Below are 72,089 nucleotides of genomic sequence, written 5' to 3' on the forward strand. Positions count from 1 at the left end.
TCCCTCCACCATGAGCCCCCTTTCCACTACCTTTTGTGTGGTGGCCCCAAGGCAAGGAAAAAAAAACCCCTTGCCATGATCCACCATGTTCTTGGGGGCTCTCACCACCTGAGCCAGGGCCTGCACCCAGGTCTCAAAGTGCAGGTCCTCCTATTTGGGTAGTTGGCACTTCACCCTATGCAGCACGTAGGGAAGGGGAGCTGCAGCACTGAGAGAGCATGGCTCTGCCAGCAGCTCACTCTGATCCTGCTCATGTGGGGCAGGGGAGCATGTGTGGATGGAGGGGGAAGGGTGTGTGTGAAGGAGCTTTGCTGCTCACATTCAGCATGTACAAAGCCCGGGTCTCACAGTGCCACATCACTGCTGGCTGTGGCTGCAGTTGGGCCACAGCTGAGGGAGCAGGTGAGGGGGAAGGCGTGCGGCAACCTCCACTGGCGCCCCTCCACAAACCCACCCACAGACCACACATCCTCCCCCCACCACTCTCCAAACCCTTGACATCCCTCTGCCACTCACCATACTTTCAACATCCCCCTGCCACTTTCCATACCCATCCACACTCACAAAACCCCATGTCCTTCTTACCCGGGTCCCAATCCTTCTGCTTTCCTCAGCACATTAAGGGTTCATGGCTCGTGTGCTGTGGCAGCAGGAGCACCATAGAGATGCTCTGGCCAGAAACCAGAGCATCTCTGTGGAGGACTGGCTCCTGGGTTACCTCAGGGCATGGTTGGGGACTGTGCCCTGCCCCCCTTTTTTCTCCTGAGTTTTATTTTGGTACCTGAATTTCTAGGTACCAAATTCTGAGCCCACACTGCACATATGCAGTGCGAGGAACATTTTTTTGATCCTGGCATGCATCTTGTGGCATCTCAAAGGAGTTTGAGACACCGCAAGAGGCATGTGCATGCTCATCTGGATGCACCCCTAGAGTGCATCCCATTTGGCTCTGCCAACTTGAAAGCATCCAGCATCTCTACATAATCCCTTACCTTTGCTTTTCCTGCTCTAAGCTGTTTATCTTCTTCCCTATCTTTGCTGCCAACTGCATGCAACATCTAGTAGCTGCCCCCAATTGCAAAGACTCAAGTAGAAAAGGCATTAAATACTTCAGCCTTCTCTGCATCACCTGTAATTAGATTGACTTCTGCTTTCTGTAATGAACTTATGGCATCTTTGGTTTTCCTCTTACTCTTGACATACTTATAAAATCTGTTTTTATGCCTTCTATGCCCCTTGACAGTTGCATCACAAATTGTGCCTTGGCCTTCCAAATTTCCCCTGCACACCCATATGATACTCTCATACTCTTCCCTAGTACTATGACCAAGTTTTCCCTTTTTGTATGATTCTTTTTTGAGTTTCAACTCATTGAAGAGATCCCTGTGTAGCCAGGCTGGTCTCCTATTGAACTTTCCATTATTCTGTTGTTTTGGGATGAAACCATGCCATTTGCTAATGCCAGAAAGTTGATGGCATTGTAAATAAAATGAAGAACCAAAATATCAGACACAAAGACTAAATTGTCCTTGAGGACTGGAGTAGTACTAGTGTAATGAAATGTAATAGTACAGCGTGCAAAAATGAGGTCAGAGAAAGCTCACAATCACTGTCTATATATGAATCAGGGTTGTAATCACTAGGGAGTGACAGTAACTCTTTCAGAAAATATTGTCACAGGAACAAATGGGTATGATAAACTAGTATTGAATAAATTTAGGCTGGAAATTAGAAGGTTTCCATCACATTGGTGAGATTCTGGAAGAGCCACATAATAGGAGTAACAGGGTTAAAAAACTTAACTAATTTTAATGTGGAGCTTTAGAAGCTTATGGAAAGGATTAGAGTTGTCTGTGATAGCATCAGAAGAACTGATGACACGTGTTTCCTTCCAGTCCCATGTTCCTAGGTCATTTAAAAAGCAACATGGAACTTGAAGTGAAGAAGTATATACTATTCAAGACACTCAAAACAATTTTAGAAGCTCTACTCCTCAGAAGTTTCTAAAAGAACTGGGCTTATTATTAACTATCCTGTGTTATCATATGATGCTTCTTATTTCTACAACAAGGCAATGAATTTTAATCAATTTTACATAAATGATTCAATAACCCAACAGTAAATGACTATGAGAAGATTATGCACCACATAAAGCAGCTGACTGCAGGTTTCCACCACACAGATCTCATAAGAGTGAATTTACCTTGCATATAACGAATTGTTGGTATAAAAAGGGTCATTGCATAAGAACGAATTCGTACATACAGAACCCACATAAAGCAAGGGAAACCTGTATGGGAAATTCAAACCCGAAGATCAGTTTGGTAATGGCTTTAATCCCATCAATGAAGGTCCAAAATTCTAGCAGTGATAGAATATCTTCTTTTTTAATATGATATGTGTATTAGATACATACAGTATGGAAATGTCAAGTATGACTTAAACGTGTAAAGTAGACTTCAGTATTCACTACAGTTGTTCTTCACACACAGATAGTGACATGTATGTTCAAGTCAGGGATTTCCATTGCATCTTCCAAAGCAGATTTTGCTGATGTGTTCTGTTTGACCCAGACCCCTCTGTCTGAAGAGCCCTAAAAATATATTTAAGTGTATTCTGGTCTAACCTGAATTTTTCAGGATGTTGAACCACTGAGAGACTCCACAGTGATGGCACTGCTGATGCAACCATAATGAGGCTGCTGCTTCTCTTCATTAGCCCAAAGAAACATTTCAACTTACCATTCATTAGGTTTTACTTCTCAACAGAAGTTTTCTTTAAAAATGTTGCTCCTAACTAACATGTCATGTGCCACAAAAGTAGTTCTGACAGAGTTAAAATGAACAGAATCCTCAGTGAAACTCAGTCTATTAACTGAACAGCCCAGATTTGTTTGCAATATTGCCAACTTCTTTCTTTTCTTTTCTTTTCCTCTAGGGATTGTCATCTTTTTTACTCCTGATTCATTTTAACAGAGAAACCAGTTGGTTTAGCTCAGTTTTCTGTTTTTAGAATTTGATATAAAAAAGTCAACATATTCAGGGCTAAGTCTGTTTACTATTTCAGTGTCTAAATTAATTGTGACCCCTTTCAATTCTCTTTGTGTGTGACAATATTCTTATAATGTGCTAAGTTTTTTTTCCTGATGCATTACAGTTTGTAATGACAACCGTATCCTTGCTTTTCATTATATGTGGTCTCATTGCAATCCATTTAGGATTACATTTCTAATTCCACATTAATACAAAGGATCACTCTTTACTAGGTGACTCCAGCTTTAAAGCACTATTTCTGGGTTTGCTCATGTGGTCTCTGTTGTCATACTGTCTCACAGTCTTTAATATATTTATATTCAGAACAGACCTGTGAGGTAGGGAAGTGTTAATATTCCCATATTGTGGACAGAGAACAGAGATCAAAAAATGGCTTGTCCACAGTTATTCAAGAAGTCTACGAAGAAGTAGGGAATTGGAACTTGCTTCCTATGACTTAGGATAGACCCTAAAACCAAGGCCATCCTTCCTTTCTAGGATGCAAAAGGTGCATCAGGAAATGTCCTAAAGTAATACAAAACTCTAGAACTCTTGGTTTAGAGATAATACCTTTTATTAAACCAATTAAGAAATCACCAAAAAAATTATCTTTTTTCTGAAAGCTTTCAGGTGCACACATTCTTCCTCAGGCTCAGGAAAATGTCCCCAGGTTTTCTCCTGAACTGGATGCTACACAGCCATTGTAAAGGAGCTGAAATCTGGGGATTTAAGACTCATTATTATATAGGTACTTCTTTCCAAATAAGTTTATATTCCTGCATTTATATGTGTTTTTTCCTCAGGTAAAAATACAACCATCCTATTGGTTCTACAAACAAATGAACACTTTGAAAGTGCAGCTTTACTGGGTCCCTAAATTGGACGGTAACAGGGGTCAAATTCTCATTTTGAACTTATGTAAATCAGAAACAGCCCCTTTGAAAACCATGGAGTTAGTTGCAGGTGCATGAAAACAGTACAAATGCAGGAAGAATTAAATGTTCAATCACATGTTTTGGAATGAAATGAGGCATGACCATATGATATCATCATGCATCTGTGATGTTGCTTAGTTACGAATTCATATGTTCTTGAGTAGGGGTTGCACTATGTGATTTCTGATGATCCTTTCCAGCCCTATTTTTTTTATTATTCTCTGTTTAACCCTTTAACTTCCTGCCAACAGACTTATGAAACTTTCAACTTTAGCTTGAATTTTTATGACATGAAGAATGAGTCTGAAACCTGAATACCAATAAAATGGACTGGAGATGAAAGATGAAAATTTGTAAACTCCTTCTAAATGGGATTATTTCTGGCATGTTCCAAAGAATTGCAATGTAATTCCTATATGGTCACAAGAAAAGTGTAACCCGGATCCTGTAATTCTGCAGTAGAAGTAAAATAAGTTGAAATATGAATCCTTCTGAACTGACACTTGTTCTTGGTCTATGCCATAGGTGGTATTTTAAAACAAAAGCTCCCACATAAACAAACTATCAAGGATTCAATAAAACACTGGAGGAACAAGAACAAGTGTGTATTGTAATGCTTGGGCCACTGGGAAGAAATTACTTGTCAGCCTCCTAAGAACTGCATCTAACACATTTTGGGTACTTGAGAAATATTACTACTCATATATATACAATCCCATTAGAGCAGCAGGCCATCAGTCAATTCATCTGTGAGTGTAGATGCCATGTGAACAGTTATAAGGCAGGATTTCCCAAGGTATCCTATCACTGCACCATCACATTTAACTGGAAAACATAATGACTTTTCTAGTGTGAGACAACAATTTCTTGTATACCTTTTAGGTAACATACTTTATTTGTGTTTTTTAAAACACATGGTGTTCACTAAGTATAGACAGCATTTAACACTGTTAAACATACTGGTTGGTCATGGCCAACCTCAGGATTGGAAAAGAGGCCCAGAGTTGCCAAATGTCTGTAAATTTATATAGTCAGTAAAAAAACAAGCTAAAAATCCCTGTGCATAAAGTCCATAAAAAATAAAGACACCTGTAAAAAAACAAACAAACAGCCCCCCCCCCAACTCTCCCCTCCACCTATTAAACCCCCAAAACCCCAAAACGGCTGTGAGCTTGATTGAAGATCCATCTCTGAGCAAGACTGGATGTGTTGAAGGACAGCTGGAGTTGAACAGAACCATCTTGTGTCTGAGTAGGAGTGCAGCAACATGCAGGGAGCATCCTCTCAGGACTTTGTATCCCATTTATGCCCCTCTCCCCCAAGCCATATGCTCCTGTTGCATCCCATTTCCTTCCCCTTAATACTGGTGTATCTTAGGTAGGCAGACAGTAGTCCTTCTTTGGAGGTCTGTGCTGGGGTGGGAAGGTAAGGTTGGGGAGTGGGCTGGGAGAAGGGCATGGTTTGGGGTACTGTCAGGGGCATTAGGGTGTGGAGGTGAATAGGGGACTGTAACAAACAGGCCTTGGCTCTCTGTTACTTTAAGATAAAGGCAGCTCAGCCAGGGGGCACTGCACGGCAGGCAGGGCATAGCAGCTGCCAGTTTTCAGGGCAAGAGGGCAAAAAGTGCTGTTAGCAGATGTCTATAAACTGACCTGATGTAGGTAGGGCCTTGGGAGCATATAAGCCCAAGGCTGGGGCTGGCAGGAGAGTCTCTCCTTGGCTGCCACAGGTGAAGGAGCTCCTGCCCAGGGGAGCCACCCAGGGATGCTAGGCTGATCATTTTGCTGCCTACAGAAGTAGGGAGGCTCAGGATACTTGTGAGGGTACCCTGGCTAGGAGGCAGGAGAGGGCTGCTACTTTGTAATTATGTTATAGCCCAGGGGTTTCTGTTATGCTATTGTTTGAACCGGTGGTTTGGGATGAGGCTGGAAGGGGAGGTATGGAAACCTCATTAGTGCCCAGGGGGCACTCGACTGCCTTAAGCCGTGCTGGGGACAGGCTTAGGCCTTGAGCACTTAATGAGCCCAGAGCCAGCAGAGAGGGAGGGCACAGCCACACAGGGGCCAGGGGCTCAGCAGACAGGGGCCTGGAGCCTGGTGATGGAAGAGACAAACAGAGCCAGTGCCTCAAAGCCAGGTCTGATTTAGTGGGCCCAAGCTAGAAGGCCTGGCAAGATTAAAGGGGCAGAGGCTAAGGGGGCCAAAGACCCACAGAGGGAATGACATTTCTATAACACTTGTCTGGCATGGGGTGTGGTGTAGGGGAGGATTTGGAGCCATGCTATTAGCACTTAAGGCTTTGGGTGCCCTGCTGAGCACAGTGGCTTAGAGTGGAGCCCAGTGAGGGGCCTGGACTCAGGCAGAGACTGGAGGGGTCCAGTGGAACTGAGGCCTAGCGAAGGCCTGTGGGCATCCTCCCTATATATTATAAATTACATCAAGGCATGTCAGGAAAGATAGGAAGGCACCCTAGGGGTGGAGCAAGGCATGGTAGTGGAGCTACCAGGGGGCATCACGGCCACCCCTGGGACCCTGACATGTTACAGAGGCCCCTGGACGCAGTATAGCAGGGTTGCCAAACCAAGGCAATTCTTTCCTGCTCCATCTCTTAATATTTTTTTAATCAAAGTAAACCGGGTCCAAGAAGAGGGACTGAGGCACCATTATTAGTAAACTCTGTATCCTGGCATTTAGAACATTTGAATCTGTGTTTAGATTCAAAACATTGCCTTGATGAGGCAGACCATAGATGTCACTCTGGGTCTTTGATTACTCATGTGACTGTCCCAACTATTGAAGCCATAGGCTGTTTTGGGACATGTTGCCTTTACTATCTCGTATTGGAGGCACTCACATTTCTAAAAATACTTGAGTATGTATTAAAGAAGAGAATGACTAGTGTTATCAGGGCACTGATCTAGGATATGGGAGACAGGAAACTAAATCCCCAAGCACAAGTAGCTAAATTGGGGCTCCATTTGGTTAAGTGCCATAACCTTTGAGCTACCATTCTTCTTCTTTTGGAAGTTTTGTTACACTTTATTTCCTTCATTGCTTTTCTAACTAATTCCCTAAAGCAAGCATTTCATTTTGAGTTTAGTGAACTATTTTGAATTGATTAAAATAAATATTTCAGGTTTGTATTAAGACATAGAAATCAAAGAAGAAAAATTAAGTTGAATACAAATAAAAAAAATCTTCTTTCTTCTTTAATATTTTATAGGGCTTGGAAAAGCAGCTTAGCTGAAAAAATATTTATTTACACTGACTTTTTTACAACAAAGATATATCTGACTTTTTCCACTAGGAAAGGGAGTTGACTTAGATATTTAGCATCTGCCTAGTTCATGGAAGAATTATCTGGTAACTAATTTTGGTCCCTACTGTCTATAAAGATCTTCCTTATACTGGTATAAATAAGAGTAAGCCTAAATCAGTGGAGTTACGCTTGTACAAAATTAATGTGACTAGGATTGGACTTGGGACCCTGGTATGGATCTGAATGGGTATCTACAAATGAATATCAATGTGATGCAATACATTTTGGCACAGTTCATGCTGGAGTTTATTGTCCCCAGGCACAGCCTTTATCTGTGTGCCTAGGACCACAGCATGTTGAGCCAGGGTGGCACAGCCCTGGCTGGCAAGGTACCTGGGGGGGTTAGCCTGGCGGGGGGTCAGCCTTGCAGGGTTTACTGCTAGTCTGGGGTGGCTCCTGCCTGGCTCAGCATGATGCAGAGGGGCTGGCCAAGGCATGAGGGTGCTACAGTGTGGGACTAGCTTGCAGGCAGCCCCACACACTCTACGGCAAAGCTAATTAGGCAACTGTGCAGTAAGCATCTTGTGCAGATGCACCCAATTTAATGTAGCCATTAAAACCTCCATAGAACCCTCTTAATCTCCTAAACTGCCCCAGCTTCTTTCTCCAATATCTTTTAAAGGTATTTTGAAAGGAAAATAGGAGACAATTATAATCATTCTTTTAGAAATAGGGAAAATGGAGATATAATAAAATATTTACATCACCGTTGGAAAATATATTGTTCCTACAAAAGAAATAGTGGCATTTGGACTGACCTTCTACTAAGAAACAGACAAAATAGTTTTTTAGGCTGTATAAATATGTGCTATGCTCCTCATCGTTTTTTCTGTTGTCTTAACATTTTGTCTAATAATAAAAAGAATGCATTTTAACTTTGAAACCATTGTGTCTCTGGAGATTAATGATTAATTCTTCATTACCCCAGAAGAGAATACTTCTATAACAAGCTTTGCAATGTAAGGTCATTTGAAATTGGCTTATTTAATGCAGGCCAACATCACATCAGTCTCTCATCATTGCTGAGTGCCACTTGATATCAGCAAGAGAAAGGGGTCAGGAAAAAGAAAAAAGCAGGGGGATGGGGTGAGAGAGAAGAATGTATAAAGAAGAAGCAAAGAAAAATGTTCCATCTGCACTTGAAATACAGAAATAAGAATTTATGGGAGCCTATACATGAGTGTGGAAGCTGGTCTGACTCAATTAATCAAGTCTGCTGGAGCATGGCAATTGCCTCACTTCAGCAATCTCCTGCATTTCATGTATCAGTGTTCCCATGCTTAAAAATGGCGGCAGAGGTGCTTGAACTAAAACTCATTCAATGAGCTTTAATTCAAGTGCCCCTACTGCCATCTGTAAGTGCAGGGACACTGATACATGAGATGTGGTGGTACTTTAATTAGAGCAGCTCTTGGAGCTACTCTAATTAAAGAGCTGCCCGCCCTCCCCCCAACCCTGGAGCACATGTAGAAGTTCCCTAAGGTTTCATAGCATGTACTGAAATGAGTTTACTGGTAACAAGTGATCGGAAACCAGTCTATACTCATACCAGGACAGAACTTTAGTGCACACAGACTGGTTTAAAAATGGCGGAACCCAGTCTAAGGTTTTGCCTCCCTCCCTCCAAAGGGCAAATGTGTGTTTTGTTCACTACTGATCTAAACTATGCCACTTACAGAAAACCACGTAACTTAAATCAATTCTGTCTCAGGGTTTTTGAACGTCTGTACCTAGCCCAAGTGATTTTTATTAAGTGTTGCACTTAACTGTGATTTTGTAAAGTGACAGTGCATTACTTTATGGGAGCTGCTGGTACAACTAGACTTTTTAAAGGTTTCAGTCCTCTTTTACTAGATAAGTAAAGAGAAATATTATGTGTAAAAACAAGAAAGGCCCAAAGGAAGGAAATGAGCAAAGATTTTATTAACACTGGAAGGGTTGAGCACTAAAAAGGAAAACAACTTGGATTTCAAGAAGCTGTTATAGCCTATATAATGAACATGCTGTATCATTTAAAAAGCACTTGATGTCTCATGGAAAACTTTGGAAACTTCTGATTCTGTTTGTCATGCATTTTATTTTCCTTGCTCGTTTCTCTTACTAGAGATATTAGAATAAGAATAAAACTGTTACAGTTATTGTTCGGGTTTTAGTTCAGTTCTTTCCCCCTGTAACCCAGATGGTATGCAGAAAGGTACCTCCTCTCCAATCGAAGGGATGTCAGTGGGTGTAGGTATGCTGTGGGAGGCATGGCTGCCTAGTAGGGCTGTGCGAGGCTTTGGACTGTGCTTCGGATCTGGAGAAGATTTGGACGCTTCGGATGCTGAAGCAGCATGTCCAGATTGAAGCACTGGCTTCTTTAGGCTTTCCAAAGCGGTTTGGAGCTTCTGAACCGCTTAGGAAAAGCTTCAGACATTTCAGAGGGCTGAAAGAGAAAATTAGAAGAGGGAGGGGGAGAAGGGGGGGGGGGGGAAGACTGACATGTCTAGGTGACCAGTGAGAAGGATATCTTTCTGGCTGCCTTTCCAACGACAATGTCTGGGGGAGGGACCTAGAAACAGCATAAAAGCCTCTGTTTGCAGGTGTGCTGTGCCTTTTGTAAGCTTGTTCTCTCTTGGGAAGTGTGAGAGAGGTACCGTAGCAGACAGGCAGGCAAGCAGGCAGCTCGGCCTGATTTGCTTTTGTCAGTAGTTGAACTTGCCTGCTCCTTTTTGTTGTCAGAAAGGATTGGATAGGATTTAGCTTAGCTTAGCTTAATTTAGCATCTCTTACTACTATTCAATTCATTTATTTCAATTTATATTTGCTCTTTTTTTTGTTGTTGCAAACTTTGAAAAAAGAAAGCTGTGTTTTCCCTGCCAGCGTGATCCATCACGGTGCAGGGAGGCACACAGATTGCGTGCGCATGTGCGCGCATACACACACACACGTATAATATAGAAGAAGAAAAATCAGATATTCATAGGAGAAGAAGACAGACAGAGAGCATACAATTTTTATATAGCTCTTAACACTTGTTACTGGAGCAAACAATCAAAGAAGAGTCCACTGCATGCACGCAACAGAGGGAACAAAACACACAACACAAAAGGAATGACACACACACACAGACCTTTTGCAGCACAGGAAAGATTAATATGAAGTGTTCTGGAAAGGCAGTTGCCAGGTCTTCTGGCAGGGGAGGGAGAGCGGGTAGGGGGAGAGCTAGAGATACAAGTCCCCTCCCCCCCACAAACATAGACGCATTCTCTTCCCAAGCAGCCATGACATTTGTGCTGCCAGTGGAAATAAGGAGGTGGAAGCAGTGTCTGCACCTAATGTCTCTGCACCCAAATCACCTCCCCTCAGTCCAGAAGTAGGCACCAGCAGTGGAATCACTGTCTCCTCCACCCCAATTTCAGCTCTCAGTGTGAGCCTCCCACTGCCAGAGAAGGAGCTGGAGCTAGAACCAGAGATGCTGAGCGTGCTGGCTCAAGCAGTTCTGGGGACTGAGGGGGAATCAGAGGTTGTGCTCCACACCCCACAAATTTCCCCTAGACCCAGGTCTCCTCCAGAAAGCAGCACCTCGGAGGAGGCTGAGGTTGTGGAGGCAGGTGGCTCATCTGAGGCAGCTCCTCCTGCTGTTCAGCCTCAGCCTGCTGAGTGGGATAAGGCAGGATACTCACCCTCAACCCAGAAGCGGGTGAGTAGTGTAGTGTGGGATTATTCTGAACTGACAGATGATCCCAGGTTTGCCATCTGCCAGCACTGCTGAAGGCACATCAGGTGTGAAAAGGATACGAGGCACTTTTCCACCATGGTGATGTTGCTGCATCTGAGGAGGTAGCACCCCCTTGCCCTTCTTCCTGCTCAGCCTGGCACCAGTGCAAGTGTGCTGAAAGGGAAGTCCCCCGCTCACTCCAAAGCCCCCTTCCCTGCAAAGCAGAGGCAGGTCACTCTGGAGCAGTGGGGAACAGGTGGACAGAAAGCGGGGCATGTTTCCAAGGTGAGCGGAATCACCCAGAGCATTGGGGAGATGCTTGCTGTGGATAGCCAGCCCTTCTCCCTAGTTGTGTGGCCAGGGTTCAGGCAGTTCATAGCACTTCTGGCCCCATCTTACAAAGTGCCTGCACGCACCACCTTTAGCAGGACAGTGGTCCCCTCCCTGTATGAGGCATGCAGGGAGCACTTGAGGGAGGAGCTGTGCAAGGCAGGGCTGCAGTTAACCTTGCACTTCACCTCCGACATCTGGAGCAGCTGGGGTGGCAATCACGCCTACCTCTCCCTCACGGGGCACTGGTGCACTCAGTCAGGTCATTGGTGGGCTCTACTGCAAGCCAAGGTGCTGAATGAGTCCCACACGGCAAGGGATATCATGGGGGCCATGAACCTCACGGTGCAGGGGTGACTCATTGGGCAGACTGAGCTCACCCATGGGTTCATGGTCACCAACAATGGGGCCAATATGGTGAAGGCTGTCCATGATGCCAACTTTGTTGGCATCCGCTGTGTGGCACACAGACTGCACCTTATAGTGAGGGATGCCTTGGAGGGGGACAGGGCTGCTGCCACCACTACTGCTACAAGCCAGCTGATTTTGAAATGCAAGAAGGTGGTGGCCTACTTCCACTGCAGCATCAAGGGGGGCAAGATGCTGTGGGAGAAACAGGCAAAGCTGAACATCCCACAGCACAAAATCATGCAGGTTGTGGAGACTCGGTGGAAATCAACATACCTGATGCTTGAAAGGCTGGTGGGGCAACAGAAGGCTATCCGTGAGATGGTCTTGCTTGGGGAGATTGGGATCAGCGGCTCCCTGAACAGACCTGAGTGGGGTACCATCTCTTAGATCTTCATAGTCCTCAAGCCCTTCCCTGAGGCCACTGAGACCCTTAGTGTTGGCAATGCCCTCCTCAGCCAGGTGATCCCCCTAGTGAGGTAACTGGAGAACCAAATGGAGAAGTTCCAGGGGATCACTGTTCCTGGCTGGGGCAGGCCACTGTCACCAGACATGCAGGCACTAGTGAGGCAATTGAAGGAGGGCATCAGGAGACGGCTGGATCCCTTGTGGTCCAGTACGGTCCACATGATGGCGGGCATATGCGACCCGAAGGTGAAGGGGAGCATGTGTACTGGCAGCACCAAAACCCTCGATCCCTGGACGCAGGTGCTAGCCAACAAAGTCAGGGAGGCCTAAGTGCAGAGGTGAGGGGATGTGGAAGAGGAGGATCCACTTTCCTGTGCCACCACTCTCAGCACCAGCACTGGCGCTAGCACCAACACCAGCACCAGTATCAGCCAGTCTCCTCCACGCCAATGTGGGCCATGGGCATGGATTCAATGCTGGGGTCCAAACGCACCAGACCCCAGCCTTGGGCACGTAGCGCTGAGGCTTTTGTGGCTACCTATTTCACTGAGGATGTAGAGCCACTGGACTGCAACCCCTTGGCCTACTGGGCAAGCCGCAGGCAGATGTGGCAGGATCTGGCCACGGTTGCTCGGCAACACCTGTCCTGTCCACCAACCAGTGTTCCAAGTGAGAGGGTGTTCAGCATTGCTGGGGATGTTGAGACACCCCACCGCACCTGCTTGGATCCTGCTTTGGTGGAGTAGCTGGTGTTCCTAAAGGTGAACCTCCTGCTGCTGGGGTTCCCCAAGCACCACCTGCAGATGGACTTAGTGCCACCCTCCTCACTCCATCTGCACCAATTTCCTTTTTTGAGTTCTTTAAAAGCTGAGTAATGCCCTGCTTTCAGCTGGAGGGGGCACTAACTACATCACCAGCCAGCAGGGGAAGAACATGTCCCTGCTGAGCTCATTCCCCTGCCAGGATGAACTTGGATGTATGGGATTGGGGGTGTGGAGAAGGAGAAGGCCTTAGGTCCTGGGCATGACCACTAAAACTGTACCCTACCAGGGTAGGGAGGCCTGGTGGGACTGCTGGTGGCATGGCAGCCCGGTAAATGCCAACGATCCCTTGGTGAAAGGTGGGTGGGAGGTGCCATAACCTCCAGCTAATGCCCACATGCACACAGTCCTGGCTGGGGAAAGCCCAGACCTGTCATATCTTAGACAGGCCTGATGCTTCCTGGTTGTAGTGCAGTTCTGAGGCTCCCGGTAAGCTCTGCTTAGCTGCCCGGGATGCTAGCTTTTGCATTGAAAACCCCTTTGTCAGGCTGAGGAAGTACCTGCGGTTGGTCCTGGACGGAAGGAATAGTAAGGAAGCCAGAGGCCCGCAATCAGAGTGCAAACAAAGCTTTATGGACAGACAGACTAAGGCTTTTATAATATTAGAATATATATATATATATATATATATATATATATATATATATATATATATATAAAATGAGGTTACATCAAATAAGATGTCTGTGCATCAAAGAATCAATAAAATAAATACAAATACAAGACAGCTTTAAACCCTTTTCTAATACAATAATAAAGGCGTAGGTGCATAACAAAATCCCAGCAACATAGAAAGACAAACAGAACCCAACAGTGGCACAGCAGATGTGCCCAAGGAAGAAATGACAACCCAGGCAGGGGACCCCCTCACTAAACAGGACACCCTTACCCTTGCTGAGGATACCCAGCTGGCCGGGCTCTTAACCTGGAAACTGTCTTAACAAACAGGATCCCTGGATCCCTTGCTATACACCAGGGTGAATTGTCCCCTCCCATCAGGGACTTCCCCTCAGCCGCTTATAGTGTGGAGGGGCCCTCCTCCCCTGCGGGAATCCTCTTCCCTGGGTGACTTCCGATTCCTGCAGTTGATGGGTTGTCTTGTCTTCAGTGGTGTATTGTAGTAGCGAGGCGTCCCCTAGCCTTGCAGGGGGTGGTCCACCCATGCTGCTGCTGCGGGAGAGCCCGAGCTGCCTCATGTGGCTTTCCTGGCCTGTCAGCCTACTCTCTGCCCCATGCACTGCCCTGTGCTCTAAAGGGGAACCTGCCTCATGCAGGTGATGGGGTGGGGAGGAGGGAGAAAAGGACCCAAGCTGCCTAGGGCAGCCCTTGGTGTCTTGTCGGCTCTATGGCTGCCATGCACCAATGGCCCTGCTTCTGCCTTGTGCAGGGTTGGAGACCTATGCTGCCTCATGCAGCTGCTGCAGTCTCGTCAGTTCCCAGACCCTTCATGCACTGTCCTGTGCAACAGTTCCTGCACTGAATGGGGCTTGGGTCCCACTGCTGCTGAGGTCCCACTCCCAGACTTTCCATGCACTGACCTGTGCCCCATCACCATGGTTCCCTCCACAGCGTGGCAGGGATGCAGCCACTTGCCACTCCCCATTCGGCGAAGGTGTCTTCAGGATGCTTGTGGGGCAACTACTTCGCCCCACTGGTCAGCTCAACCAGCTGTTTTCAGCCCTTCCTCATTGTCCCTTGTCGAAGCCACCTGTGTGCTGGGCATGCTGCCTTTTTATTCCTTCAAAAGACTCCGCCCCCAGATTGGGAGTGAACCAATAGGAAAGTCTGAGGGGTTAGTTCCCTCTCAAGTCCTCCTCTTCACCTCATGCCTAGGTTGGGGTGGGGCAAGCCTCTCCCCTTCCCTTTCCTGATTGGTGGGGAAGGGAAATGCTCCCACCAATTGTTCTGAGCCTTCTGGTTCAAGCTGGGCTGCTACTGGCAAGCCTGCCACACTCCCCCTCATACTACTTTGAGACAGCTTAATTATTTTCATAGTTAGGGGCAGACTAGCCTGGAATAGTTAGGATGATAAAAGTATTTTAATTTGAGAGACAGGCTGCTTGTAAGTTGGCAGTATTTTAAAATCTCAGGAATACACCTTCAGTAGATGTGTCATTCCTACTGCAGGCCAGAAGTCATCAAAATCAAACCAACCACCAATGAAAATTGGTCCAAAGCATCCAAAGTAAACAAAACTGAGCAGCAATATTTAAGATTAGAGTGGAATTAAGTCCTAGGTATCCAGATGGCAGCATCCCAGTGGAATCAACAATTTAGAATATTCAAATATCAACAATTGATCATGGACTGTATCTTATACAATAAAAGATCTTTTTTGTCTTCACTGGGCTCCTTCTAAACATAAAATATACTGCCATTAGATGCATGTTGGAGACGCACTGCATTGCACGCAATGCTTGGTCACATATTTTGATCATGTCCTATTATCAATTACCCTTGGAAAGAAATTACAACTAGAGTTAACACAGTTTTGAACGCAGTATAGACACATTTGGCAAATATGTGAATTCTTGGGTATATACTTAAGGAATTCAAATGCATTACTTCCCAGATTGCACTTTTACAGCATACTTTGATACATGCAGGATTATATTACTCCATTTCAAAAGTAGAACATCTCCAAAGGTCAAAATCTGGTATGCTGAGATAGTGCAGATAGCATCTAAGGAGAGAGTCATGTTTAGCAGGTGTAACTGCTTTGAGAAGTTTGTTGCAATGCAGCAGGCTTACTTTTTCGGAACTTGGGTTGAGTTCCAGGATCAAGGGTCTGCTGTTTGATTGGTGGAGCCCACCCACCAATACAGAGGCAGCACAAGGGAAGCAATGCCTCATCCTTTTCTGAAGGGAGGGGGCAAGAAGCAGCTGGACCTGAATTGGAACTGCACGATCCAGGTCCGGAGAAATATGGGGGTGGAGCCCCTGAAGAGTATAAAAGAGGAGTGTGCTCGGTATGCTGGAGAGAGATGATGAGGGACAGCGAGAAGGGAGAAGCTCCAGAGACGGTTGTCCTCGGGACCTCACTTGAACTTCAGCAGTGTACAAACTGGAGCATGGGGATCAGGCTCTAGGAGCCGCTTGAGGTGGCTTGAGCCTGCGAACCCGGCAAGTGGCTGGGCAGTCAGTGTGCAGATCAGCACATGGAGAGCTGGCCCTGGGAGCAGCTTGAAGCTGCTCGGGCCCCACACGGTGTGTGGATTGGCACACGGAGAATCCACCCTGGGAGCAGTTCGCGGCTGCTCAGGCCTCACCTGGTATGCGGGTTGGCGCACGTAGGACCTGCCTGGGAGTAGCTCACAGCTGCTCAAATTAGCCCTGGCCTTAGGCCAAGTGACTGGAGCCCCGTGCTGCAGCTCTGCCTTTAACTAAAAGAGCCCCGGTGCCCAGAGCAGGGCCCAGGAAAGGGAGGACCCCTGGTGTGAGACTGGGGAACCAAAGCCTGTAAGGACTCGGCTACCAGGAGAGAGAGAAAGCCCTGGGCTGCCCAGTGTGGGCACCAGGCCATCAAGGAGAGCCAAAGGTGCTGCTGGAGAGAGGCTCTTGCGGGATCAGCCTCCAGGGGACAAGCCCTGGCTGCTTCAGACAGGAAGCATGAGTTGCTGGGGAAGCAGGCCCTGCAGGGGAAGCAGGCACGGGACAGGAGGGTCTGCCACATCCACCCTCCATTGCGGGAGGAGTGTGTCCACATCCCAGGGCCCTAAAGGTGAGGGGCTCCAAGGAAACCCTTTGGGGAGGTACTGAGTGCACTTCCTATTTTGGGTGACTGTTGTTGTGTCAAGGTCTATATAGCTATGGGTATTCTTTAAGGAAGTTTATATGGTTTATATGTTCTTAATGTGTTAATATGTATATTTTTATTGTTACTTGGTAGGTTTAGGAAATATTATTAACTTATTTGGGTTCTATAAGTTGAGTCCCCATATCTGCCTATCATGTTGTAACCTTAACTATCTTGTTCAATGTATTCATTATTATATATGTTGTAAGTTATATGGTTTATGTGAATTGTGGGATATTATATGTAGTGTCATATGCTAAGCTTTATTGTGAATATTTTATGTTTTATTTTAGGTATTTATTATAGCAATAAATTGTATATAGTTATGCACTTGGTCTTGGTCTGGCTCTGTAGAGAGGAGAGGGAACTGCTCTAGTAGCCGGTGTCTCCATCAGCACCCTGCTTGACCCCCACCACTGTCATGGGAGGACAGGGCACACACCCCTGGATGTACCTGAGCTACAGCAATTTGGAACTTGCTCTTAGAATATTTTGGTGACTTAATTATTACTCCTTGCATCCTTTTTCTTCTATCCCTCCTTTTTTCCTTCCTCTTCACCTTGCCCTTTTATTGCTCACTGTTTGTGACAGATATGTATATTGTTCAGGTTGATGTGTATAGTTGATATATATGTATTTCTGAGTTTTGTGTTGCATTAAAAAAATCAATTAATAAAACCCCCTGAACAGCAAGTTAGAAAGAGGTTTCTGTTTACATGTGCAGTAACATGAGTATCGTGAATGACTGTGTAGCAGAGTGACTTTTTTGAATCTAGAAACTTGTTGTAAGGCGGGGGGGGTGGGTGGGGAGATTTGTAGAGGCCATGTTTGACATCTTATGGAATTAATATTTTTGCATTGAACCAGAGAACTTGTTTCCATGAAAAATTTTTTGTTTACTTTTAGGGAAACAGAGATCTTTCTTGAAGCTAATGGAGACCTGATTTGACAGAGGTGGCAACAAAGAAGAGGTAAGAAATTTTGTGGGTGATATTTTTTTATTGGACCAACTGTATGGTTGCGATGAAGTTAGACAAGCTTTTGAATGCCAGGTATTCTTCACCAGGTGTGAGGAAAGAAGCAAGCACAGCAATGATTAAAACAGTGGGTAGGGTTGTGAAATTGGAAGGGAGAAATTCCCAGTGGCAGCAGACAAACAATTAGCAGAAGACAAGAAGCCCGATTAATGGGAGATTTTGATTTTTCAGAATCAAAAAAAGGGTCATTATTACCTGTAGTGTGAAGGATTTCAGGAATTGGGTAGATAATATATTACAACTAGCACAAAATTTGCACTAGGGATCAAGGTATCATCTTTTGTAAAGATTTATGAGGATGAAGATGGTGTAAGACTTAAGACTAGTGCTTGGAAAAGGATGCTTACTAGCTCACCTAAGCATCAGCTGCTGCAATTTGGAGCGGATTCAATGCCTTTTGAAGCTTCTTTCTAGTAATTTTAATGGATTTTGGATTAAGCTTTCTCTGAGGAATATATCTACAGTAGAGGCTGCTGTCTAATGTGAAGATAGCCCAACTAACTCAGGTATTAGAAGCTGTACATGCTAATTTGCCCTGTTTAGAAACATACTTCAAGTTAGACTGAGTATCTCAGCTCCACAGTAGAGACATCCTGAGAATCAGTTTGACATTGGCAGCGAGAGAGGGATCTTGTGGGATGGGAATTCTAATGAAAACACTGAATCAAAAAGTTTGAGGTGAAAGATTAGTGGTAGTACTAATGAAAGGGTGTTAAAGGCAACATTAATGCCAGTGCTAGGAGAAGAAAGTAGTTGGTGGGGTCATGGTGCCGGTGGCAAAAAACAGATTTCAGTGGTGTTTTGCAATTTGATAGGGTGTTGTCTAGAAGAAATTTGCTGTCTGGAACAAAGCAGTATCGGGCTTCTGGGGAAACACATCATGTTAGCTGAAAGCCTATTATGCGAAGAGGCGAAATCAATAAACTATATACCAGTGTTGTTGCTCTGCCTGCCAAGTCATATTTCCACATTTCAGTGTCCACAGTGTAACAGGGTATTTATGTGATGCAGTTGTTGTATCCTTTCACCTCTTTGCCACCAATTTAAGAATTTTTTTATTCTTGGTTCATAGAATTTGTGAGAGAATACAGTCTATCTGTTTCTGTCTGGCAAAGGAAATAGAGCACAGCTTGCTGTCAGCTCTTTGATGAGAAAACTCATGTGCAGTACACTTGTATGAAATAATGGGCTTCCTTTTGTGTAAGACTGTCTAGAGGTGCTTGCTGATTGCTAGTTAACCAATTCAGAAAACCATTGTGTTTCTGACATTGACTGATAGTGTTCTTCTTGGCATATAGAACATCCAGATGACCTTTGAATGGAAAGTTTTTCACAATGGACAAACAGACGGGTCATAATTTTATGTAGAGGATGTAACTAGGACTATTTCAGAGTAGAATATCTCTCCAAAATTTCCCTTGCGGTGTAAATGGATGATAACATTGTGCATACTGTGATTTATTTAGGATAATTCTATTAATGGTAGAATTTAGACAGCTCAAATGGTGAGATTCACTTCTTCTGTAGAACAAATTACTTACTGGATCTGACACCAGTCGTTTACAGTAAATTAAAAATGTCTCTGCCTGTTTGAAAAGTGTTACTAGATATAGTGGTGAAGAAGCTCAATGTCAGGAATTCCACTTCTTCTATCCTGTCTTAATTGCTCAACTGCCAACATAGCCAGCAGGTCAGGTGAAAGAGACTGACTTGGTCATTCATATGTGCCATTTTAGGAAGCAGTCAAAAAACACTCCTAGTTTTTCTGTCACCTAAGGCATCTGTGGCAATCCTTTGCCCAAAGATGATATACTGCCTTATCAAAAATCCATTCCTTTGAAGTCTTTATACGGTCTTAGTTGTTTCCTACTGAAGAAAGACCTTCCCCTCCCTCTCTTTCAGAAAAAAAGTATCAGTAAACTTGTTGGTTTATTTCTCACTTCAGTTGCCATCCGTGGAATTGCTTCAAAAATTTCAACTGGGATTATTATCACGAAGGGACTCTTTAATATCTGCTGGCAGCCACAGAAAACTACAGTGCAGTAGAAACAATATCCTGTTCTTGCTGTAGGCAGAATATGCACTGCTGCTCGTTGTATGATCGCTGACGTATTCTGGATCTGGATCTCATGGTTCTAAACTGTGGCTATATCACCTTTTTTGGTCTGTTTTTTTGGTGAGTTGTTTGTTTGATAAAACATATGGGGTTTTAGTCAGTCAAAACCTATTTGTGAATTTGAGTGAATAGTTTTCAGCTAAAATTCTGGGACTAAATTTCACAAAACTAGTGAGGAAGAGAGGCTGTTACCCTTTCCCTATAAACCACTGGTTATAGCACTCGCCTAAGATGTGGAAATTCCCAATACACTTCTTCTCCATCTGAAGAAACCTGGAATCTGGAACCTGCCTCTTCTACCTTCTGGAAGAGCACCCCAGACACCAACTAAAAGTTAATGCTGGGTGGAGTCATTCATTACACCTGCTTTTAGTGCTGTCCCATTTTGTGTAAAATGTGTAAACATTCATAGGGCCAGAGACAGAACAAGTGAACATGAGCATGATTCTTGCACACACGCTCTCTGTTTGGCTCAGATAGTTATTAAATATTTTAGAAAACTGAAACAGCATCAACAGGAAAGACTGAGAGCACTCAATTTTCATTTCCATTGCTTTGTCTTCTGTTAAAAAGTCCCTGCATAGAGACATTTCAAATTGAACAGAAATGAACATTTGCCAGGGTTTTGGGTTATTTTTGGTGAGGGAACAATTAAAATACATTTTCAATTCAAACCAAATCACTTCCCCCCCCCCCCCAGTAATACCACCAATCCCCCCTAAAATCAGTTATTTATTCATTTATGTCTACTGCCCTAATCCCCATCATGATCTTCTCCCCAGAAGAACAACAAAAGTACTTCTCAATCCTGAACAAAGATAAGAAGTTTTCCAAGTTTTCCCCTGTGTTAGCAGACTGTTCCATAGGTGGGATTAAGTTAATAGGCTATATATTTGCAGATCATGCAGAACTCCACTTTATTGGGTGTTTGATTCATATTCTCTATCTTGGGGGCTTAAATATCTAATAGGAGCATGACATATTTTTTGGCAGCTTCCATTCAGCATAGACCTGCTTCCAGGTTGTAATATATTGCTGGATTTAGTTTACATTTGCAGGCAAAGCATCCTAGAAACAGTGATTTTTTGTTTCTATTTCATTTCCCTTTTCTTTAGGTCTATAATGTTGAACTATAAAGATCTATACGTTTTTAACTAGACATTGAACCTTTCCATCATGTAGGTGTTTATTAATGTTGTTATTTTACCATTAATCCATTTTGTAATATTCTATTCTAAAACCTTTACTGATTTTTGGATCATGGAAAATAATTCATTTTTACAGTGTCCAAAGTTTACTAAGGAATTCACCAAAGAAACAAAATGAAGTGGTCCCCACTGGAAAGAGTTTACAATATTTTAAATGTAGACTTTTGAATAATTAGTAAGAACAGATTAAAAGGAGTAGAGTGTGCAGGAATTAAAGAAGGTAAACTGAAAACTTGAGTAAGAAGAGCTCTGTGTATCATTTGAAAGAAGAAAAGGCATTTGCATTGCTTTGGTCTGTGCTATCCTGGTTCTTGGGTATGGATGGTGTGACCAGCCCAGCTAGGTAACATAAAACATTCAAGTTACTGCAAGGAAGAAATAGATATAAAATATCTTTAAAAAAAAAAATTTATACATAGATGTGACAGGCCCCTGGCTTACTTACTGCTGTATGGACATCCTCATGGCTGGGCTGGAGGCTAGCCGGCTAGCAATACATGGCTGGAAGGTGTGCTACCAATTGGTCCGGTGCCAAAAGGCTCTGGGCTTAAAAGAAGGCCAGAAGTGGAGCCTGGGGAGAGAGAGGGGGAAGCAGCAATGGAGCCAGAAGCTCTCCCTGTGGCCAGAAGTGATGCAGTACGGCCAGTCCAGTTCAGCAATCTGGGAGGTACAGCATGGGCTAAAGGCGATGAAGGGGTGCCAAGGGAGCACCCAGAGGCAGATTCCTCAGCTGGCAGGAAGCTGGTAATTCTCCCTGGGCCAAAATCATCAGAAAAGGGGAAAGAGGGTGAAGCCCAGGTTGCACAGGCAGACCCAGACACTGGCTTCAACACCAGCTGGATTGCTGCAGCTTGTGAGTTGGGTGGTTGTGACCCCCATAACGCCACAACACACCTGTGGGAGTTATCACTGGAGCATGCAGGTCAGCTGGGGCTGGGAGAAGGTGGCACAGTGGGTGCAGCTGAAACCTCCAAAAGGGAGAAGCTGGCATGGGAACTTGTTAGCTGCACACACTCCCAGCAAATTTGCATGGAACCAGAGTGCCCCAGTAGGGGACTCACAGTTCCATGAGCAGACAGTGGGTGCATAAGGATGCACCCTGTGATACTATAGTACCTGGCTGGGTGGAACACTATCCCAGAAGCAGGCTCAGGAGAGGGGCATCCTTCAGTGGATCGCCCATGAAAGATGGATGCCCACCCCCACACACTGAAAGAAGGCACTTGGTGTGGGAGCATCATTGTTGTGTCCACTGCCACCTCCTGTGGAGATAGTTCAGCCTCTTGACACTTGACAATCCTGAAATGGTCGCTTAGGTCTACCAGACCTTGTTGCCTTGTCATAGGTGGTGGGTTAGAGCGCATTCATAGAGCTAGCATATGCCACAGGCTACGTTATTGTGGAACCTGCTTTCTACAGAGAAAAGGGTCTGATGTAGCTTGTATTTATTCAAGAGTCTGATGTTAAAGGCTCGTTGTGGATAAAAGGGCTTGTTATGGCACATTCCACCCATATCTGGAGCAGATGGCTCCTGGTACCAAGAAGAGAGGAAGAACAGGATAAAAATGAAGCCATAATTCAGGTTGTTGATGAAAAAAAGAAAGTTGCCTAATTTATAGCTATGTGACTAAAGGACTATAAATATTACCACCTGCAGAAGGAAGAATTCCTTTTCCTTCCCCATCTTTTTCCCCAACCCCACCAATACTTGAGTATTGAAGACATCTGATTTCCCTTCAAGGAACCAGCCTGCTCTGAAATGCCTGGCCAGCTCTTGAGATGTGTATTATTAGGAGTGGCAATATACAATTACTCACTTGCTAAGATTATATCTATATGCATGTTTGTACTTAATACTTTATAGTTCTCAATAATACTGATTTATTAAAGAATTATTTGGGTTCTTGTTTGGAGAAAAGAAATGGGTTTTCATTTGGAAAAGATAACTGGGTTCTTGTTTGGAGAAATAAATAGGCTGTCATTTAGAGAAAAACTAAAGCATACTTAAAGGCAAGATTGACCCTGCTGTTTGCTCTCTCTCCATTTGGGAGGAGAACGAGATACCCCATGGTTCTTAGGGCACCAATCCAAGCTATTTTGGGTTGAATTATTGTTTTGTTGTAGGTTTGCCAAGTCTACAGGGTTACAGCCAGATCTTATGCAGTCATCCCTGGTCCCAGGCCTCAGTGCAGGAGGGGAGGACCCTGTCACCACATCAACCGCTTCATCCAAGTGGATCCATATACCTGAGTGGAAAGGGGTGATGTGTAGGGGAGGAGGAGTCCCACAGAAGGCACAACAGCTGAGTTGCCTGAGGCACAGAAGAATTACTGAACATCACCTCTGGAAGTAAACTCTGCTGAACAACAAGCTGTGGTGGGTGAGTAGCTCTGGCGCAGCATAGCCAAGGCAGAGAGACACACCACTGTGTGACGTGATGGTTTTGAGCCTGTCACAATAGGTCTTAATAATTCTAAAAACTCCCTTTCCCTTTTAGTAGTAAGGTTTATATTTCTTCTGATTTGGTTTAACTTTCTTGCCAATAAATATGTATGCTTATACGTACATACATTTAATCCATTCTTAAGCAGTATTTTGTTTCCAGGATGCTAAGATGGCAAGCTGTGATATGCATGTTTCTCTAGAGGAACAAAGAGATTATAATGAGTCATTATTATAATTTGTGCATATCTCTGTTGCTGCTGGTGGTGTAACTTTGCAGACAGACATCCCACCCACTGTGTATTCTTCCTAGTTTCAATCTGATGAATGGCTAAAGTTACTGGACATTCAACTGTAGCTCAGGCATCCCACAATGCATTAGTAATAACTGTTCTTGAAGATGAAGAAGCTTTAACTGAAGCATACAATCAGTAGTCCACATGTGAAGAAACAAATCAGAAAACCACTGTTCCATAAGCAGAGGATTGAAAGAGCTGCATAAGTAAACTGACAGGGACTATTCATTCCGGTCTGGAAAGCATGAATAGGATTTTTGATGAAGCTTAATTTTCTTCTAGCTCTTCAGTAATGGATAAGCCATTTGAAATAAAAATAGAACTGTTATAGAGCAGAGTGCTTCTTGTTGTTTATTTGAAAAAAGTATGACCCCCCTCACTAACGACAGAAAAACAAGTTAGATCCTGGGTCACAATTTCACTTGCATAAAAGTGGGGTAATTCCTCTGACTAGACTGCAGTTACTTCAGATTTACAGTGATGAAACTCAGCTTAGTATCTGATCCAATAATTTTAACTACTCACTTGAATGCTTCCAAATAGCAGAAACTGCAATCTCTGACACACTGCTGAGCTGTAGATTTGAAAATTATTTATAGTTGTTTAAATAAACTTCCAGTAGATGAAATTTTAATTGAAAAGATGTATTTCATTAGGCAATGTCATGCATCATTATTGTTGCCAAATGAACTTCAGAGGCATTAGTTGCTCTTTTCACTCACTGAAATCTATCTCACCTTTGAAGAGAATGCACTGTTTGAATGATTTCTTCTGTCCAATGTGCAATTCAGTTTGTTTAAAACCATTAAATGAGAGTGCTAGGAAACTTATTCACTATCAAGTGTCATAAATAAAAATCAGATGCTTGGAAGAAAACCTTACCTTTGGGAGTGTGTTTGTATGTTAGTGAATTGGCTTACCTGGGACAATCTTTGACCAGAGAAAATCTTTTGTTTTATTTATTGGGTAAATTCAGTATCCTCACTCACCCATCACTAAGGATGGTTGTTATTATAGTTAATTGAAAAAAGTGTTTATAAACATTAGTCCATCTTCTAAATTTCTGTTCCATTAGAATAGATGTGTTTTATTAGTTGTTAGTGAATGCGTGCACAAACAAGTTTGACTTTGCTTAGGTTTTAGAGGTATTGTTGGCTTTTATATCCCTGCATACATTTTCAATATATTATTTGTTAGTCATTGTTCACCCTGAATTTTCCTCATTTCCCTAAATTAAGTGTCAGGGAATGGAAACAATACTATGTGACACATCTCACTAGATGCATGTCTTGAAAACTAGATAGTCAAAATGAACAATTTTCAAATGCAATCTGTTGACATAAAATAATTGAAATGCACATGCAGAGAAGTAGTATGGCTCAATATCTAGCTGGGAGGAAATATCAAGTGGGGTTCCCCAGGGGTCTGTCTTGGGTGCCTTATTGTTCAACATCTTCATAAATGACTTGGATGATGGAATTGAGTGCATGCTTAGTAAATTTGTGCATGACACCAAGTTGGGTGGAATTGTGAACACTCAGGAGGGCAGAACTAGGGTCCAGAATGACCCGGGTAAACTGGAGAAATGGTTCACAATCAGCCAAATGAAATTCAATAAGAACTAATGCTAAGTTCTGCATTTGGGATGGAATAACTGCATGCACAAATACAGAATGGAGAATGACTGGCTTGGTTGCAGTGCTGCAGAGAAGGACCTGGGGATTATGGTAGAGCATAAGTTGAATAGAATCTAACAGTGTGCTCTTGTTGCAAAAAAGGCCAACTGCATCCTGGGTTGTTGTAACAGGGGACCCTAGCCCTGCTACCGGAGGGCACGTCCGCCCCTTTAAGGCCAAAACTTTCTGGGCATGGAGTGCTGGGAAAGAAGGGGTTAAATGCGGAGCCTGACCAGCTGGTCAGCTGACCGGAAGAGGCAGGGCTATAAAAACCCTAGGCAGAGCGGCAGTTGGAGGGGAGCCACTGAAGGGGAAGGAGTGCCTCAGGGAGCTCCATGGAACAGCGGTCCAAAGGTGGGAAGAGGGGAACCACAGAGGCCCTGGAGAGACGGCAATCCCATCACAGCAAGGACATGAGCCGGTGGTGGCGAGCTGAAGCACGGGCTCTCTGAATGTAAGCTGACATGCTGCTTTTCTTTATCACATTAGCTGGCGGCAGTTATTACCCATGGACGGGACTGTTTATTTTTTTTCTTTTTGATTAATGAATAAGACCAGTGGTTTGGGTGAGGCTATTTCTTTATCAGCGATTTGGACGATGGGGTGAAAAGCAACCTGTTCAAATTTGCTGATGATACCAAAATTTGGGGTGAGGTGGGCACGCTAGTAGGGAAAGACTGCAGCAAGACCTGGATAGGTTGCAAGGGTGGGCTAACAAAAACAGGATGCGTTTCAATACGGCCAAGTGCAGGGTGCTGCACTTGGGCAGTAGTAACCGGCAGCACACTTATAAGATGGGAAACTCCCTTCTTGAGAGCACGGAGGCAGAAAGGGATCTTGGAGTCATCATTGACTCCAAGATGAACATGGGCCGACAATGCGAGGTCACGGTCGGCAGGGCTAACCGGACCCTTTCGTGCATCCGCAGGTGCATCTCAAGTAGGGCCAAGGAGGTGATCCTCCCCCTCTACGGGACACTGGTCAGGCCACAGCTGGAGTACAGTGTCCAGTTCTGGGCACCCCACTTCAAGAGGGATGTGGACAACATTGAGAGGGTCCAGAGGAGGGCCACCTGCATGATCCGGGGACAGCAGGGCAGACCCTACAATGAGAGGCTATGGGACCTGAACCTGTTCAGCCTTCACAAGAGAAGGCTGAGGGGGGACCTGGTGACCACCTATAAACTCACTAGGGGGGACCAGAAGGGCTTGGGGGAGACCTTGTTTCCCCCAGCGCCCCCCGGGATAACAAGGAATAACGGCCACAAGTTGTTGGAGAGTAGGTTTAGATTAGACATCCATAAGAACTACTTCACAGTCAGGGCAGCTAGGATCTGGAACCAACTTCCAAGGGAAGTGGTGCTGGCTCCTACCCTAGGGGTCTTTAAGAAGCAGCTCGATGCTTACCTGGCTGGGGTCATTTGAGCCCAGTTTTCCCCCTGCCTAGGCAGGGGATCGGACTTGAAGATCTACAAGGTCCCTTCCGACCCTACTTCTATGATTCTGATTAGGGGAAGGAGGCGGCCTCATTTTGGAGACACACTATGGAGTGAGGACCCCGGTGCAAGTGAGGGTGTGGCTTTTTGGGGGGCACAGCAGACTCTGGCAACAGCAAGGGCACGGCTTCTTGGGGGGCACAGACCCTGGTGCCAGCGAGGGCGTGGCTTTTGGGGGCACAGACCCCGGCGCCTGAAGGCGCAATCTTAAAAAGGCCAGGGAGGTCTGGTGACACCTGTGGTGCAACTTTATTTTTGGTGGGTTTTTTCATGGACTGGGGGGCTGGGGGCTCAGGGCTTTGAACTTGTGGCCCCTTGGTGGTGGGGCCGGCGCCCGGCACCTTTGGGCTAGGGTCCAGATTGGAGCAGAAAAGGGGGCCATGAGCCTCAAGACACCAGAAGAGGCTAGAGCCTTGGAGTCAAACCCTATTCAGTGGGTTTAGACAGAGAGGCCTAGCTAGAGAAAAACCAGGGGTCAGGTCTACGTAGGTGAAAGGCCCCAACATACCCAAAACAATACGCAGTCTCCCACTCGCAAGAACATCATAATAATTTCCATGAAGACGTGGCAGGAGAGTATAGGGCTGGACATAAGAACCCCAAAGAAGGCTCGAAGGGCGCCCCACATAAGGCGCGGATTACCAGGAAGATAGCGCTGGGGAGGGTGACCTGTTACAGTTGTATTAACAGAAACATTACTCTTGCAAATCAATGGAAGTGATACTTCCACTCTATTCAGCACAGGTGAGGCCTCACATGGAGTACTGAGTCCAGTATTGGGTCCTACACTTCAAGAAAGATGTGGACAGTTTGGAAAGAGTCCAGCACAGGGCAGCAAAAATGATGAGGGGCCTGGGAGACAAGACTTATGAGGAAAGGTTTATTTAGCTTGGAGAAGAGAAGACTGAAGGGGGATTTGATAACAGCTTTCAGGTACCTGAAAGGTGATTATAGAGGGCATGCACATAAGATTTTCTCTGTGGCTATAAGGGACAGGCCTAGAAGCAATTGCCTCAAGATGCAGCAGGGGAAATTTAGGCTGGAGATTAGGAGGATTTTTGTGACTATGGGGTGGTCAGGCATTGAAACAAGCTGCCTAGAGAGGTTGTGGATTCTCCATTCTTGGACACTCTCAAAAGCAGGTCAGACAGACACTTGGTTGGGATGGTTTACTCAGGGATGATCCTGCCTTACACAGGGACCTGGACCAAATTACCTTGTAAGGTCCTTTCCAGCCCTGTTTTCCTATCATCTTAAAAGAAATGAGGATTGTAAGTGAAGAGAGAGACTATATTTGGCTAATTTTTTGAACCAATAATTTGACCAAGTTTAGTTTAGATGGTGACAGATATGAATATACAGTTATAGACAGGATTTAGTTCTGTAAGGAACTTACAGAGGTATTTGAATGCACAGGAATATATTTATCTCCTTCTGCTGCTATTATACCAGATGAGAGATGAGATAAGTGACACTACATGGGTCACACCAAGATAAAATCAAAATGTCATTCAGATTAACACTTGCAAAACTCACAGCAGGAATATGCATGAAAGGTAATCAAGAGGAGCATACAAAATCTGTTTAGGAGCTAGTGGGTGCAGCTACACATGCAAATAATTTAGGAGCAATTTACTCTAAAATACTCTAGAATAAACTCTTCAGGGCATGTGGCTACATATGCAGAAATGCAAGAGCAGATTTGCTGTTCCTAGCAACAGACAGTTCCCACTCCCTGTGTTTCTGCCCAGGACCCCTGTAGCAGCCAGGGGGAGCTGTAGCCCTCCCCTCTGCAGCTGGGTCCTAGCCCAGGGGCTGGCAGGGAGCATGGTGTCAGGAGACAGCTGTCTCCTGATGGGGGCTGGGACATTGCTCCCTGCCCCCGAGAACTGTTTGCTGCTGGGGTGGGCTCTGCCACCAGAACCTGGGTGGGAACAATGTCCCCCTGCCCTGGCAGCAGGGAGCTTCCAGCCCCCACTCTGCCATCATGGGGCCTGGGCTGAAAGATCCTTATATTCCAGTGCCAGCTCCATGATTGCAGGGTCTGGGCTAGGAGATCCTTATCTTCCAGCACCAGCCCTGTGACTGTGGGGCTTGGGCTGGGAGATAAGGCTCTCCCACCCTGGGCCCCACAATTGTGGAGTGGGGGCTGGGAGATAATCATCTCCCAGCTCCCATTCCCCAATCATAAAGCAGGGGCTGGAAGCAATCTCTGTCCCCCTGCTGCCTGGCTGACCAAGAGCACATTCGCTCTTGGTCACTTGTCTATATGTGCACTATTGTATACTGTAGTAAGTAATTGAGAGTAAATTTGCTATTTGCATCTGCAGTTAGCAAATTTACTCATGATTAGAGCAAATTAATCTCAATGTGTACTCTGTAAACAGCTGCATGTGTAGACGATGACACTTACTGCATAGTAATTAGCTCTAATCTTGAGTAAAGTGTTTTGTGGAGGTGCACCTAGTTGCTCATTTCCATATCAATATATTTTGGACCAGTATTTAATACTATTGAATGGAACTGGATGGCCTAAACCAATGTCCTTTAATGTCAATGGAAAGATTCCCAAGAAATCTAATGGATGTTCATAGAATCATAGGGCTGGAAGGGACCCCAAAGGATCCAGCCCCCTGCATGAGCAGGAAAGACATCTGGGGTTAGGTGACCTCAGCCAGGTGTCCGTCCAGTCTTCTCTTGAAGACCTCAAGGGTAGATGATTGCACCACCTCTGGGGGGAACTTGTTCCACAGTCTGGACACCCTAGTTATGAAGAAGTTTTTCCTAATGTTCAGCCTAAAATTATCTTCCAGGAGTTTGTGGCCATTGTTTCTAGTTTTCCCCCAGGGCATGGTGATGCATGCCTCTGATATAGCAGTATGCCGCAATCAGGTCCCCTCAGCCTTCTTTTCTTTAGGCTGAAGAGTCCGAGATCCCTTAGCCTCTACTTGTATGGTTTGCCATGCAAGTCCCTGATCATACAGGTGGCCCTTCTCTTGACCCTCTCAAGCTTTAGCATGTTCTTGTTGAAGTGTGGTGCCCAAAACTGGACACAATACTCCAGCTGCGGCTGCACCAATGTTGAGTAAAGCGGGAGAATCCCTTCTTTGGATTTACTGGAGATGCATCAATTGATGCATGCCAGAGTTTTATTGGTCCTAGCAGCTACTGCATCACATTGCCAGCTCATATTCATGCTGGGGTCTATTGTTACTCCCAGATCCCTTTCATTTGTAGTGTTGCTCAGGTTAGCAATGCCCAGCCTGTAGGTGTGCTGGGGGTTCTTCCTTCCCAGATGCAGCACTTTGCATTTCTTTACGTTGAACCTCATCTGGTTCTGTTCTGCCCAACATGCCAACCTGTCTAGGTCTGCTTGTATCTGCAGCCTATCTGTGGGTGTGTCTGCATAACCCCATATCTTGGTGTCATCTGTGAACTTGGCCAATAGGCTTTTCACCCCCTCATCCAGGTTGTTGATGAAGATACTGAACAGCACTGGGCCAAGTACCAACCCCTGGCGTACGCCATTGCCCACATCTTGCCAGGATGACATCGATCCATTCATTTGGACTCTCTGCATCCTACCCCTCAGCCAGTTTCACAGCCACTTGACAGTCCTTCAGTTGAGACCGATGTCTTCCAGTTTTCTGATCAGTACCTCATGGGATACCAGGTCAAAGGCTTTCTGGAAGTTGAGGGAGGTATATGATGTCAACCACCTTTCTCTCATTCAGGTGACAAGTCATCTGATCATAGAAAGAAATGAGGTTGGTCAGACAAGACCTGCCCATGATGAAGCTATGGTGGCTGTCATTCAGTATCATGCCTTCTGCAAGTTTGTCACATATAGCCTCTTTGGTGAATGTTTCTAGGATTTTCCCTGGAATAGAAATTAAGCTAATTGGCCTGTAGTTTCCTGGGTCTTCACACTTCCCCTTCTTGAAGATGGGCACAACATAGACCCACTTCCAGTCCTCTGGGATTTCTCCAGAGGCCCATGATTTTTGAAAGACCTTTGCCAGCTCTGTGATTACTTCGGCCAACTCTTGCAGCACTCTTGGGTGGAGTTCATCCAGTCCTGCTGATTTATATACATCTAATTTCTTTAATTGATCGTACACCAGTTGTATGGCAATGGTGGAAATGGTGTCAATCCTGCCCTACTCATTCTGTGCCCTACCTGGCATGTTGTTTCTCTGGGTCTTGTGAAAGACCGAGGCAAAGTAGTCATTTAGGAGTTCCATTTTTTCCTGAGTGGTAGTGACCAGTTATGTTGAGGCATTGAGCAGTTGCCTGACATTTCCATTAGTTTTCCTTTTACTCCCTATGTAGCTAAAGAAGGACTTCTTGTTGTCCTTGATTCTTGTAGCTAGTTTTAGTTCGGTTTCTGCCTTAGCTTGCCTAATCTGTTTTTTGTAAGTGCAGGCCATTGTCAAGTAGTCTTCCTTAGAGGCTGTACCAAGCTTCCATTGTTTGTACACCTCTTTCTTTTTCTGTAGGAGGGCTGCAACTTCCCTGCTTAGCCAAGAGGGGTTTTTGACTCTTCTGCTACTTTTTCTCCGTAAGGGAATGGCTTTTCTCTGAGCCTTAAGGGTTGTATCCTTAAGGAATGACCATTCTTCTTGTGCTCCCTTTACCTGTAGTCCTTGGTCTCTCAGGGCATTCTCTACTAGTGACCCGAGCTTATTAAAATTTGTGTTTTTGAAGTCTAAGACTTTGAGCTTGGTATCTGTTTTGTCAGCCTTGTGATGGACCATGAATGTTATGTCAACCTTTACTACATTAGCTATCAAACTGATTTCAGTGGCACTACCTGTAGAGTTAGAATTTTACTTGCATTACATAAGATAGAGAGAGGTAACTAGTGAATAAGTCCATCATGTTGGGTGTTAGTATCAAGAAGTTTGTTACTTTTTTGCAGTGCTTTAGTGAGTATAGTGCTTTCTCTGAATTCCCATTAAAGATTTCTAAATAATACTTTGATTTAGCAGCTTATTTAAACACATGTCTATTATCAAGAAAATAAGAAGCTCCTATGATCTTGGTAAACTGGGCCTTCCATCACTGGAACCAAATCCTAAGCTCAGACAAAGAAAGACCCGAAACAGAGTAGAAGCTTTGCGTTTTTGTTGCAGTAGATGAGAACCAGCGAGGCTACTTTTGTCCCTGTATACTATGGAACTAGATTTCTTGACTGCTATCTCTACAGTTAAAGTATGCACTGTCCTAAATTTTTCAGATTTGTCCAAATTTTAGTGCAGTATTTTTTGCTGGGATACCAAATTTTCCTTACGTTATTGAAGTTGAAGCACTCCAAAATGACTCTGAGTCTATGCAGTGGCAGAACTCTGGGGGACTAAGGGACTGGAGAGCAGAGATCCTTGCATGCCTTTTGCACCCAAATGTCCCAGTGGCCTCGGAGGGAGGGAGGGAGGAGAGTACCCATTGGCAATCTGCCTACCTATTGACACTGTGGGCTTGGTCAGTTTCATTTTGGAAAGTCTCATCAGTTACAGAAGCAGCACTATCACCCTGGGGGGTTGGGAATAGACACCTACTATCTCCTCACCCAGCAGTCTCTGGGCAGTGCTGTCCTTTCTTTTCTGCTCAAGGTTGAAGGTCGTGGCTTACCTGGACATGCTTTATACCCTCTTCCTGCTTATCTGCCAGCTGTCAAGCATCAGAGTGGTAGCATAGGGTCCCAAGGCCAAGGCCCTGAAAAGTTGCCACTGCTCTCCACTCTCTGCAACAAGCCCAAGGCTGATGCCATGTAAACCATCAGAGTGGACAGCCCTATGTATGACCAACTGCAGACTGCATACCAGTAATTCTGGGCTCGGGAGATGAGCACTGTGTACAGGCTGCTGTGGACACACTCCGAAAAGGTCTTTGTCACTATTCCAGTATGGAGTACAGGGATGTGGGGGGTCCAGCAAAGGATGGCTTGACTTTGCCCCTGGATGCAAATAGATGAGGTACTGTGTCAGCCAGGTCCTGTGACCCCAGAGGAATAGATTTTCTTATGTTACAGAAGGAGGGAGCTGCTTGTAGCAGTTGTGAGGCGGACAGTGGAGATGTGGGATTCCAGAAGACTAATTAGCCCCCCCATACTGTACACTGCAGGAAGGTGCAAACAAAATATAGGATCATAGGAAAGTTGCGTTGGAAGGGACTGCACAAGGTCATCTAGTCCAGCCTGTTGCTGAAGGCAAGAACATTCTTGACTAAACCATCCCAGCCAAGTGTCTGTTTAACCTGCTCTAGAAAATTTCCAACTTCCTTAGGTAGCCTGTTCCAATGCTTGACCCTCTCAGAAAGTTCTTCCTAATCTTCAGCTTTAGTTTCCTCTGAAGTGCTTGCACATAAAGTGCTTCAACATTGTTTCTGTTTGATTTAAAAGTTGTTTCTGCTTTTGAAGCAGAACTGCCCTGTTTGAAGTGCTACACAGGCTGTATGTCTCTCCTCTCATTTGGAGCACTTTGGGTATGAAAAGAAGTATAAATCAGAGCATTTAATGTTGATTTGTCACTGCAGATCCCAAAATATATGTGAGGTGACTTTCCTGTTAAAACCAGTCTTGAGGTTATAAGTAAAATAAATATACTATAGGTCTTTATCAGAAAGACTGGTTCCTAGAAACCAGAAGTGGAAAAGGTGTTTTGTTCTGGTTCTGCTACCTGGTTGTCAAGGAGAAGTGATGTATTTAGTAAAATCCAAAGACTTTATGCTATCTTGAAAACCACAAGGACAAATACATTTAATGAAAGTCAAGATCAAAGCTGGTCACGGTCTTCACTAGCTTCCTCAAGTTTCTCTTTTCTCTTTACTAGCATCTCTCTACCTGCCTTACTTAAGCCAGAAGTGTTGTGTTGTTTTTTTTAAAATTTGGGTCTCTCTCTCTTGCAAGCATTGTAAAATCTGTGAGGTGCTATTGGTCCCCTTATCTGGGTAATTGCTTAGGAAGTATTAATTTTACTCAATATTATACAAATTAGCATTACATATTTTTCATGTAAAAAGAAATTGGTATTTTAATGTACAAACAAAAAGCTATTTAACAATTTAGATTGGTGAGGTCTCAATTAAGGAGGGGTGAGCATTTAAAAAAGGAAATGGAAAGCTGACCATTTGGCAAATTTATAGGGTTACATTCCAATCTTCAGTTGGCTGAGCAGAGAAGGAAAACCCTCAAGAGCCACAGAAACCAAGTCCACACCTGTGTTTGGACTGATGTATTTCTCATGAAAAATCCTGTCAAATAATGTTAAGGCAGCATTATAAAACTTCAGCCCCATTTGATATTTTCCACAGGAGCAAAAAAAACCCTAAGGAGAATATTCTCTAGGATTTGTTGCATGTTCCTTGATCAGTACAGCCACCTTAACTTGTCCTGCCCATAACTGGGCTCTATGGTAGAACGTGCTAGGAACAAAACATATTTTGAGAAGTAGGAATATGGCTTGATACCCTAAAGGAGATAGCACCAAATCAGTTAAGCACATCTGTTTACAGTTGAAAGCAAACAGCAGAGACATTCTCATAAGATTTCCAAAGAGCAGAAATGACCTGTTAGACTACGTAACATTTGGATAAGTAATCATAGGATTATTTGTACTTCAATTAGATTAATAGGAGAGCTTGGCAATCACATCTCTGGAGGGTGTTCTGGGAAAACTAACTAATTGGCAGTTGTCTGAAGTAAACTGCTTGTTATTGGTCAATGGTAAATTATGATCATGTTAATTTAATTGCAGTTTTGTCAATGGTATAATTAGCATTGCTATCAAAGCAATGAATCAGTTTATTGGAAAAAAGCAATGCGGACAAAGCATTATAACATTAAATTCCCAGTTGCCATGACACAGAATACAATTCTGCATAATAATAATGTTGGCTTACCCCTTGCAATACAGGAATCGTTGTTTCCAAGTGCAATAGAGACAACTGAAAGTGACAACTTTCTGAGGTGTGATTAGTCAATAAGGCAGAAGCAGATGTGTGTCACCATGGTTTTTGTTTTCTTCCCCTAGACTAGTTTCCATGGCCAAACTAGTCCAAAAACACTTGCTATTGACCAAATAGTAAGAAGCTACTCTGAGTATTCTCATGGAGATAAGTGAGATTTTTTTCATGGTACTGCAGCAATTATATTTAAAGGATCAGGCCTTGAGAATGTGTATTAGAACTCTGTCAGTACTCAATGGGCACATCTACACATGACCAGCCGCTACTTTGCTGTAGTGATGTGGTGAAGTAGCTGCTAAAAATAACTGAGCACCATACGTACAGCACAGTATGTGCTGTTACTGCACCATGATTTAGTACTTCCTTTTGGAAGTAACAATGTCACTATAACGACACATGTAGATGCGCCCAATAAATACTGTGACTTCATTATCCATGTTTGTGTTGCTGCTTCTGGTTTTGCCTCAAAAAGCTATTTATATGCCAAGTACATCTTCCCCGGTTTAAATAGCTGCCAGATATACTAAAAAAGATAAAGAAAACAAATCAAAACACTCTTTCTCCTCAAAATAGAGCATGTGTGCTGAAAACCAGAGGCCCTTGAAATTCTTTGTTTGCTTTTGATCTGGTTTAACGGGAGTAAAGCTGTATGCTTGCAGTTCCCATGGTATTTTGGTTCAGCTGCTTTGGGGCACCTTTACTGAAAAAAATCACAGTAAGGGGCAGGTCCTTGACCCTTCTGAGTTTGCTTGGCATTGCTGGATCATAAGAAAAATAGGAGCTGTATCAGTAGAACAACTAAGAATTCCTCTCATAGAGTGCCATCATCCTCCAATGATCCAGAGCTATCAGAGGCTATGCGGTGATAACTACATATGCAGACCCTAGTGGGAACAGAATAGATCAAGAAGCAGGTGTGTTGCTGTAGCACCCTGGCAATACAGGGGTCTCAAACTATCAAACTATTCCCTCAGGGGTTATCGCGGCTGACGCAATCTAGAGGATCTTTATCCCAGGGAACAAGAAGCTACAAAAAATCTCTCTTTCCTACCCTTCCCCATGTCCTGAGCTGGACTAAGCACTAAATGGTGAGTGTTAAATAAGGTCTCCCCCCACCACCCATGATCTAATCTAAAAAAAACTATTAGATTTTGTTCCTTAGCATGTAATGAAAGATAATCTGTTTAGCTTTTTCCACATTTCCACTAGCCTCATAATCATTTTGTTGCTGTCACTCCAATTTCTCAGTAGCTTTCTGGCAATAAAGTTTAAGTATAGATGTTATACTTAACACGTGTTAAGCATGCTGAAAGTGCTTTAAAGCTGTAACAGAACAGATATTCAAGGCACTTAAAGTGCTTTAAAAATGTTAGATACTGCTCTAAGTTAATCTTTGATGGATGTGGTATTTGACTAAAGTGCTTTTTGAATGCCTGTACCATATCCATTGCACTTCAATGTAGGTCGCATTCTGCTGCCATCCCAGGGGCCCCTTGCTGGGTGGCTTCCTAGCCTTGACTGGTGCTCATTTGCTTTGGCTGAGCATTGGCTCAACCCACCCCTGGGCTGTCACAGAGAGGAGACAAAAGGCCTCCCTGTGCAGCTGAACAGAGGGGTGGGAAAACAGCCTCTCTGACACATGGACCACCCCCTGCAAGCTTGCAGGCTTGAGCTTTGGTGGGGCTGGGCTGGGTCTCTGTGGCAGAGAGGATCTGTTCTACCCCCCGACCCTGCGCCAGGTCCAAGCAAGGTGAAAAGCCAAGCTGTACAGCCCCATGCTGCAGCTTCTGTCTGTAGCTGTTAAGAGGCTGGGGTGGTGGGGTGGGGAGAAGGTACCCCCCTGCCATGAGCCCCCCACCACAGGCTGCTGACGAGTCTTGGGTAGGGGGTGGGCTGGCTGGCTCCACATGTCCCACTCCCTCTTTCCAAGCTTCCTGACAATGACAGCCAGAAGCTGCAGTGAAGAGCTGCTTGGCTGGCTTTTTGCCATGCCAGGAACTGTGGCCGGGGGGGGGGGGGCCCTGCTGCCACGAAGTCCACACCCTAAAGCTTGCTGGCTGAGTTCTTGTGGGGGGCAGGCTATGTCTGTGTGACAGGAGGGCTCCTCCCTGCCTTCCCCCCCCCCCCCTCACACCAAGCACAGAGAAAAGCTGGCCAGGCAGCCCCATGCTGCAGCTTCTGGCAGCAGCTGTCCAAAGGTTTGGGTGGGAAGAGAGCCCCCTGCTGCACGGACCCATTCTGGTCCACCCACGAGACCCCAACCAGCAAGCTATGGTGGGTCCCCTCACAGCAAGGGGGGTTTCCCTCCCCATCCAGCCCTAGTTTCTGGTGTGGTAAAAAGCCATCCGGGTAGCCCTGCAGTGTAGCTACTGGTTGCCCTTGACAGGAGGCTTGGGGTAGGGGGTAGGGGAAGGAAACCTCTCTGCCGTGCAGACCCGACTTGACTTGCCCCCTCCGAGACCCCAGCCAGCAAGCTGTGTGTGTGTGTGTGTGTGTGTGTGTGTGTGTGTGAGAGAGAGAGGGGTGGGGTGGTCTCCCTTTCCCTTGCCCCAGTCTCTTGGCAGCTGCAGCCAGGATCTGTAGCACAGAGCTGCCTGGCTGGTAGGGCTCCATTCCCCACTTTTTCCCTACCCTAGTCACTGCTGACACTCTCCATCTAGCTCTGGCAGCCCCCTGGGAGGTGTGCGGGAGTGCCCGCTGCCTGGTGGCCTTGGCCAGTGCAGGCAGGCACCAAGCCCCACCCCTCCCACCTGCCCCACCGAATGGCAAATGTCTGTTTAGTTTATTCGCGCTCTAACCTCTAGCACTTTAAGTAAAGTGCGATAAAGTGCTTCTGCCAGGGGCTTTTTGAATGTCTGTACTTAGTCAAAATGCTCAAATCTAAATTTCAGGCGTTTGCCCACCAACTATAAGCAGAACTATTACCTTCCTATCCTGGGACATGATGTTTTAGATTTGTTTCTAATACAAAGAAACCTGTCAGGCATACACACATTGCAGGATTTCAGAGCTATATAGGTTTTACTTTGCTATTGTCAGTTTGCCTTTTTCTTGTGTTTTTATTTAATCACATGATGAAATAGTTCATAGAAAACAGGATGTCTTTAAAAAATAAGTGCATGCTATAGTTGAAGGTCTTGTATACTGCCTTTTAGGGGCTTGCAATCTGAAAGAAACTCAGCCATCAGCTAGGCAGACATCTATTCCCAAGTACCGTTTCATAGTGTCATTCTAAAATGGAGCTCACTTCTTAACCCTTTATTAAAGCAGAGGAAGGAGGATAAAGTTCCTTTAGCTTCAATGGAAATTCTGTCTGAGTATGTAGTGCAGGATTTCCCTCATTATTCTTAAGTGTTCCAACCAAAGTACTCATCAAATATAATGAGGAGTTATAGCTGAACTACATTTCATAGAAGAAAAAAGACTATAGATTAGTTCTTATAATCTAAAGCAAAGATGTGTAGCTATAACTCATATTTCAATCTAATTTCACAAAAAGGAATCAGACTCAAGCATTTGCAAAGAAAACCTAGCATTTAACAAAAACTGATAGCTGACTTTTCACTGATCAGAAGAGCCAGCGTGATTTAACACATCAACTGGGAAAAAGGAAGGAATAAAATACTAATACATTTTAAACTTAAAGTTATACAAATAATGTATCGGTTACTGTCATTTCAATATGCACTGTGCAAAAAATTAAGTGGCAGAAATGGGAACAGAGATTCATAGATTCATAGATGTTAGGGTCAGAAGGGACCTCAATAGATCAAGTCCGACACCCTGCATAAGCAGGAAAGAGTGCTGGGTCTAGATGACCCTAGCTAGATACTCATCTAACCTTCTCTTGAAGACCCCCAGGGTAGGGGAGAGCACCACCTCCCTTGGGAGCCCGTTCCAGACCTTGGCCACTCGAACTGTGAAGAAGTTCTTCCTAATGTCCAATCTAAATCTGCTCTCTGCTAGCTTGTGGCCATTGTTTCTTGTAACCCTCGGGGGCGCCTTGGTGAATAAATACTCACCAATTCCCTTCTGTGCCCTCGTGATGAACTTAAAGGCAGCCACAAGGTCGCCTCTCAACCTTCTCTTGCGGAGGCTGAAAAGGTCCAGTTTCTCTAGTCTCTCCTCGTAGGGCTTGGTCTGCAGGCCCTTGACCATACGAGTTGCCCTTCTTTGGACCCTCTCCAGGTTATCCGCATCCTTCTTGAAGTGCGGTGCCCAGAATTGCACGCAGTACTCCAACTGCGGTCTGACCAGCGCCCTATAGAGGGGAAGTATCACCTCCTTGGACCTATTCGTCATGCATCTGCTGATGCACGATAAAGTGCCATTGGCTTTTCTGATGGCTTTGTCACACTGCCGGCTCATGTTCATCTTGGAGTTCACTAGGACTCCAAGATCCCTTTCCACCTCTGTGCCACCCAGCAGGTCATTCCCTAGGCTGTAGGTGTGCTGGACATTTTTCCTCCCTAGGTGCAGCACTTTGCATTTCTCCTTGTTGAACTGCATCCTGTTGTTTTCTGCCCACTTGTCCAACCTATCCAGGTCTGCCTGCAGCTGTTCCCTGCCCTCCGGCGTGTCCAATTCTCCCCATAGCTTTGTGTCATCTGCAAACTTGGACAGAGTACATTTGACTCCCTCGTCCAAGTCACTGATGAAGACATTAAAGAGTATCGGTCCAAGGAACGAGCCCTGCGGGACCCCACTGCCCACACCCTTCCAGGTTGAGACCGACCCATCCACCACGACTCTCTGGGTGCAACCCTCTCGTCAATTCGCCACCCACTGGACTGTGTAGTCATCCACATCACAGCCTCTTAACTTGTTCACCAGTATGGGTGAGAGAAATGTTCACTTTCTTTCTCTTACCTAAAAATCTAGTCACATTTTTTCAGACTGGAAATAGTAAGTGGAAGAATAAGTAGATGGAAGGGGTGGATCCAGAGGGATGCATTGGTGTGGCTACACCTTTTGGACTGTGCCATACCAGGGGTAACTTTGGGGACTCCACACCTTACCTCTCCCCTCCCCTGCTAATGGTTGCTATTCTCCCTGCTGTCCTAGTGTCAAGGAAGCTTCAAAGTTGCTCCTGCCTGCTCCAGTCAGGCTGCGTGGGGGCTGGGCTCAGCTCGGAACAGCGATAGCAGCAGTGGCATGGTTTGGGGGTGGGTCCCCCCACCCTGCCTGGTCCACTCAGGAATAGGGGTAGGAATTGGGAACCCCACCACCTATTGTTGCTGCTGCTGTCTCTGTCGCTGTTCCTAGTTGAGCCCAGTCCCCACACAGTCTGGCTGGAGTGGGTAGGAGTAGATTTGAAGCTTTGTTGATGCTAGGGCAGTGGGGAAAGCAGCAGCAGTAGGGAAATGGTCTTATTCTACACATTGCTGGGGAAGGTGGGGGGAATAATGTGGGGAAAGGGGGAAGACAGGGGAGAGGACTTTCCTTTGAGCATAGAGGCGAAGGGGAGAGTCTTATGTGCTTTGGGGATTTAAAAATATCCCCAGAGACTTGCATGACGTGGTCTGCCTGGACTGGTGGGTGGGTGGGGAGGCTGGGAATGGGGGGTGAGCATGGGTGGCTGCTCTGGTATCCACGCTGGGCAGATAATGACATTGTTTGTAATAGACTGTGAAGTTGAAGGCTATTGCTATCACTTACTGAAACAACAGCACAGCAGGGAAACTCAAATTGTTTTTTTCTGAAGAAATATATATTTTAAAATGAAACATTTTACAGACATATAGGGGGTGTTGTATTATTGACATATAGGTTCTGCTCAATTTTATCTAGCTCACAAAATGAAACTCAGAATATGAAGATTCCTTCTAGTCCCCCCCAGAATGAGTAAGGTGACTGAAAGAGACCACCCAGGTGCCTTCCTCTACTGAACAAATTCTTAATTGATCCAAAAGATATACAATAGATACCTTTTGTGGGTAAAAAAAATGAACTGCTTTGGAATTCTTTTGACACAAATGGTAACTGTCAAGAGCATTAACGGTAAATTGAAAATCAATAAATCAGCAGAGATTTTGCACATGGAGGCTCTATAATTGTTAGCAGCGGTGTTTAAGTAACTGACAGAGATTTCTCTTTTCCAGAAAAAAAATTTCTTTGTTAATTTCCCGTCACCTCCCTGTTCATCTCATTTTTTTTTCTCTTCCAAACAATTACATGCTAATTTAGTCTCTCCTCAAATTGTCTCTTAATTGAATGTTGTTAATCTACATGAGATTTAGTGTATTCAAATCAGGCTTCTACCCACCTACACTTCTTTCTGTCTCTTGACTTTCCTTTTCTTGTCTTTCCTTACCAGCTAGTAACTATCTTCTGTCATTTCTACCGTTTGAGTTTCTGTGATTATCATTATCGTTCCTCAGCTATTTAGCACCCCAGCAAGCCAAAGGTCTGGACAAACAACTAAGAACATCGGATGATGGAATTTTGAATAATCAGAAGAGCTATTTTCTGATGCCCCGCAAAGTCTCCTAACTGGCTCCCTTGATTATACATAGCTCATAAGCTTCCCCAAGGAAGCGCTGAATAAAATACTAAAGAAAGGGGAGAGTTAGAGCTTGTCTAGACTGCTATGCAGTACAGATATAATATAGCAGTCTAGGCAGGGCAGCACAGTACTCTGTACAGGGTAAGTAACTTGAGCAGGCTTTGCTGCCCACGCTGATTTTACTCCTAAACTACCACAATTAGATGGCTACTAACAGTCCAGGTAACTAGTGTAAAAGTAGCTTGACTGTGGGTACTGTTCTACTGTGATGTGGTGTAGGAAGACCCCCAGTGGATCTCCTTTAGGACATAGGAATTTCCATGCCGGTTACAGGTACAGTGGCCCATATGGATCAGCATCTAATTTCTGACAGTGGTCAGAAACTGAGGAGAGCACAAGAAAACTTGTAGTGCATAATCCTGGAATAACCTGCTCATACAAGTTATTTTCATTCCCAAACTGTTAGAAGTCCACCTAATGCATTGAACCATAAGTATTTATATTGCTTATGTATTTATTTGATCAATTTAGATAATGACAGATGTTTTAATAGGTTTTTTAATAGTTTATTTTTTATTTCTACTAAGCTCTTGACTTCAGCAATATTTTTGACAGAATGTTGCCATATGTTAGTTTTCAATTATTGTTCCCTTGTGTCCTTGCATTATCAGAAAAGGTTAGCAAGTGTCTGAATAATCTTTTCTATAATGATTATTTGTCATACCTGTATCCTCTTATTCAAGGCCTCTGGAAACTAAACTTTGCCAGTTGTGTCAATACCTCCTCACAGAGAGGTCTCCTTCATGCTTCTGATTTTTTAAAAGTTCTTTATCTGCCCTTCTCCATTTCTGAGAACTTCTCCAGAACTGAGCATGGTATTTGGATCCAGGTGTATTGATTAGTTTATATTAATATACAAAAAGCCCTTTGTTAAATGGTTTATATGCATAGTGCACCTGAAACAAATCTACAAAAGGAAAAGGTAAGTCACTATTAACCTCTACTTCTCCAGTAAGATGCACATATTTTGCCATTGCTACCATCACTACTGTGTACGAGAGACAATTGGGGTAGATCCAGAGGGGGTGCAGTGACACAGTTGCACCCCTCTTCCCACAGTGTAGCTTGGCAACTTTTGTACCTTGCAGCCCAAGATGCCAGAATCCCTGGCAGAGTTCAGCACATGCCACAGGAGCACTAGCTGGGGACTTTTTTTTAAGTCCCTGAGGCAGGTAAGAATTGGACTCCCCTGGCTCTCAATATCCCCTCCCATTTCCTCTATGCTCAGCACCACCTCTCCTTTCCTCAACCCTCTCCCCACAACTTATGCCTTTGGCTGAAGAAAGAGGAGATCCATCCACCAGTGCTGCCATTCCTTGGCTTACCCAGGGGCAGGAGGAGTACCAGAGCTATTCTTGTCTTACTCTACCTGGGGCTGCATAGAGCGACTGTGCAGGGAACTGAGCTCAGATGGCAGCATAGGGAGGTGAGTTTTCCCTTCTTGCCTGGTCCCCCAGGTGTTCCCCACCAGCCTGGGGGTGGGCTTAGGGAGGTGGAACCCACTTGCCACCACAGTTCCCAGCTGAACCCAGCTTTCCATGCAGCTACTCCCCACAGCCCTGGCTGGAGTAGGACAGAAGTGGGCCAGAACAGAGGTAGCACTAGGTGGTTCTTGCCTTCCTGTGCCCAGAGGCACCAGTAGAGAGGGCAAGGTGGAGAATAGGAGTGGAAGTGGTGCTGGTTACAAAGAGGAAGATTGGGGGTGCTGAGAGTGGGGTGAGAGGGCTTATTACCCGTTTGTGGACTTAAAAAAAAAATCTCCAGCTCTTGTTCCCATAACATGGTTTGCCTGCCTTTGTTGGGAGGGGGAGGGAGAAGGGAAACGGGTGCAGCCACCTCTGCAGAACCAGTCATTGCTCTTGCACCCCCTACTTCAGAACTGTGGCTCTAGCTGTGGAGATAATATGTTACATCCTGGAGGCTCCAAGCTTCAAAAGCTATGAACCCTGCCCAGCATATTCAAGGAAGGACTAAATAAAAGAAAACTAAAATACATGTTGCCTGCCTGCACTAATGGGTTGGTGGGGAGAAGGATCTGGAAACTTGGAAATGCATGAAGCATATTCGATTGTAATTGGAAAGCCATTGAAAATCTTTTCAGGATTTTTTTTATTTTCACATTTACTAAATACTTTGTTATTTAGATAACTAAATGAATCCAGCAACTGTTTGAAGGTCCCTTTTCAGCTATTGACCACTTGGACTGGAAATGGTTGAATTTCAGGGTAACTAAGCTTTCTGACTTCAGTTTGCAGCTGGAAAAATTTGAAAGGGGCAGAAATGATGACAATAATCCATTTATTCTCTGCAGACAAAAATTATACAAGCTGGGACATGCTGCCATGTTCATTTTTGCTGTCAAAAAAACCCAAACAAACCAAAAAACTAGCATTACACTTGTTGACACTGTTTGGTTCAACATACTCATGAACTCAGCATATGCATGAACTAGTACTTTCAATGAACTTCATCAAGGCTGACATAAGGAATTGACTGAATGATGAGTGATGTGAGTGCAGTGTATGTGGTACTATAAATTATGAAATATCAGGCCAGACTTAATAAGATGTCTTTTTAAATTCAACAGCAGAAGTCTCACTTACTAGGTAACTACTGGCACCTCAGGCTCCCAGGATGATAGCAACCAACCCACAATTCAAAAAAGAGGGTTGCAATTACTGCTGAAGGCTAGGGACAGACATTCAAGAAGCTTGAGCCTGAATTGATTCAATCTTTGCAGGTTAGTCTAACCTGGCTAGCCTGAATCAGTTTGTAACTGTACAGACATTCCAGAAATGTAGGCACATGCCTGCAGTGGCTCAGGCTAGAAGCTGGTGGGTGCTAGAACAGCTCTCCCTTCCACAATGCTGAGCTGAGGGGGGCATGGCCAGGCCTCTGCAGGACCTCTGATTAGGGAGGTCTGCCTGCATGGTCCCAAGCTTTTCCCTGCTTGCTGCTCCAGGGGTAGGAGTGTTGGCAGAGTCCAGCCCCCTGCTAGTACTCTGAGGCAAGGGAGGTTGGGGTGCAGTGCATGCATCTGTAGCCCGGGTACACCCAGGGGTGTACCCTGTCCTCCGATGACAGTGTTGGTGGTCAGGCAGGGTGCTGTGGAAGGGGTCAGCTACTAGAGCAGCTTCCTCCCCTCTCTATAAAGCTAGGCCAAAAACAAGTACTTAACTATGTACAATTTTTTACAAGAATAGACATAGACACAATATAAAACTTAAAATATTTACAAGGCTTAACATATAATACTATATATAATAGTCCACAATTCACGTGTAATACCAAATATGAGCCAAATAACTTACAATCTATACAACACAATTAACACATAGGGATATTAACCTTTATAACCCAAATAAATTAACAATAATATTTCTTTAAACCATCACAAATAATGATACCAATATACATATTGAGGTATTAAAACACATAAACCATATAAGCCTCCTTAAAGAATACCCCTAGCTGCTCCCAGGGTGGACTCTACGTGTGCTGACCCATGCACCTTGTGGAGCCCAAGCAGCCTCAAAGCTGTTCCCAGGGCCAATTCCCCATGCACCAACCCACATACCGCTGAAGCTCAGGTGGGGTCCTGAGGACAGCTGTCTCTGGAGCTCCTCTCTCCTCGCCATCCCTCATCATCTCTATCCAGCCTGCTGAGCACGCTCCCCTTTTATATTCTTCTGGGGCTCCACCCTGGAAGTTCTCTGGACCTGGCTGGTGCAGTTCTGATTCAGGTCCAGCTGCTCCTTGACCCCTCCCTTTGAAAAAGGGTGTGGTATTGTTTCTATTTGCTGTCTCTGGATTGGTGGATGAGCTCCACCAATCAAACAGCAGACCCTCAAGCTTGGGACTCTACCCAAGCCCTGAAAAAGGTACTCATCTGTTGATGATATGGAGCTTTTTCAATCTCCCTCTCCCTGCTTCTTTATATTGTCTGCAGCAAACTGACAGGCAAGCAAGCCACCAGGGGGCTAACAGTAATTATCACTTCATCAGCAAAATAATAGCCTCCCTCCATTAGTTCAAACTCTTCTTAAACAGCTTACTGGCTGATCTGTTGATTTGCTCCAAATAGCGGTCTCTGTTTTGTCTTCCTGTCCCAGTGAAATTGGAGAGTGACACACAGAGACACCTCTCAGCATTAGCTAACATATTACGTGCCTAGAGTCTGTGGGGTTGGGGTCCGTGCTATGGGAGATAGGAGGGAGATGGAGATCCCTGCTTAAGCAGCGAAGCAGTGAGGGGAGGTAGGGCAGGGGGAAGCCAGGCAGACCTTTCTGTGCCCGCAGTTTCTACTGGAGCTCCAGCCAGGGAGCAGAGGGGAGGGGCCAGCTCTGCTGTGGAGCAGAGTCCCACCCAGCCCAGAGAGCATGCCGGGATGCTGGGGGAGTCTGGTCTTAAACCAGGAAGGGGTCTGGGACAGAAATTACATAAACCAGTTTGACCCAAATCAGTTAAGTCTGATACTACACTCATCTAGGTTTGTCTCAAATTGGTTTCAGCCATTTTCAAACTGGTTTATGTGACCTGAACTTCTGTTCTGTCACAGGTTTAAACCAGTTTCTGATCACTTAAACTGGTTTATGTGTAATGTCTGTCCATAGCCTTAGGGTGTAGTTTAAATCCGTGTCATGTTACCAAGAAATTCTCGCCCCTACCACTGATGTTCAGAACTGACTGGTAGATAAGGATGAAGGTCTGCAAATTCAAAGTGAGTGTAAAATGCTTACCAAGTCCCTATCGTACCATTTCACACCCACCCTGCATCCACTCAGCAGTGGTATGAATGATTACACATGATGCCATACAGCAGGAAACAAAGCCTTCAGTCTTTTACTATAGCAGTTCTGTATCACAAAACATATTTCCTTTAAATTAAAAAACATTTCTCTTTCTAAAAATCAGACTATGTTGCTTCCCTTGGACAAAATCTTGAAAACTTATATAGCCAAATGCTGTGCGTTTACATCTCCTTTACAAAAAGCTCAATGGAAATACCTTTAGAGGTGGGTGTACAGATATTAAGCAAATCATGCTAATATGCTACACACAATTTTTAGAACATAAGCCAGATTTTGTTAGACATAGCACCAGACTCTTCCTAATTTCTGATCTTTTTAGGGGGAAAAAGAAGCTTGATTCATTCAGAGAGAGAGAAAAAAGCATATTAAAAATGGGGAAAAATAGGTATGAAACAAAACACATTTTGTTGTCATAGCAACTCAAATACTAAAAAGGATGCCAAGAAATGATTATTAAATAAGATGCTGCATGAGTTGTTATGGCAACTATACATTTGTACAAAAAAAGACACCCTTTTTCCATACAATGCTGCACGAAAAATTATCCTCATTACATTATTTTAAAAATGACATATGTACCAGAAAAGGAACTGGTATACTCAGTACAAAATGAAATCAGGCCCCTGTTATCCAACCAGCTATATTTATCTCAGGCTCCACCATTTTCTAAAGAGAACTCCTGCCACCAATCATGTCATACATCTCCACACAAGCAATTAAATCCCATTATTACAGCCAGCTCCTGTCAGAGACAGTACCTATGCAGTTGTGTGCTTTCTCAACCCCCACTGACTTTAGCAGGATAAGAGGGTACTCAGCAACTTGTAGAATAAGGCCCTTTGTCTCCAAAACACAAAAGGAAAAAGACACTGACTCTACTATACGCAGAGTGAAGAGTCTCAAATGTCACCAGAGGCTTCATTTTTCAATACAAAGGAGGATGTCTTGGCATATTTATTTATGGCTTTGATTAATTGATTGATTTATTTAATCGGCTATGAAAAGGAAAAGCTAAACAAAGTGGAAGGCCTGAAGGGTAATTTTTACACACTCCACAAAGATAAGAATGAGCTGGGCCTGGCAGTGTTATGGTTCTGGCCTTAGCCCCTTGCTTCTCTGCTAGCAGGTGGTAGAAGGAAGGAAGGAAAAAGCATCTCTTTGTTGTTGCTTTTTTGTTTGTTTGGTTTTTTTTGCAGTTTGTAGAAAGCTGGCCTGAGATCCAGAAGGTTAACTAAATGGAGGCAGCAGGCTAGTAGGGCTGATTATTTTTTTTTACCTAAACTATTTTTAGGTACTACTGGACATACACTTTGCTGGGATCATTTGATCTCAACAGTATTCCTGTCCAGAGCAGGGGGGTTGGACTTGATGATCTTTCAAGGTCCCTTCCAGCCCTTAATTTCTATGATTCTATGATTTTCCTTGAAAACTGAATGTTTTTGCCCAAAGGAAATTAATTGTGAAAGTTGTCTGCTTTCTTTGGGAAGTTTTTGCTTTTCATTAGAAAAATATCACCCAAGCTGAACTAATTTGGCCAAAAACTTGAACTATTTTGATGTGATATCTACCATGGTGGACCAGAGTTAGTACAGCTCAGTTTCTTCATGTTCCTATTCTCCCTTATGCTCTGTGCTCTCAAGCCAGACTTAATTTCTTTTAAGGTTTGCAGAGAAGGAACTTTCCCAAGACAGTTTTTCCTCATTAAGAGTGGAGGTCATAGGGGACCATGGGAAATGTAGTCTGACCTGGGAGTCTAGCGCAGGGGTAAGCAAAATGCAGCCCAGGGGCCGGATGCAGCCCACTAGGCCATTCTATCCAGGCTGCGGGGCCCCTAAAAAATTTAGAAAATTAATATTTCTCTGCCCTGGCCTGCCTGTCATGTGCCCCTTGGTGGCTTGCCAAAACTCAATAAGCAGCCCTCCACCCAAAATAATTGCCCGCCCCTGGTCTAGTCTATAGGAAAGAAGGGGAGTTTGAGGCACTGGAGCAGGCAGCTGCTCATCTATTTCTGAAACAAAATATTTTGTTTTTTGATTTCTTGCTAAAATGTCAAGAATTTCTAGAAGAGGTAAAAATCCTTTTCTGAACAGCAGTGATTCCATCCTGATCACGGGTTTATGCTGACTAGAAGTGAAGCTTGCATTTCTGGATATGCTGAACCTACATTTTGAAGATAGGGGCAGATAGAAAAAAAAAAAGGTCTTAAATGTCAACTTGCACTGAAAATAGCTGTGAAGAGCAGCAGAGAGAGGTCAAGTGTCAAGGGCTGAAGGTTTGTCCCTGGAACAGGAGTGAGCCAGAATTTTGTCCAAATGAAAAATAATTTTAACCCCCCCACCAGTTCCAAGTTCATCACATCCCTTGTAATTGCATTTTATTTTTTTTCCAGTACATGCAGAATACTGAGTTTTTAGTAGAAACTCTGAAAGCAGGAACATATAATTATTCCTTTGTCTGCTTACTATTGTCTGAAGTGACTATTTTAGAGGCATGATTGAGCTGATTGTATTGACTAGCTTGTGCTGACTGGAAAAACGAATTTATAGAAAAAGCTAAATAATATGCTAAAACCTTTAAAAGAAAAGTAGGTTACAGAGATCATGCATGAATATATCACAGCTATGACAATTCTTATCTTTCAAAACTTCTCTTCCAGAAGAATTGGAGGAATCGGGGAATCAGTTGAGGGGCTGCAAAGAGATGTATCTGCACTTTACTTTCCTCTATCCTTTCTGTTTGTGCATTTCTTATCTATCCCTTATATAGCATGGCTCAGAGTGAGGGAGAAAGTACCTTCCAGAACAAGGGTTTGCATATTTGGTGAATACTTTTTTCTGGCCAACAAAACTTGACCTCTTATCTATTGATTCAAGTTTGATTGCTGTCCCCCAGCATCTAGCCTGCTTTGTGGCCTTCCCTACCCCTCCCTTTCTGGGAGGTGCATTAGCACTTGGCCTGCACTCAGCTACTCCAGCAGGCCCTGCCCCTGGGCAGCCCCAGTGCCAAGCAAGCACAGCTCCTCTCCCCAGTCCCACCTCCTGCCCCCAGCCACCTGTCACTCACAGGCAGGCAGCAGGGGGCAGTGAGGCATCTGTGGCATTTGCATGAGCCCCAGGACCTGGGCACTTGAGTCTCTAGGCTGTGCCCCACCCCCACAACTCCCTGTCATAAAGCACCCCACAATGTACACACAGACCCAACACCAACCCCAGGAAAACCCCTACGCTTGGGCACAGCCCCATGGACCCCAACCGTGGCATCTGCACATACAGCTGGGGTCCCCTGTGGCCCCACACTTGGGCACTGACCCTGACCCTGGCACCCACAAACCCAGTCAAGGGTCCCCATGCCCCTGCACTCAGGCACAACCCCACAGACCACAACCCTGGCACCTGTACACCACATCTCAGAGGCCACAGCCAAGCACCCTGTGACCCGGATCACAGCATAACCCCCCTCCTAATCAGGAGCTGGTGCAGGCAGCTTGTCTCTGGTGGGTCAGGTTTGTGGGGGAGGGGGCACAGAACATCAAGACTGGGCCTTCACAGAGGCAACCTAGTGACCTCCATGACCCAGCCACTGCTGGCAGGGGGGACACTGCTTGGTCACCTGGGCCAGAGAAGAGCTACGCGCATGATCAGAGGTCAGGGAAGCAGACCCTACGATGACAGGCTGAGAGCCATGGGGCTCTTTAGCCTGGAAAAGCGCAGGCTCAGGGGTGATCTGGCAGCCACCTATAAGTTTATCAGGGGTGACCACCAGTATCTGGGGGAACGTTTGTTCACCAGAGCACCCCAAGGGATGATGACTAGGTCGAATGGTCATAAACTACTACAAGATCGTTTCAGGCTGGACATAAGGAAGAATTTCTTTACTGTCCGAGCCCCCAAGGTCTGGAACAGCCTGCCACCGGAGGTGGTTCAAGCGCCCACATTGAACACCTTCAAGAGCAAACTGGATGCTCATCTTGCTGGGATCCTATGAACCTGGCTGACTTCCTGCCCTTTGGGCAGGGGGCTGGACTCGATGATCTTCTGAGGTCCCTTCCAGCCCTAATGTCTATGAAATCTATGAAATGTGTACCCAGGGTGCTGCAAGGCTTTTTTTGGCTCACAGCTACAGGGTTCCAGAGTACTAGGGCTGGCAGGGGAGGGACTGAGCATCCAAGCCAAGGCAAGAAGATAGATGTCCCTGGAAACTTCAGGGGCAGAGGGGGTGTGGTCAGCTGCCTCAGTGTTGCAGGTAGAGGATACTGGAAATTTCTAGGCTGGGACACGGGGCATTGCTAGAATCATGGAGGTGTCTGCTGGAAGCCCCTGGAAAGTTCAAGGTCACCCAGCTGCAGTGAGAGGGAGATCTACATCCTGGGACCTGAACCTATGTGCACCCATTGTTCCTTCCATCCATCCATGCATCTGTTCTCCTCCTTGCAGCCTGACCCTCACCCACTTGTGGACACCGAGACTCCATGGGCACCACTGTAGATCATGGAGGAACCTGTCCTATCCTACTCCAGTAGTCAAGCCTGGTCACACAACTAGAGCCATGGGGGGATGAGGGGTCTTGTTGCCATGTGGGGTGAGCAGGAGGTCCAGGAACAGCTCTGCAAAGGACACTGCAACAGGGATGTGTTCAAGTGCATTGCCCAACTGTTGCATGCACGAGTCCATGACAGGGACTTGGTGTGTGGTTTGAACATTGAGGGTAGCCTGGGCAACAGTGACCATGAGTTCATCATGTTCACTGTCTGCTGCAAGGTTGACAAATCAACTAGCAGGATTGAAGTCCTGGACTTCAAAAATGCAGACTTCAACAGGCTTGGGGCATTAGTAGGGGAGGTGATGTGGGACCAAGGACAGAAGGCGAATGGGATGCACAAAGAGTGGTCGTTCCTCAAGGACAAGATTAAGGAAGCAAAAGGGCTGGCAAACCCTCCTGGCTCAAAAGGGACATTGTGGTCCTCTTGAAAAAGAGAAAAGAAGTGTACACACACGAGAAGCTAGGGACAGTCCTCAAGGAGGACTATACAACAGTGGTCCACATTTGTAGGGAAACGATTAGGAAAGCTAAGGCGGCAACTGAGTTTAAGTTAGCCAAGGGAGTCAAGGACAGTAAGTGCTTGGACCGGTGTTTTTCAGCATTTTTATCAATGATTTGGATGTGGGGGTGAAAAGCTCGCTGGCCAAGTTTGCTGATGACACCAAGTTATGGGGGAGCATGGTCATGCCAGAAGATATGTTGCAGATATAGGCAGACCTGGACAGGCCGGAGAGTTGGGCGGACCAGAACCAGATGAAGTTCAACACTCAGAAGTGTAAGGTGCTCCATCTGGGGGCAAACAATCCCCAGCATACCTACAGGCTCGGTGGTGACAATTTGACTTGCACTATGGCTGAAAGGGACCTGGGGTAGTGACTGACCATCACGTGGACATGAGCTAGCAGTGTGATGCTGTGGCCAGCAGGGCAAACAATACACTGGCATGCATTAACTGTTGCATCTCATGCAAAACTAAGGAAGTGATACTCCCACTGTACTTCACACTGGTGGGAATATCGCAGCTGGAGTACTGCATCCAGTTCTGGGTGCCGCACTTCAACAAGGATGTGGAAAAGCTTGAGAGGGTCTAGAGAAGAGCCGTCCATATGATCAGGGACTTGCAAGACAAGTCATACAAGGAGAGTCTGAGGGACTTGGGCCTCTTCAGCCTACAGAAGAGAAGGCTGAGAGGGGAATTGGTAGCGGCTTACTGCTACATCAGAGGAGTACATCAAGAACTCGGTGAACACCTGTTTACTAGGGCACCCCTGAGGAAGACCAGGAGCAATGGATACTGTCACAACCCAATGATTTTAGTCCCTCAGCACGATGGAATTTTCCCGCCACATGAGAGTCTCTGTGCACAGCAAAAGTTTCCTGCTGCAACAGAAAACTCCGGTGCAAGAGAGTTCCCACCATTCGCATGCAAATTTGTGTCCCACTATTGGCCAGTTCTAAATTATTCCTACGTGGTGGCTAGTGATTGGCTTGCTAGCCGTATAAAATTCTGTGCGACTTCCGCCCAAGTTGGAGAACTTTGAGCACGCTGCAGAGTGCCTTTGAAGATTCCTGACTTGCGGCTGAGCTGATCGATAGCCTGATCACCTATCGATTCTTCTCCCCGTCGCCAAGCGCAATCCTTCGACCTACCCTTTTTCCTGCCGGCCTGACTCATGTATGGATTTGCTGGCCTGAGCCTTGCCAGCTGGAGCAACTCATGTAGTTGTTTAAGCGACTGGACCACCTGTGTCGTGACTACTAGCAGCGTAAGTAAAGCTTTTTGCAACCAATACGCTTTGTCTGCCTCTCCATTCACCAGCCCGCACAACGACCGAGTAATTTCTAAATCACCTCAAGTCGGCTCTGGCTGTCTGAGACATGGTGATGAGGATGGGATCTAAGGGCACGGTGATGGAGATGAACCTAATTGGGTGCTGCCCTTGGTGCACTGGGATTCACCGCGTAGAGAATGCAAATGATCTATGGGCGCATATCTCCTACCACCAGGCGGTAGAAGGGGATGAACGAAATATTGATGGCTACTTCTCCGTAAAGAAAGAAGAAGCGGTCATAAAAGAGTGGAGAACTAAGCTATCCCTTGGGGAGTTCGGGTGTATAATGGGGAGCGATCGGGTCTATTATCGACCCCCGGAAGAAACATCAACCATGTCCCTAGCCGGGGTGAAGGTGCGGAAGGCAGAAAAGCTGACCCCCGCTCAGGAGTTTGCTCAATGCACCCGATACCTAAGGGAAGGAGGGGAACCCACCCCAACGGACTGGTTCAACTGTCCGGATTTGGTGCCTGGGTCGTGGGGTCATGAGCTTCTTGTTCAGCTCCGGGAGGACCTGGAAACCAAGGGCTGTCACGTGCCCAAATGGGGTTTAACTAAATGGAAGGGAAAAGTGATGAATGTGTTGTTCCGTACAGTAGCGGGTCTACTAAGGGAATATGCAAATTTGGAGGTTCAGCTGCATACAGTGGGTAAGGAGTTGCTGGAGCAGACAGCAAAGGGCTCCAGAGCGACGCTTATCAATAGCGCCGGCCGCATGATGCCACTGATAGAAAATGGCGCTGAAAGAAACGCGAGCTATCCGGGGAACCCGGAAAAGAGGGGCAGAGCTTCGGAAAACCCGGCGGGGATCCGCCTAGCAACTCCGCCCCCTGAGGTGACATCGTTCCCAATGGCCCCTCCTCCTTGCCACGGGGAGGGGGCAATGGGGGGAGGGATGTACCCAACGCTCCCGCCTGAAGAATTTAACTCTCTCTCTGCCGCAGCTCACCCGATAGCTGTAATGAAGCATGTTGCGGATGAAGAAGGTACCACGCGTACCATTGTTACCTCTCGCACACGCACCCGACCAGAAATTCAAGAACTTTGCAGGGAATCTAAAATAAAACCAGAAGAAACTTTGGCCATGTGGTTAGGACGATTAATAGTAGAGTTTGGATCTGACATTTTAGACAGGGAAGAGGCGAGTGCCCTGACCCGACAAGCGGCATGGAGCGGAGGGCGTGCTACTGGTTTGAGTGTGGTCATGGACAGTGCCCACTGGCCCATCGCACTCCCGGCGCTTGTAGTGGGACAGGTAACCCACAAATTCCACACCTGGCATGAGGGTCGCCTGCAGAAGGCCACTGCGGAGCAACTCCTCCTAGCCTTAATCGGAGTATCGTACCTTTCACGGAGCCCAAGAGCGAGTCCAATGGGGCTAACAGCAGCCCAATGCAAGGAAAGATGGGCTCATCACCACCTATCGGACCCCAGGGCAATTCCAACGCCCCTGGAAGCTATAGACGCCTGTGTAGAGGTATATGGAGGAGCAAATGCTGTTACGTGCCGACTCTTTTTGAACCCGATGGGAAATCTCTTAGGCCATCTCCCACGACTGCAGGGGCTCATGAAACAAAGTGAAGGAACTTCTGATGATATAAGAGACCGATCTTTGGCATACCCAGTCGAAACACCGAAACCAAGACGCCAAGAATTTACCTCCCAGTGAGAGCCATGGTGGTCACCTCCAAGAACCTTGAAGGAAAGAAATATGTTTGGTTTTCTCCTTGCCCACTCCGGACTTACAAAGTATCAGTTGCGTATTTTGGGAGAAAGGAGCCAACATCGTCTAGCCGATGCCTTAGGATTCAAATTCGAGGACCCACCAAAAAACGAGTAATGGCCGGCGGCTCCACCGGCGGCCTTCTCCAACTCGAACCTGACCCAACTGACCCTCATCCTTATGCCGAACTCACTGTTTACAACCCTACTGATCCAGATGACCAACAACAAGTATTCTTCCTTCTCGATACTGGAGCTCAAGTCAATGTGATTACTTCAACGATACCCCACCAGAAGACCACCAAAACGATCAAGGTACAAGGGCTTAACGCTATCGCCGTCACAACGAAGGTCAAATTCTTAGTCCAAGGCCATTGATACCCCCTAGAGGCTGTCCTAGGGGGCATCAACATTCTAGGAATCCCGGGGATAAAAGCGCTTGACCTGAAAGAACAAGTACTACAAGCATTACCCATTATTATCCCAGAACAGGATTGGCATCGACCAACGCTTCGTAACACCTCCACCTGGTGATATCGACCAATCCCAACCAAGGGTCCCCTAAAAAAGTCCCTTACTGACCTCCTATGGCGACTTGAGCAATGAGGTTGTATTAAAACCGTAACTGCTAGCACCAACCTGTCACCAGGATGGGGAGTCGTGAAACCTGGAAAGTCCAATGAAGCCCGGCTAGTTGTTGATTATAGGGAGGTCAACAAAAGATGTCAAGTACTTCAACAACCTAACTCTTCTACTCTACCACAATGCATGTTCTAAATGGCTCAATTCCAGCAAAGTAAGTGGGTCGGGGTCACACTGGATTTGAAAAACATGTTCTTTTCCATCCCGATAACTGACCCTGAAGGAATACTAAGTACGTGCATTGATGGCACTATGTACAGGTGGACAGTTTGTCCACAGGGATATCGCAGCGCTCCGTCACTGCCACTGGTGCCATGAACAACACCCTGAAGAATTTTCAAGCCTCATACTCTCTTCCCCCAGAGGAGGAATTAAGAATCTGGAGTTATGTCGACGACATTGCCATCATGGGTCGTGATAGTTCCATAGTTACTAGTATAGTCAATCAACTAGTCACTCACCTTCAAAGTGAGGGATGGATGATCAATGAGGAAAAGTCGTGCCTACATCCTGTAGATGACATTACGTTCCTCGGCACCCGATACATCGGTTCCATCCGCCACAGAATCTCACATGATGGTGCTAACATCGATCCATTAAAAACATTCCTCCCTGTTACTAAGAGGCATTTTCAACAGCTTTTGGGTCATTTAAATTGGTACCGGCATTATGTTGAACCCAGTCATTTGGCGCTCCTCACTAAGTTGCAGCGACAGATCCGTGCCAAATCCCGAAAATCCACGCCCTGGACGAAAGGAGATCAGCGGAACCTGCTTTGCCTTCTAGCCATGGTTAAAAACACACAGCTCCACGCCATTGATCTAGGTGATCCATTAACCGTAACCCTTGGGTTCACCACAAACCACATGTGGGCTATGGCGCACAATCCTCGCGATGAGCTAGTATACACTGCCCATAAGACGCTTCAAGTGGCACAACATTGATATGGAGATATAGGGAAAATCCTCCTAGCCGGACAACTAGTGGAGCCATTAGCAAGGGGGCATGGGACACTACGCGCTCCCGGTGCCACATTGTTACCCTTGCTGGACGCAGAAAAAGTCGACCCGCATTTTCAGGGGGAGCCTAAAACGTGGAATACGTTGGTGCTTACTCACCATTACAACTGGCACTGCTGGAAGTTTGAAGATACGACGCCTAATCCTAGCCCAGATGATGAGGAAAAGGTCCCTACACTGTATGGGGCCTTTGTATGGGCCTCTGCCCCAGCATGGATGGCATCAGATGGAACCTCCCGACATGGCGGAGGCTATGGGTATTACTGCAAGGCTTGTCACGATAAGGAAATATTTCAAGCCTACCCAGATGACAATTCGGCCCAAAGATGTGAGTTGTTAGGATTCCTCAAGGTACTGGAACATTGTCTGATACATCATGATGATACACTCCCCGTTCCAATCATCGCAATCGACTCGCAGTATATTTACAAAATTCTTACTGGTACAGCCCTTCCTAACGAAAATTTGAATGATTGGCAAGACATCTGGAAAACGTTAACTAAATTTACACGGCTCCCGTTGGTTAAACACACTAAGTCACACCGTCTGGATACTGATCCAGTACATGAGGTCATCGATAAACTCTTAGAAGACCCACTCCAGACCGACGTGGTTTTGCCTATCACATCCACCTCCGGTCCTGAAGTAAATCCATTCCTCGCGTGGCTTCATGAAAATTGGGGTCACACGGGACCGTGAGCTTGCCATCAACATTGGTGCCGAACCATTATGGAGCCGGTCTCATACGGAGTTCGGCACGATTGGGAAAAGGTAGCTCAGGCCTGTGAGATATGTGCTAAGGAGAAGTGTCATAGAACTAAGCATCAACTTGGAGCTTTCGACTCTTCGCAGTTCCAGGCAGGAAAAGTCTGGCAGGTAGATCTGCTAGGACCCCTCCCAGGGTCTAAGCCGCCAAATAAAGGATTAGTTGTTGTCGACTTGGGAACAAGACAGTTACAAGTTATTCCCTTATGGAAAAGCAATGCCACTGCTGTTATTTCCACTTTAACTGCTGTATTTGCCACCTGGCAACCTCCTCATGAGATTCAGTCTGATGGGGGACCCCCTTTTAACTCTAACGCTCTAGACAAATTTGCTCGTCTTCACAACGTAGCATGGCATCTCCATCTGCCGTACCACCCGCAGTCCAATGGCATCGTAGAAAGACATATAGGCCTATACAAAGAACAACTTCGTCTCAGAGGAGGAGGGACGTTTAAAAACTGGACTAAATTCAGTCATGATGTTCTCATCTCACTAAACACCGCAAAACCGTTATGGGACGAAGCTAATGTCCAGAAACCTCTACCTTGGGAACCTAAGTTCCAACCAGATGAGTTAGTGTGGATCTCAATACCGCACCCCCATCAGTCTCATCCACAAGTTCACAAGGGAACAGTTCAACGGTCGGGACAGTATCCTAATACCTATTCTGTCCAATTAGAGGAAAAGCCCGATCGTCCCCCTATTATCGTTCATCACAACTGGATGACTCATCGTTCCGACGTTCACCTAGTATCCTTATAGTAAATTCAATTATGATTCTCTTTTGTTTTGTTCTGTTGTTGTTTTCTTTCTTTACAGGCCTGACTTCAACAAAGCAGTAATCTACAGCTGCTCGATTGTGAGATCCGTCGAGCACCAAACTGCGGTTCCTTCGAGTCAATGGAGTGACGGCTATGAAGGAGACACCGAGGCAGCAAATGTCCGTCGGGTCAGAACTCGCTCTGATGCTGCTCCTCTCTCATTTCTGCTACAGCGTGTTAGTTAGACCTCTTGTTGATCCACACGTAACAGCAGTTTGGGGAAAGAATGTCACATTGAAGTGTATAATTGACATGAATGAAACCATAATACAACTTTCATGGGAAAAACTGCATGGTAAAAGTGCGCAAACTATTGTTGTGCATCATCCCGAATATGGGTTTTCTGTTCAAAGAGAGTACCCTGGAAGAGTGTCATTTAAAACCTCTTCGTTCAGTGATATAACAATCAACCTAAATAATGTGAGTTTCTATGATGAAGGAATATATAAATGCAAAGCAGTTACATTCCCATTAGGAAATGCAGAGTCATTAACAACTATAACTATAATTGTCAAACCCACTGTGAGCTTTACAAAGGAACCAACTCCCTTAATAGATGGTAAAAATTGGACAGTAGCAGCTATCTGTACAGCAGCCACTGGAAAACCCGCTGCAAATATAAGTTGGGAAAGAGATTTTGGTAAAATAGAGAATAGTTTAATTTCCCTTCCAAATAGAACAGTAACAATTATAAGCCGATATAAGATCATTCCCACTAAATTTGCGAGGGGAAGGCGTATAACTTGCATTGTGAAACACCCAGCTTTGGACAGGGAAATAAGGTATTCTCATGTACTAGACATCCAATATGCTCCTGAAGTGTCAATAACTGGCTATAATAGGAATTGGCTTGTTGGACAAAGAAATGTTCAACTTAAGTGCAATGCTAATTCTAACCCGCCGCCTGTAAAGTTTACCTGGGCCAGATTAGATGGACAATGGCCTAAAAGCTTACTGTCTGTAAACAATACTCTACATTTCAATAGCCCATTAACCCACAATCATGGCGGGATTTATATTTGTGGGGTGACAAACTTCCTTGGTCAAGGAAGCGATCAAAAGACTATTTACGTATTAGATCTCTCTACCATCCCTACCACACGATCGCCCACGGTTTTATGGTATCCTTCAACTAATAGCATTACGGGTTTAGCGTCAGCATTCACCCTAACCGTAATGCAGGGATGCAATTGGGGTACCATCATCGGTAGTGCAGTAGGTGGAACTCTCTAATACTTGGAAGTATTTTAATTGGCATTGTCTGTTATGGGAGAAGACAGACGTTTCGCAGTGACTATTTCATTATGAACCATATTTCACTGACTAATAAATGAGGGGAGTCCCAAATAGATGTTCTCCAATCAGATGATAACCAATAGTTGTTGTTATATGTTTAAGTTATTGTGTTTTATAGTTTGTTAAAAAGACCGGTCTGTAAAATTGTTTATTTGTATATATATATTATTGTTGGTTGCTTAAGCTCCATAAGGCCAGTGAATTCTAGAATGAAAATTCCTTATAACGTGCTCATGTGTCCAAAATTCCAGTTGTGCCATCAGCAAGGGGGCATGTCACAACCCAATGATTTTAGTGCCTCAGCACGATGGAATTTTCCCGCCACATGAGAGTCTCTGTGCACAGCAAAAGTTTCCTGCTGCAACAGAAAACTCCAGTGCAAGAGAGTTCCCACCATTCGCATGCAAATTTGTGTCCCACTATTGGCCAGTTCTAAATTATTCCTACGTGGTGGCTAGTGATTGGCTTGCTAGCCGTATAAAATTCTGTGCGACTTCCGCCCAAGTTGGAGAACTTTGAGCACGCTGCAGAGTGCCTTTGAAGATTCCTGACTTGCGGCTGAGCTGATCGATAGCCTGATCACCTATCGATTCTTCTCCCCGTCGCCAAGCGCAATCCTTCGACCTACCCTTTTCCCTGCCGGCCTGACTCATGTATGGATTTGCTGGCCTGAGCCTTGCCAGCTGGAGCAACCCATGTAGTTGTTTAAGCGACTGGACCACCTGTGTCGTGACTACTAGCAGCGTAAGTAAAGCTTTTTGCAACCAATACGCTTTGTCTGCCTCTCCATTCACCAGCCTGCCCAACGACCGAGTAATTTCTAAATCACCTCAAGTTGGCTCTGGCCGTCTGAGACAGATACAAGTGCCTGGAAAGCCGCCTCAGGCTCAATTCCAGGAAAAACTCCTTCACAGTCAAGGTGTCCAGACTGTGGAATAAACTCCCTCCAGTGATGGTGCAGTCACCTACCATGGAAGTCTTCAAAAGGAGATGGGACAGTCACCTTGCTGGGGTCACTTGACCCCAGCTGTCTTTAACTGCCTAGTGCAGGCGGACTGAACCGGATGATCTACAGGGTCCCTTCCAGCCCCTAACAATCTATAAATCTATGAAACTATGCAGTTCTGGGCTAAGACAGAAAGGATGAGAATCCAGTACAAGCATGTGCTTGATGCTAATACAACTTCCAGGGCCAAGAGGCAGAGCATGCCCTTCTATGAGAAGCTGCCATGCTTCCTTGCTATGGACAGTGTCATTGCCACCCCACACACATGGTGATGCACAAGTTGTTGCAGGCAGGGACTCCACCACAGCAGGAAGTGTGGGAAGATTCTGTGATGATGGGAGAACTGGGTGTACAGACATAGGTCACTGATGGCCAGGGGGCACAGGGTCTTTAGCCTACTGCTGCTAGTCCCTGATTCATCACAGGATCTAGGAGTGAAGGTAAACCTGCAGCTGGACCTGAGCTCCCTTGACATTTTTTCAGTCATTGTTGAGCACACAGACCATGATGTGCAGGACCAAGAGAAATGCTCCAACACCATGGGCATCTCAGCCCAGAAACTGGACCCTAAGGCCATGCCCTCCACCTCATGGGAGCCCCTCCCCTCCCTTCCCCCAGTCCTTGACCTCATGGATTGCGGCTGAACACCCATCCCCTGGGACACCATTTCTGACACAGTTGATATGGGTGTGCTGCTCTTACTTTTCCAACACCTTGCTGCCTTTGTTCTAGAGAGATAGAGCACCCCATACCTCCCAACTACAAGCTGAGTGCCTACTGCTGCAGCACCACCCACATCACCCATGCCCAGCCTTCCTTCCAGTTCTGGTGAGGACTCTGGCACCAAGTGAGGATGCCCTCATGCCCAGGATGGTATGGTTCTACCCTGCTCCAAGCTGTTGTGATGGGGACCCAGGCACGGGGAGAAATGCTAAGTCCCAGGTAGGGGAAGGCAGGAGGAGGGGAGTGGGAAGGCCATTCCCTCAGCCAGCAAGATGGGGAGGTTGCAGCATGATGATGCCCCACCAGCCCAAAGTCCTCTGTACAAGCTTGTTTCCAGAAGGTGGTCACCAGACCCAGTTCACTGGCCTTTCCTCCCCCTCAACCCCTAAGGCCACTTAGAGAAAACTGCATAACTTAGATTGATTCCTCCCCCAACTCTTTGAAAATCTGTACATGGCCTTAGTTAAGCACTGTGCTCCAAAGAGAAGGATGTTGGTCTGGGTTTGTGAAAATAATTTTTAAAAGAAAGCTTAAAGTTTGTAGAGAGAGATGCACCAAATTTTGCATGGAGAGATGCACCAATTGTAAATGAGCCACTGCTTGTGCCCTGCATGCCTACACCCTTGACCAGTTCCACTACATCATTCATAGAAAGCACCAAATAGCTTAGAGGAGTGGTCCTTTTTGGACTCAAGACATCCATCATAGGACTCAAGGCACCCCTCCATAACTTTTGAGTGGTGCCCAATTTCAAGAACTAATGTATATATTACAGTGCTTACGTCCTTGCAGAGAGGTCGGGCAGTGGAGCGGGGAATACTGCAGGCAGGGACAAGCCTGAGCCTGTGCTTAACTGACTAATTTATCTGCCTGTCTCCTCACAACTTGCTTATCTCCTCACACTTCAGGGCACCTGCCAAAGGATCTGGCAGCACCCCAGGGTACCCTGGCATCCTAGTTGTGAATCACAGGCCTAGATGGTACCTACTGACAAAAAAAAAGGCAGGTTATGGATGCAAAGGAAGATGCTTGAGGATAGAGAAGTGATTATTTGCATTTATTTAATTTGAAAACTCTTTACTTATCTTATACAACTTATGGTGATGTAGAAACCTGTAGCTGCTGGACCTACCCTTAGAGACATAGAAGGTGGTACAGGACAGAAAATGGAATTTGCAGGGGGTTGCTACAAACATTTAGTGCCGTGATTTGAAAAAAATGGTGGGACACCACAAATAAATGCTTTGCCTCGTAGTATTCTGTAATCTCTATAGTATGGTAAGAGGCTTATAAAAGAGCATTGTGAACATGTGGATTTGTTTGATCATGACTCATTTAGTCAGATGAGTCAAAGGCCAGTGATGGGGAGGTGTCAGCTACTTTCATTCTTCTGAATAGCTTTGCATTTAGGTTATTGAAAAGATGTTTGATTGCTGCTAGATATTTTTCTGTTGGATTGTTTAATGATACTGTTTTCACTTCAGTCAGGACTGGCAACAATAGTTTCTTAAAAGTGTTTTCCATTTGTCTCTGATTGAGTGCTCTTCATTACATAGGATTTGACAAAGCTGCAAATAACGTGCTAGAGATTTTTTTTTGGAAAATGTGTATGTATTCATTTAATGGTGCTTCATTGTATTGTCACAGAGGTCTCAGATTTTGTTGTTACCATTTTGAAGAAGCTAAACTTTTTATCCTTCCTCACAAGAAGAAAAAATAATACAAAAAAAGCCTCCATCTCTGCAGAATAATCAGAGAAGATGGTTATTCAAGTCACCCAGACAGAATACAAAACTCTTTTTTTTATGAAGATTTTGCATGTTGACACACATTTCCATACAGTTAGCCTGGGGTACAATTCTATTTTCCTCCTGTGTTCTTCTGTTTCCCACTATGTATCCTACATTTCATGTACCACCCCACTATTGTTTGTTATACATCAGTCATATTTTTGTGGCTTCCTGATGTGGCTACCATCCTTCTGTATGAACAAGCCTAGAAAAGATAAAGTGCTGAGCTTGGTATGTTTGTGATTCAGCATGGTGTAGATACCTGAGCTGGCTTTAAATGAGCTACCAGTCTAGCTGTGGTAGCATAGGACTCTGATTTTCGGAGCTTCCAAACAGATGTGAACTTCCCCTCAAAACAGTATTGTTTGGATCCAGTGCTCTGGTCCAACTTTAGTTGTGTCACCACTGAAACATGATGGTTGCAGCAACAATGAAATAATGCTATGAGTTGAAGAATAGATAAAAATGTGGAACTTCTATTATCTCTTCTTATAACAACTCTCATGCAGGAGCTGTGTTAATGAGAGGAGAATGGTGGCCGGACATTGGATAAGGATTTCTCAGCAAGTGTTTCTGTACTTGAAGATGCCTTTTCTCACCCCCAGAGCATGTGTAAAGATGCCCTTTAGGTCCTGATCTGCAGAAGGACTTATGCGTGTGTGATGCCTAGCACTGAAACCCCTAGCTTTTTAATTATCGGCCCACCTGCATGAAATCCATAGCTCTGAGTTGGGTGCTTAGGTTCCATATGCAATGAATCTCCATGTGGGAAGAGATGAGTCAGGCACTTTCAAAGTAGAATCCTGAAAATCTAGCATGGTGGGTGGGAAGCCACCTAAGCTAGCCAATAGGGAATGATAGAGGTCTTAATATGTGATTAAATCCTGTTCCTTTCTGGGGTACAGTTCTCTTTGCAGTGGTATGAAGAGGCATCTTCCTCCACTTGGGATCCATAGCAATAAACCCATTCATGGAGCTAGGCGCTCATACTTTTTCCTTCAAAAAATGTTACAAGGAGTAATTCATTCTTTGAAAAGGGGAGGGGGGGGTCGTGCTTATTTATCCCAAAGCGCATTCATTAGAGCATTTGGCCTCCAGCTAGAAGACCCAGGTTAAAATCTGACTTCTGTCTGAGAGGTTTCAAAATGATATTTCTTATCTGGTAGGACAGAAGTTTAATCCCCAACTAGAGATGTTCTCCACCCTTTGTGATGAAGCTCTTTCACTTTGCACAAAAGCATTCAATATTTTTCTGGCCAGAAAGAGGGGGAGGGTGTCAGCATGACTGGTCCAAACACTCACTGCAGTTCCAGTTCCTGTTTTAAAGGCCATTTAAGTGTTTTACATTGAATAGTTACATTAAAATAGACAAAATAGCCTACCTAAGCCAACCTAGCCCAAAATGTGTGAGTACTTATAGGATTGCACCCCATCAGGCAGCATAGGTGGCAGAAAGCCTAGTTTGTGATTCCTGAAAGGGCTTAGATGGGAACTAGGTACTGAGCTGCTGAACACAGTCGAAGCTGGAGCCCTTCTGGACATGTGCAGAAGCAGAATTGGTAGTGTCTGCAGAACTTTAATAATGAAAAATTAAGCACCGGAGGACTTTAGGGTCCTTCAGTGTTAAGCAGTAGCTTAAGGCAGGAGTTTGATGCTTTGGCATCTAAATCATGCCTAAGTCCTACTTTAGGTGCCCCAGTCCTTTTTATATATCTATCCCCTGTGACAGGCTAGCTGGCAGTGACTTAGCCCAGGGGTTTTGAAAGGGCAAAAGATGATTAGAGGACTTGGGATTCCCTTTCCTCACCAATCTGGTAATGATTTGGCCCAGGGGTTTTGAAGGGGAAAAGATGATTGGAGGACTTGGGATTCCCTTTCCTCACCAATCAGGCCCCAGAGACTCACTCTCCATGTCCCCTGGTTGCCCCCTTGGGTCACCTGGAGGGGGATAAAAGGGGCAGCGTGGCTGACTCAGGGGAGACCAGTGAGGGACCACAAGGAAGGAGCTTCAAAGAGGTGGCAAGAGCTGGGCCAGCGGGGCGGGAGCAGTTGCAGTTGCCCCAGAAGCACCTGAAGGAGCAGGACCTGCAAGCAGCAGTTGGACCCTCAGCAGCACGGCATGTGGCTGGCAGGAGAGGCTTCCTGCTGGGCTCCAGGATCCCCTACCAGAGGCTGTGGCCAGCAGGAGAGGCTTCCCTACTCCAGCAAGGATCTGAGCAGCTTGGAATACTACCAGCACTGGTGACTGTGTGGTAGAGGTTTTTGCCTATTACATGGGAGATCCAAGTTCAAGTTCCAGCTGGGGTGACTTGGGGTGGGTGAAGTAATAGGGAGAAATCCTTGTTGCAGTGGAAAGGGATCATTGTGTTTTCCCTCTTTCCCCCGCTCCAGGTACCTAGGCCCTATATTTCCTTGTCATTTGACATTTTATATTTTGTGCCTTTTATATTTCCTCAACCAGTATTGTTTGCTCTGCTGTTTGTGTTTTACATTTTGTTAACCCTGTCTTTTGTCAATGATTGTAAGTGTCTAACCTTTGTTGAATCCTGCCCCTCGGGGCATTGTAGTGTCCCTATACCCCCCTGGTTTATGCCTGTTATGTTCCCAGTACTGTTCTCTCATTAAAAGGTATATGGTTAAGGCTCCATTGGTGGTCTGGCTCTGCTCTATAGGGGGAGGAGAGTCCCTACACCTCCCATAGTGCTTGTGCACCTGCTTTGATCCCTTCATTTGGAGAGGGGGTACCTCTTGGAGTACCATCTGGGTTACACCCCCAACACTAGCATTTCAGCTCCTGCCTTCCTTTCATATACAACGTGCATGCTAACATGTGTGTACCAATGGCCTGAGTACTCTTTTCCCTCTTGCATGAGGGGCCTTTGTCACACATTCACTTGAAGCAGTTGCAAATAATTGGAACATAGGTCATTTATACATGTGCTCTGTGTGTGTGGGGGGGAAACCTTTAATTAGAGTGGCTCTGAAAGCCGCTTTAATTAAAGCACCCAGAGCTTGTTGTGTATCAGTGTCCCCATGCTGAAAAATGGTGGTGGGGGCACTTTAAGTAAAACTTGTCAAATGAACTTTAGTTAAAGCTCCCCCACTGCCATTTTTCAGCATGGGGACATTGGTACATGAGATGCTGGATTCTGCTGGAGCGTGGTAATTACCGCACTCCAATTAATCGAGTCTGCTCCGATGCACTGTAATTACAGTGTGCCAGAGCAGCCTCACCACTCATGTATAAGCACCCATAGCGACCAGATTAGCACATGTTAGGAGGTAACCCTTGCCTGAAAAGGACCAACTTTGTAATGCCATGAGGGCACTCAGCTCATGCTAAGCTGCTTGAATGTGCTTATGCTGCCATTTTAACTGCACTTAGTAGGTGTTTAGTTGAACATGTGACCCAGGATGGCAGAGCCAGAACTTTGTTAGGCAGTGGGGACAATAAACAAAGGGTTAGGGAGGAAATATCAAGTGTATACTGTTTGCTTTGCCTAAGGTACTTAAAACTGGAATCTGCTAGGCCCTTCTTTGTATGGCTGCTTAGGGCCAGTGCACAATCTAGTCATTAAAATGTGATAGGGATACATTTTTAAAAATACATGCTCCTAGCTGTGATTAATAATAATTAGTATGTTTTCTTGGAAAAAGTAGACACTCATGGCAAATTATACAATGTCCATTACTGATTTGAAGTGTTTGTTTTTGTACTTATTTTTCTTACATGAGCATTATAGTTCAAACTGTGGGGGAAAAAATGCAAGCATAATAATACATATTCATTCACATTATCCCTAGTTATTATTTCTGATCCTCATTGTTTCCATTTGGGCAGCATTTTTAAAAGTGCATATGACATAGCAGAGAAACAAGAAGAGCTGAGCATCTATGGAACTCAACATAAATTGTCTGCCTCTTTCAAGACTTTGTACAACTTCTGTTATTTCTTAGCAGGATCATTTGTGTATGCAAGGAAGGGGAAATCTGAACAGCTGAGCTTTCTGCAGGGGGTACATAAATATGAAGCTCTCTAGACTCCCTCTCTCAACTCCTATCTAGAAACTAATGTTACAGACTACTGTGCCATTGCTAATTAAGTGTATTGTTCTTCCCTCTTCAGCAAATCTGCTTCAATTGAATTTTAATGTTATTTATCTTTTCCTAAATTGCATATAAAATACAAATGTTAAATAAGAATAATAAGCAGTGGCACTGGTATATCTAGAAACAATGTCAAGGAAGGCAACATAAACTAGCAAACAGGAGAACAGCTAGAGTCAAGAGAGCAGAATTCTGTTCCGGCTCTGCTGCTGACTTCCTTGGTGGTATTTTTTACACATATCATGGAACATTTTTGTGCCTGAATTTCCTATGTACAAAATGAGGATGATAACGCATACCGATTCTGTAAAGCCTCGTGAGATTTTCACATAAGAATGATCTTTATTGAATGCTAAATAAAGGTGGAACTCCGGAACTGACGAACTTGATGGTGAATATTTGTTTAAAACACACTGTGCAGGACTCTAAAACATCTCAGCGGCCTGTCTCACCCTTTGGTCTTCCAGATATCTCTGTTCATAGTAAATATATATATTGAATGTCCACCAATTAGTGTGACTCTAGTGATGTTTGTCATAGCAAGGGTTATCATAACTTCCTACTGACACAAGCTAGACCCTGAATGTGAACTTGCCATTGTTGAATTTCAAACAACAATGAATATTGTGACTCAGAAAAATACTCTGCTCTGAGAAAGGCAGAGTTGTTTAAAAAAAGAAAGCATATAGAAGGATATAGACTCTCTCCCCTACTCTCCCCTGTCCCCCCTGCTTACAGACACACACACACATGCACTAGGAGAAAAAAACATTTATTTTGGGCTATTATTAAGCTATTTCTGAATATGAGGAAACCCAAATGTCAGATCCCTGATTTTAAATGTCAGGACTCGTAGCACATCTCTAGGGGCAGTGCTTCTTAGAATGCTATTAAAGGTAATGCAGGGCAAGCAATAACATCTCTAGGATTTCTGCCACCAAATCCTGATGTCAAATTCCAGTAATGTTGTTTTGATTATGAACAAAATAACTGAGAAACGTAATATCAAGATAAAATAAAAAAGGTCTTTATCTGCATTGTATCTTGTATCAGTGATCATGTATTTTTTCATTTTTATCTAAACCTGACATTAGAATCTATGCCTGAGCCCGACAAACTGTCAAGCAAATGCTTTGATATGGAGGTAGCGTGACTGTGTATCTCTCAATCCTTTTGCAGTATCATGTACACTATGAGAGAACTTCTTTTTCTGCACAGCATTGTAAGTAGTGATTCCATGAGGACATAAATCATAAATTCAGAAATATTGCCTGTATTCTCTTATGTCAGATATGTAGTATAAATTTTCTATCACTGGTTTGCTTTCATTTCAGGTATAAAAATTGCAGAAACTTAAGAAGCATGAATCCATAACCTACATACTTTACAGTGAAGCATTTGGCCCATAGAAAGGAAGAATAGGCAATGGAGAGGAGACCTGTATTTTACATGGGTCCCAGTGCTTGGGGAGTTTTAAAAACCCTGGCAGTTGTCATGTAGTTTGGATCCAATTAGCTTTATGCTGGATCCCAAAAATCATGTATTTTGCCAGGCATGTGTGCCGGGGTGAGACATGCAGTTTTGGGGATCTAGCATAAAATTTGTTAGATCCTAGTTGTGCAGATAAATTAATATCTGCAAGCAGCCTGTGTCTCTGCACAGCTGTAGAGGACAACTCAGGGCAACTCAGCTATAATAGTTCAGAAACATTCAGATAGAGGGTGTGGCAGTTGTTGGTGATGCTGAGGAGCAGTTTCTAATAGGAAATTCTTATCGTTGTGGGGAGAAGGTTATAAGTATAGGAGTTACATGCAGCCCTGTGGACTCTAGACTGATCCAGGCATAAGTCCCAATCCAGTTGAGTCCCAATAGCAATACTATTCTAGATATTGGCTGTAGTTGTTTTACCAACAACAAAGGATGAATCGGCAATAACCCAAGAGCTGTGGAGACCCCACACTTAGTTTACTGCTAGCATTCTGAAGTATTTGTAAGGGACTGAGATACTGCCATTCTTCTTAAGCTCTAAGGAGTCCAGGTGATACATACTATATATTTTGGTGTGGCAGGGCACTATTGGTGCCTGCCACTTTAAGGGCTGAGCCAATCAGCCAGCAGGTGCTTGATTGTGGTGACCATTTTAGATTTCTGGCTGCCTGTATAAGGAGAGCAGTTTGCTGCTGGCAGGAGAGGCAGAAACATTGCCTGGCTGCAAGGCTGCATGCAATATCCAGGAGGTAAAAGCAGGACCTGTAGGGGGTGGTTTGGAGGCTCCTAGTCCTGGGCATGACCTAAAACTGCACCCTGCTAGGAGTAGGTGGCTGGGTAGTGTGGGAGTCCCCAGGAAATACCAGGCCAGTTACCACCCTGGTGAAAGGTGGGTCAGGGTGCCTTAATAACCCCAGCTCCCACAACCAGGTGGGTTGCCCCGTAGTAGGGTCAAGAAGGCGGACCCAGGCTAGAAAGTGGGCTATAGACTCAGAAGCCTGACTTAGAATACCCTCAACTGGTCAATTTATTCATCATTTTTGTTTGGAAGTTATTTATGGGATTCCAACTGCTGTGAACTCTGTTTTATACTATTTGTAAGATTTTCTATGTATAGTAAATGTTTTATTAAGAACCTGTATATATATATTTGTGACAGGGGGCCATCTCAGGGCTGGGATCTTACGTTAACCTGACCATCTGTCCAAGTAGGGCAGTCTGTCTAGGCTCACACGCCATGACTTTGTTGTTCCCAAAACTTGGTGTGAAATTGCAGGAGGCTGCCAATTTTACTGTCCCAATGCCAGGGGGCGCTATCCATGGCTCTGTACCACCCCTACATCATGGTCCATGCCTCATAGTTGGCATCCAGTTATTATTACAGCCAGGCCAAACTCGGTCCACTGTTTTGCCTCTCACCACCACCTCATTTGGGTTCACACTCATACCGTCCCCCTCTCACTGGGGCCTTTGCACTCTGCTGTCTCTCACCATGCCTTTTGTGCACTGCCCCTCACTGGGCCACATTCACTTTGCCCTGCTCCCTTGACTGGTTCCTGTAGGCCTTCAGGCTTATCACTGCACTCCTTGCCTGGCCCTGGTGCAGCCTTTTGGGCTTCTCTTGTGACTATCATCTGCACAGTTATCAGGCAATTCACCAAACACTGGGCTGACTCTGACCCTAGCCTCTCACCAGGTAACACAACCTACCAGTTCCCTAATTGGGGCCAGTGACTTGCCCCTTCTACTTGTGGTTCCCTTTATGCTGCCTCACTTGGCCTTAGGCCCAGTTGTGGCCTCAGGCACCCGAAGACTTACCTGGGCTTCAGTACTTGTCCCCATCTCTCTGGGGCCTCAACACACTTGCCTTCTCTCTAGGGCTTCAACCCTTGCCTCTCTGCTCTGTGGCCTCCAGGGTCTTATACCCCTGTGGGACTCAGGTGCCTGAAGGTGTACATGGCCCCCATGCCCATCCCTGGTTGTGGGTAACCCACCAGGATGTGGGGGCTGGGGTTTTGAGGTGCTCCTCCTTGCCTTTCACTTGGGAGGTAACTGGCCTGGCACTTCTGGGGGAGTGTCCCATCACAGACAGCTCCACGAGACCACCCAACCCCAGCAGAGGGCAGTTTTTTGTCTTACTCAGGACCAATGAAGGCTTACCTGCCTTGGTCTTATCACCTACTGGGCTAGATGTTCAGGGGCTGCTTCTGGATGGCTCTCACCGGCCCAACTGTCTGGACCCCTTCTAATCAGGCGGACTCAATCCCCACCATCATGCAGGGCTGTCATCTCCCTAGACTTCTTTCCTTCTTGGGTGTGGCTCCCCTCTGGGACCTTTGGCCACACAGGTCCTGGCCTACCTCCAGGCCAGTTGGAACCCCAGGCCCCTGGCTCTGGACATCCCTCATGGTAGACACTCTAGACCTTTTGCCCATTTTGGTCCTGGCCCCAGCAATGACCATTCGAGGGTTTTGCCTAGGCTTTTGCGCTGCTCGCCCACTCCCTCTCAGCTGGGCTCACCTGAGCCCCAGGCCTCACCCCTGCCTGTTCTAAATCAGGGGCTTACCTGGCTCCTGTGTAGGCCTGCAAGCTGTTAGCCCCATGCCTAGGCTTGGCCTTGCTCCTACTTGGCCCAAAGCCTTTCCCTAGGGACATGGGAACCTCCTGGGCTCCCAGGAACCTCCTGCCACCCCAGTAGTTCCTCCCTTACCTCATAATGTTGTGTGAGCAGCAGCAGCTCAGCCAGGTGTTGTTGCTCCCCGGCTGGTTGCAGCAAACTGGTGGCTCAGCCCTGTGGGCCTGGACCTAACATGGCCACCTAATCAGGGCTGGCTTGCACCTGCTGGATGCCAGATCTCAGCCTTCAAGTGGCAGGCAACCAAAGGTGCACTGCCACACTATTCTTTGAGACTTGACTGGAAATTATAACCAGTTACTTATCAAGCTTTTATACAGAAGTCTTGAGGTTAACTGTATATAACACTTCTATAAAAGTCCCCAAAGGTTAGAACTCTTACTTGTGCCTCAGAAAATAATCAAGCTGAGATGCAGAGAAAAGGCGGTTATATATATCACTTACTCAATAGTGCCATTCCCTGCTACAAATCCCATTCTTTCCACAGTGGCAGTTCCATGGAGAAGTTGTACTGAAAGGTCCTACTTACAGTAAAGAAATTTACAGTGGTGTAGCATGCAACTTTGTACAATGGAACAGCATTTGGGTGTGAGGAACAGTGCTATGTTATGCTTCAGTATTAAACTTTACCTGCAGTCTAGCCTAATTCTCTACTGGAGGACAAGTAAGTCTTCAGTCTTCACATGTTTACAGGAAAAAAGTATTATACAGAGTTAGATCACTGACAGTTAGTACCATGAAATTCCTTAAGAAATTACATTTGATCTTTCCCTATCTATAGATAGCACTATAAGCATCTGCAATAAACACATGGAAGACTTTTGGAAAACTTCTCTTAAATAGCTCTTATGTGTTAACCGTTATTGATTTCTCTCACACAGATTTCCCCAGTTTGCTGCTACTACGTAAGTTTCATCATATGAAATATTGCAGATTTAGATCCTGATCTTGTTATTATTGATGTCTCCAAAATCATGTCTTCAATTATCCTGGCATCAAGACACAAACCACACTTCTCATGTACCACACTATTATCATCCATATGCTGTTGAATGGGTGTGTAACTTGGATGACCTATCAGAAACAACTGAAAGCTTTGGAATGTTAACATCAGCAATATATTTGTAAAATCCTCCATATCATTTGAAAGACAGAAGAATGAACACCTGCTTTGACTCAAGCAAACACCACCAGTATTGAAGCCATGATTATATGGCACCAGTTCAATTGGACAGGAAATGTCATAAGGATGCCTGACAACCATTTCCCAAGACAGGTCCTGTATTCCCAACTCACTCTAGAGGTAGGCAAAAGAAGAGGTTCAAGGACACCTATAAGGCCAACC

This window comes from Alligator mississippiensis, chromosome 1 (assembly GCF_030867095.1).
Source record: "Alligator mississippiensis isolate rAllMis1 chromosome 1, rAllMis1, whole genome shotgun sequence".
In the NCBI taxonomy this organism is placed as follows: domain Eukaryota; kingdom Metazoa; phylum Chordata; order Crocodylia; family Alligatoridae; genus Alligator; species Alligator mississippiensis.